The 72,089-nt window shown below is 35.6% G+C and overlaps 2 protein-coding genes and 2 long non-coding RNA genes across 4 annotated transcripts; all 4 read right to left on the bottom strand.

Moving 5' to 3' along the window:
* Window positions 1–11,763: 11,763 nt before the first annotated feature.
* On the bottom strand, window positions 11,764–18,682 carry LOC149812708 (uncharacterized). Its single transcript, XM_089991851.1, has 7 exons — window positions 17,781–18,682; window positions 17,523–17,701; window positions 17,214–17,398; window positions 16,258–16,385; window positions 14,357–14,634; window positions 13,085–13,328; window positions 11,764–12,781 (listed from the first exon to the last, which is right to left on the bottom strand). The coding sequence occupies exons 1-7, from the start codon at window positions 17,908–17,910 to the stop codon at window positions 11,973–11,975; spliced, it is 1,953 nt and encodes a 650-aa protein (XP_089847977.1). The 5' UTR covers window positions 17,911–18,682; the 3' UTR covers window positions 11,764–11,972.
* A 6,786-nt stretch (window positions 18,683–25,468) lies between these two features.
* On the bottom strand, window positions 25,469–27,160 carry LOC149812709 (uncharacterized). Its single transcript, XR_016428312.1, has 3 exons — window positions 27,140–27,160; window positions 26,702–26,818; window positions 25,469–25,522 (listed from the first exon to the last, which is right to left on the bottom strand). It is a non-coding gene; the product is annotated as an uncharacterized LOC149812709 (long non-coding RNA).
* Window positions 27,161–44,940: 17,780 nt separating this feature from the next.
* On the bottom strand, window positions 44,941–51,859 carry LOC149812710 (uncharacterized). Its single transcript, XM_089991855.1, has 7 exons — window positions 50,958–51,859; window positions 50,700–50,878; window positions 50,391–50,575; window positions 49,435–49,562; window positions 47,534–47,811; window positions 46,262–46,505; window positions 44,941–45,958 (listed from the first exon to the last, which is right to left on the bottom strand). Exons 1-7 carry the CDS (start codon window positions 51,085–51,087, stop codon window positions 45,150–45,152), a joined length of 1,953 nt encoding a protein of 650 aa, XP_089847981.1. The 5' UTR covers window positions 51,088–51,859; the 3' UTR covers window positions 44,941–45,149.
* A 6,786-nt stretch (window positions 51,860–58,645) lies between these two features.
* LOC149812711 (uncharacterized) lies at window positions 58,646–60,330 on the bottom strand. The gene is made up of 3 exons (XR_016428314.1): window positions 60,317–60,330; window positions 59,879–59,995; window positions 58,646–58,699 (listed from the first exon to the last, which is right to left on the bottom strand). It is a non-coding gene; the product is annotated as an uncharacterized LOC149812711 (long non-coding RNA).
* Between the last annotated feature and the right edge of the window lie 11,759 nt (window positions 60,331–72,089).

A 72,089-nucleotide genomic window follows, 5' to 3' on the forward strand; every position in this document is an offset into this window, starting at 1 on the left:
TCGTACTTTAATCAGTGATCATAACCATGAATTAGCAGCTTCACATATAAGTCCTATGTTAAGGTCACATCGTAAAGTAACGGAAGCGCATACTGCAATTATTGAAATAACTGATAGTGCCGACATTGCACCAAGGAAAACATACAATTTGTGCGTGCATATAGATTGTGGTCGCGAGAATGTTTCATTCACACCTATGGATCTAAGAAACCATTTAATAAGGAAGATGACAGATAACATGAAGAAATAAGAAATATGTTCCTTAGTTGATTACTTACAGAAGAAATCAAGCAATGACCCAGGTTTCTTTAGTGCAATGCAACTGGATAAAAATAGATATGTTGTGAATATGTATGGGCAGATTCAAAGTCAAGAGTAGATTATGAATGCTTAAATGATGTACTTGTTTTTTATACGACAGTGAAGATTAATATTAAATAGTGGTCATTTGCGTAGTTTGTCGGAGTGAACCATCACTCACAGAGTTGCATATTAGGTGGCACTTTTTGAAAGTGTTATAGGATCGAGGCAACGAGCACTAGAGGAGGGGTGAATAGTGCTTGTAAATAACGTCTTTGGAATTTTGCCTATTTTGAGATACACAAAGCAATCACACAAAGAACACAAGAATTTATCCTAGTTTGGTCTTTCCCGACCTACATCCAGTCCCCAAGCAAAACTAGTTTGAGATTTTCACTATCAACCTTGTTTAACTACAAGATCATACACAGACCAAATCTGGTTCCACTTTCAGTAACAAACCTACTGAAAGCAAACAACTCCTTTAAACCAAGGAGTCATTTCCTTTTACAGAAAAATGAAATAAGTAACAACTTACAAACAACCTACGGGCCTTTCTTATAAATGCAAATGAGATGCAATTGGCTTTTGAGGTTGTTGAAATACTCAACTCACGAATTCACTATCTCTCAAAGGAATTTGAGTGAAAAACTAAAGTGAAAAATATCATGTGAGTGAGAAAATGAATATGAATGAAAAGCAAAGAGTAATTCAATGTAATTCGATTGGGTTACATTGCTTTTTGAGTGTGAAATGCACTCATATTTATAGTTGAAAGATTCCATACGTTGAGGTTATGAAAGGGTGTCAAAACTGTCCATTTTGAACGATCAAAACGTTTGAAAAATGAAAAGACACGGCTTTTAAAAGTTTCAGAAAAAACAACAAAATTAGTCGACTGGAACAGTAGTTAGTCGACTGATAATTAACTATTAGTAGACTGACAGTTATCGTCGGTCGACTAATGTGTTTATCAAGCCGTTTAAAATTATGAAGTTTTGAAACTTAGTTGACTAGAGAAAAAATTAGTCGACTGATAATATCATCAGTAGACTGAAAAATCTTTAAGTCGACTGCTGCTAATTTTTTCCGAAAATACATGTTCTGTCCGGTCGACTGATAAAATCATTAGTCGACTGCTGCTTAAGTTTCCAAAAAACTGACATTCTGTCTGGTCGACTGATAAAACCTTTGGTCGACTAATTTGACAAAATGACATTTTGCTTAGAAAATTTGGCGTGAAAGGATTAGTCGGTTGGTGAGTCTATTGGTCGACTTATAAACATGAAAAATTAAATAAAGAGTTTTCTAAAAAGATTTTTATGAAGGGTTCTTTTAGAAAAGTATTTCTAAAGACTTTTTAGGTGAAATGCACTCGAAATATGCACTCTAAGTAAGGCTCTTACAAGAATCTAAGACTTTTAATGATTTTTACATTTGCACGCTAGTCTTCAAAGATTCTTCATCGAATTCTTCAATTCTTGTCATTTTTCTTCAATGCCTTAGCTGAAATGCAGTTGATTCACTTGTTCATCATAAAAAACTTGTACTTGAAGTATCCTGTACGGCTTCATTGTCGTAACAATCTCCCCCTTTGTGATGATGACAAACTAATCAAAGATGGAGCATTTAGATGCATAGATGGAGATTTTACTCTCCCTATCAATATGCTGCAAAACATAAGAAGTTAGCACAATCAAAGCATATATATCACATATTGATTATTTTGCATTTCCATCATTACTTCATGCATTTTTAAAACTTTTTCAAGAATGCAATTTTCAATGTCTTTCACATAATGCAATTTTCAATGTTTTCACATGATGCAATTTTCATGTCATGATGCAATATGCAATTTCCATGTGGCATGTTCTTTTTCTCCAATAATTTTCATCCATGTGTTTCCATCCATGTGTCTTTTTCTCATAATTTCTCATGCAAGTTCTATCTTTTTCTCCCCCTTTGTCATAATAAAAAAGAGTAAGTGCAGATATAGCATAAGAAAAAACTGCAAATTCAAGTTCAAAATATTACAACCCAGAAAGTATCAAAGTTCAGTAATGATAGTAAACAAAGTTCAAGAGAAGTGTTGCTTGATCATCTCCTTGAGTTCAACAATATCTTTCTGAATTGAAGAAAGTTGTTGAGTCACATCTTCACGAAAAGTGTGTTGATACAGCTCCAAAGCTTCCATTCTCTGCAAAATTTCATTATTGTCTTGACTAGTAGAGAATTTCTTTCGTTTTGCTTGAGATGAAGGTGTCACAGGAGATGGTGAGGGTTCAGAGGGAGATGGTTCAAATGGTTCAGTTTGATCAAAGTTTAAAGGAGGCAAATATTTGATTTTCATACGTTTAAAAATAGTTTGATTAAAAAACTCCTTTTGTTCAATATATTTTTCATTGGTTAGGGGTACTTTGAAATATCTGAAAATACGAGTAAGAAGACATTCATACAGAAGAAAAGGTTTTTGTTTTCACAAAGTAGTAAAATACACGTTGGCCCAATTTACCCAAATATTTCCAAATAAGATGTAAAGAGTCGTAGAGAGATCTGTGGAGTAGTAATCAAAAGATCCAGTTTTAGGTAGAACATTATGGGCAAGAATTCATCCAGCAATGCGAGCGCGAGTTTGAAGATTGGTATTTTCGAAAGGAGGACAATGAGGTGCACCGGGAAGAAGAATTTGTTCAAAAATTCTTCCATCATTAAGTTCAATAGTATTGAAAAGAGTTTCTGAAGGTGGAATATCTAAGATCTGTCCAAGAAGTTTAGAATCAAACTCAATTTCAACATCGCGAACAAGAGATGAAAGAAATTCAGTTCCATGATCAATTTGTAAATTTTTGTAAAACAAATAGATCAACAAAGGATAATGAAGAGGGTCTGCACCAGCGTCAAAAAGGTGTGAAATGCCTGTAAATAATTCTCTGATTTTATAACGAGAAAATAGGTGAAACAGAATATTTCAGCCTGGTAAAATAGGAAGTGCAGAAATCGATCCAAAAGTATCATATAAAAGAGGATTTCTGAGTAGTCTGAGAGAAAATCCATGATGTGCTTGTGGTGTAGATGGAGGGGTACCTTGTGCGGAGGCTGTTTTCTGACGACGCATGGTTGTTAAGAATGAAACAAATCCACCTATCAAAGAGAATCGATGTTGCAGGGAGTGGTTGATCAATAAAGTCGTTGAGAGGAACAAATAGAGACGCTATTGATGTCGGCTTCCAAATGCTTTAAAAATGACGTCCGATGGGAGGAAGATATCGTCTGGCGTCGTGGAGGATAACCAATGCAACTGAAACACTTTGTGCGATGCGGACAATGTGCCTTCTACGATCAAGGTTTCTGTTAGTGGCCAAAACAATCGGTAGTAACAACCCATCGAAAAGGGATGTCGAGATTCCACGGATTTTAGGCAAAAGGGAAGAGGCGATAAAGGGTTCGACGAACAAGAGGTGACGCGGTGGATGACGGCAGGTGAGAAGATGTTGTTGCAAGTGTCGCAAACGTCGTTGGCTGAAGAGGCACCCTGTCACGGCAAGAGGATTCCGGCGAGGAGGAGTTCATCTAGCACTCCTAGGGGTTTTCAGAAGAGATAGAGAGAGAGAGAGAGAGAGAGAGAGAGAGAGAGAGAGAGAGAGAGAGAGGTTCGTTTATGGAAAGGGGAAAACATATGGGCATAAAAATGAAACGATGCGTTAAAAAAGAACAAAAACGAAGGGGTATCAGGTTTCTTCAGTAAAGCTTTTTAAAACATTAGTCGACTAGAAGTTTATCGCTCGACTAAAAAGGTGCATTTTTGAGATTTTTTTCAAAAACACTATTTTTAAAAACAAATTTTATAAATCTAAAAATGAGCAAATGCCTACTTCTCTCCTAATTCTCATAAAATCTTCATTTTTAAGTGGTTTAGTGAGGATATCGGCATGTTGTTCATTAGTGGATATAAAATTTAACGAAATTTCTCCTTTTAACACATGATCTCGTAAGAAATGATGTCTAACTTCAATATGCTTAGTTCTTGAGTGCTGAACAGGATTTTTCGAAAGATTTATAGCACTAGTGTTATCACAATAAATAGTTGTTGTGGAGTAATTCAAACCAAAATCTTTTAAGGTCTGTTTCACCCATAGTACTTGAGAACACGCTAAACTAGCCGCTATATATTCTGCTTCAGTTGTTGAGAGTGACACTGAATTTTGCTTTTTACTAAACCAAGAGACTAAGGAATTTCCTAAGAAATAACAAGTTCCGCTAGTACTCTTGCGATCAGATTTACTTTCTGCAAAATCTGCATCACTATATGAAACTAAATCAAAGGAAGATGATTTTGGGTAAATCAAACCAAAATCTGAAGTATCTTTCAAGTAACGAAGAATTTGTTTTACTGCAGTTAAATGAGATTCCTTTGAATTAGCTTGAAATCTAGCACACATACAAACACTAAACATTATATCAGGTCGACTAGCAGTTAAGTATAATAGAGATCCAATCATACCTCTATAGAGCTTAGTATCTACATTTTTACCATTTTCATCTTTATCAAGAGAAGTAGTTGTGCTCATAGGATTTCTTTTTTATTTCAATGAGTCCAACCCAAATCTCTTGAGAAGTTCTTTTGTATACTTAGCCTGGTTGATGAAGATTCCTTCTTCAGTTTGCTTTATTTAAAGTCCAAGGAAGTAGTTTAATTCGCCCATCAAGATCATTTCAAACTCTTTCAGCATAGCTTTAGCAAATTCTTTACAAAGAGAATCATTAGTAGAACCAAATATTATGTCATCAAAATAAATTTGCACAATAAGAATATATGAATTAAGATTTTTAATAAATAAAGTAGAGTCTACCGACCAATGGAAAAACCAGATTGTTCTAGAAAATTTCGTAGTCTTTCATACCACGCTCTTGGTGCTTGTTTAAGTCCGTACAAAGCCCTTTTTAATTTATAGACTTTTTCTGGATATTTCTCACTTTCAAAGCTTGGAGGTTGCTCTACATAAACTTCTTCATTGATGTGTCTATTTAAGAATGCACTCTTAACATCAATTTGATATAACTTAAAATTCATGAAACTAGCAAAAGCAAACATCATTCGAATTGACTTCAATCGAGCCACGGGTGCATAGGCTTTATCAAAATCTACGTCTTCTTATTGATTATAGCCTTGTGCTACTAGTCTTGCTTTGTTTCGAATGACTTCGCCATTTTCGTCCAGCTTATTTCGGAAGACCCATCTTGTTTCGATTACTGGATGATCATTTGGTCTATCAATTAGATCCCATACATCATTCCTAGTAAATTGGTTAAGTTCTTCAGACATGGCCAAAAGCCAAAATTCATCATCACTGGCTTCATTGATATTCTTTGGTTCTATTTTAGATATGAAAGCAATATTTGTAATATATTGCAATTGCCTTCTAGTTTGGACACCATTCTTTATTTCACCAATAACTTGTTTATGTGGATGATTGGGAACTTCTTTCCAAACCGGTTGAAGAGGAACATTTTCTTGAGAAGTACTCTCTATCAAAGGTTCTTCTTGAAGTATGACTTCTTCTCCTTCGCTTAGAGGTATAACCTGCTCACAATTCTCATTAAATGCAACATGTAAAGATTCTTCAATGCAAGATGTTCTTTTATTAAAAACACGATAACCTTTACTTCTAGAAAAATATCCAAGAAATATTGATTCATCTTATTTTGAATCAAACTTATCAAGATTATCTTTGGTATTTAACAAGAAGCATTTACTACCAAAAATTTTGAAATATGAGATCTTTGGTATACAATCATAATACAATTCAAAACATGTTTTATGTAAGATTGGTCGAATAAGAACACAGTTTAAAATATAACATGTTGTATTTATTGCTTCAGCCCAAAAGTATTTAGGTAAATTTTTATCTTAAAGCATGGTTCTAACACATTCTTGCAAAGTTTTATTCTTTCTTTCAACAACTCCATTTTGTGGAGCCGCTCTAGGAAAAGCAAAGTTGTGAGATATACCATGTAAATCACAATACTTTAGAAAAGGTTCATTTTTAAATTCACCACCATGATCACTACGAATTTTAATTATGGATGTAGATTTTTCATTTGTAATTCTTCTACAAAGTTTGGAAAATTCAGAAAAAGCATCATTTTTGCTTTTTAGAAAAATTGCCCATGTAAATCGAGAATAATCATCTACTATAACAAAAGCATACTTGCTACCATTCAAACTTTGAATTCTAGATGGTCCAAATAGATCTAAATGTAAAAGTTCAAGAGGACGTTTTGTTGAAACTATATCTTTTGCTTTAAAAGAACTCTTGATTTGTTTACCCATTTGGCAAGCATCACATAAGTGATCCTTCTTATATGGTATTCTAGGTAGGCCTCTAACAAGATCATTCTTGGATAACTTGGAAATAATTTTAAAGTTAACATGTCCAAGTCTCTTGTGCCATAACCATTGAATTTCATTTGAAACAATAAGACATTTTTCATTAAAAGTGGGTAACTCATCTAGATAAAGTTCATACACATTGTTCCTTCTTTTACCTTTAAAAATGATCTTTTTAGATTGAAAATCAGAAATTAAGCATAAATCATGTTCAAAAGAAACAAGAAAACCTTTATCACATAATTGACTAATGGATAATAAATTATGTATTAAACCATCTACTAAAAGAATATTTTCTATCAAGCGAAATTTTGGATTACCAATGTTACCGGTACCGATTACTTTTCCCTTGTTATTGTCACCAAAGGTGACGGTTCCTCCATCCTTACTTTGAAGGGTGGAAAATAACTCCAGCCTTCCAGTCATATGTTTGGAACAACCGTTGTCCAATATCCATTTGATCCTTATTTTGTGTACATATAACAAAATTAAAAGACAAAACATTTGACCCCTTTCTATTTTTGGGTCTATGGGAGTTAGTCTTAGGAACCCATATCCATTTGGATTTTGGTTTCCTTTGATAATAAATATTCTTTCTATAAAAAGATTTAGCTTTTCTAGAGTAATCATGTCTAGTCTTATAAGCATTATAAGTTCCACGATTAGATGCATTTCTATTATAACTAGAAAATTTAGTCCTTTGAACAAATGGTTGAGAATATTGTCTTTGATTCTTCACCACGTAGTTTGGTCTATTTTGAGTATCAAAGAAGCTATAACCCAATCCAGTTTTATTAACCGAGCATCTTTGAGAACCAAGAAGTCTTTCTAGATTCTCTTGTTCATTTGTGAATTTGGTCACTATAGAAAGAAGATCATTTGATTTTTCTTTTAGACTAGTTATTTCTTTTTGTAAGAGATTGGTTCTAATTCCAATTTCTTTTATCTCAAATGTTTGACAAGAGTTTTCCTTCTTGAGATCTTCTATCTCTTGAAGTAACACTTTGTTGTGAGAGTCAAGAGTTGAATTTACAGTTTTTAACTCTTTGTTTTTAGAACTTAGACTCTTAAATTTAGCATATAAATCATTAAGTGCTTCTAATAAATCATCATACTCAAATTGACTTACCGAGTCTTTTTGTGCTACAAAGCACATGTTGGCGACTTCTTCATTTGATTCTTCATCGAAAGAGGAGTCACTATCATCCCAACATGCTTGAAATGCCTTTTTCTTCTTGAATTGGTCATTGGTCTTGATTTTGAGAAGAGGACAATCTTTCTTGATGTGTCATGCCTTTTTGCAGTTAAAGCACTTGACTTCATTTGGATTGGAAGAATTCGCTTTCTTTACCTTTATTTGAAATCTTTCCTTTTTGATGAATCTTTTGAATTGCCTTATAATGAGGGCAATATCTTCATCTTTATCTTCTTCTGAATTTTCAGAGTCAAAAGTAGCCTTAAAAGCAAGAGATTTCTTCTTGGGTTCTTCTTCTTGTCTGTCTTGAAGTTGGACTTCATATGCCATTAAGTTACCAACCAAATCTTCAAGAGTGAGAGTATTTAAATCATTTGCTTCCTCTATAGCTGTGGTTTTTCTCTCCCATTCAGGAGTTAAACACCTTAGGATTTTTCTGACTAAATCCACTTGTGAATATTCTTTTCCAAGGGATTTTAGAGTGTTAGTAATATCAGTCATTCTAGTTACCATGTTCGATATAGATTCATTTTGTTTCATTTTAAATAATTCAAATTGATGAACTAAAGAAGCAATTTTAGATTCATTTACCTTTGACGTACCTTCGTGAGTCACGAGAAGAGTATGCCAGATTTTACATGTTGTAGAGCATTGAGAGATGCGATTGAACTCTACCTTGTCAACGGCACAATACAATGCATTCATAGCTTTGGCATTAAGTGAAGCAGTCTTCTTTTCTTCATCGGTCCATTGACTGAAATCAGTTGATGGCATTTGGTACTTTTCTGAAACAACTCTCCAAATTTCGAGATCCATGGATTGTAAGAATATTATCATTCTCACTTTCTAGTATCTATAGTTTGTTTCGTTGAAGAGAAGAGGACGAACAAAGGAGCATCATTCTTTGTGCTGAGATGATATTGTTGGCATGCTAGATGATGGTAAGATCAAAATATAGCTAACCTGCTCTGATACCAAATGAAAGTATTATAGGATCGAGACAACGAGCACTAGAGGGGGGGGGGGGTGAATAGTGCTTGTAAATAGCGTCTTTGGAATTTTGACAGATTTTGAGATACACAAATCAATCACACAAAGAACATAAGAATTTGCCCCCCCCCCCTTCACATGAATCCTAGCTACGCCTCTGGGGTTATCATTTATGATGGAGCATCCATGGACTCTAAATATGCTTTTGAAGTATTGGATCGAACATACTGTGACATCTTGGAATGTAATCAACCTTTTGGAGGAATTGTAGTTGTTTCGGGAGGGGATTTTAGACAAGTGTTGAATGTTATTCCAAAAGCTTCTAGAGGTGGCATAATTGAACTCTTAAATCAAAGGTTTGGTCTTTTTTGCATGTTTTAAAGTTAACACAGAATATGAGAGCGTTTGCAGATACAAGGTATGCTAGACATGTCTTAGGCATAGAAAATGGACTAGCCTCCACAGTGGATGAAACTTTGGTTCAACATCTTAGGAAATTATTAATATTGATGAAGAAGATGATATAGTCAAAGATTATGTAAACTAATTAAGTTTGTTAACAAAGACATTAAAAGTAATAATAACAACCATCAATGGTTAATTGATTGAGACATTTTGGCTACTGCAAATGACAATGCTGATTTAATAAACAACTAATTACCATCACAATTTGACAATGAAGAGGTAGTTTACTATAGATTTGATAGTGCAGGTGAAGAGTCTCACAATTTCTACCCAGAAGAGTTTTTGTATACTTTATCACTTTCTGGTTTTCCACCACATAAATTGGTATTGAAGAGAAGTTGACTGATTATATTATTAAGGATTTTAATTAAAAGGATAGTTTATGTAATGAAACAAGATTAGTGTGACAAAACTTTAGACCAAATGTAATCCCAACTATCATTATGACTGGACCAAAGAGAGGTGAACATGTTTTTATTTATAGAATTCCTTTAAATACTGTAGAAACTGTTGTTGCTTTATTTGCTATGACAATAAATAAAGCACAAGGACAAACGATACCAAGAATTGGTATATGTTTGCTCATGATCAGCTATATGTTGCATTGTCTCGGGGTAAAGATTAAAAAAAATTTAAGCTTTATGTGGGTCGACATAAGGTTGTTCATGAAAGAGAAGTATACATCAAAAATATATTTTACAAAGAAATATTGCTAAACTGAATATGGTTTTTGAATTGCTTAATATACGTAAAAGGAAGATGTACATGAATATACTTTACAACAAAATTTACTAAACTATATTTTGTTTAATTGTTCGATTTGTAGTTCACAACAAGTGTTATGGTAGACTTGCAGCATCGATTGTTATATTTTGTGTACTTAGAATGAATCCAATAAAAAACTCCATAAAGCAAAATGGTATTATTGGCTCTATGGTGGTGGAAACATACGCTGCGAGTAGACCTAACTTTATATTTGTTATACGGTAATTTTGCATTTTTTTTTGTGTCAATCGCATTTTTTTATTTTGGGCTTAGTTGTAGCACTTTTGTTGAATTTGCTGACATTTGAATAGGGGTGTCAACGGGCCAGGTTTACCCGGACCGGACCCAAACCAAACCATACAACATCCCGATATGGTGATAAATAAGAAGACCTGGGACCAGACCCGAAGGTCCGATTCATACATGGCCCCTAGTATAGTTTGTGAAATTTTATACCAGACCCAGACCCTTAAGACCCACAAATTTTCAAGGTAAAATGACAAAAAATATGGTTTTATTGGGTTTGGTTCATGTAGTTCTTATCGGTCCCAGTATGTCTTTTCATAAAGTGAACCCGATTAGACCCGAGTCTGGACCCGATACCATGCCCCAAAAATCTGGTCAAAGTATGGTTTTCCACCTGGGTCCAAACCAAACCCGACCCACTGACACCCCTACATTTGAATCACTTATGGATGTTATCATGTTGGGTTGGATTATCAAGTAACCATAATGATACTCTCCGGGCAAAATGGGATTACGTCTGATTACGGGTGAATTTGAGTTGACATTTCAAGGAATCCTTTTCTAATAACTTTATAATCAAATCAAACTTATCCTAATGATATAGACCATATAATGATCCAATACCCAAATACAAATGTCCAAATTTAAATAAGAAAAGATGAATACAAAATGATCTAATGAACCCGAATCACTAGGCTCAACTCCTGCATCAGAAACCCACCCACTCAACCACCAAATGGAGAGTTGTTGGCAGGATAGACAACTAAACAGGCCTAGAGTTGTACCAGCTGTTTGAGGTGGGCAGCGGTTACTGGCAAAACGGATCCTCGCTGGATATTGCACCTTACCCATGGGCCAGGTGAGAGAAGGAAGACGAGGGAGGGTGAAGGAGTTGGGCTATTGCTATCAATCAAGAACAGTGAAGTGATGATTAGAGGCCTCAAAGACTATCACAAAGACACGGGGACACGTGATGGGGGGGAGGGTTAACACGTAAGTCTAATTTCTTTTTGAAAAATAGAACACGTGGAAAAGGTTTTTTTATTTTCTAATTAATAAAAAACTAAAATTCGATATTTTAATATTGAAAAATATTTTTATTGAAATGATACTTAAATTCATTACAATAACATTAAACTATGAACACTACGAGTCAATGTCCGCATCCACGTGTATTGTGTTACCATGGACACCCCCACCAAAATGGTGAGTACCCATGACAGCTCAAAGGGTTTGTGCAGCCAGAAATGTGAGGTCCATACTTGGAACTAAGGGCAAAAGGTCGACATTTAAATGGAATTTTCCCAAGAAATTAACGAACTAGTAAAAAGAAAAATAAAATATCCCGAAAAAGAATGGATGTAAACCTCAATTGCAGAGCACAACCTCATAAGTATGGACTAATTTGTTTCCATTTTCTTTTGTGGATCTATCTCAACTCTTTCACTAAACGAAATAATTTAATTTCCGACAAACTAAAATTAATTACATTTTGTTCCTTTTCTTCCGGCCGGCCTTAGCCTTCTTTCTTCAAGGTAGTATTGTATGAATCTAAAGAATTCAAAAAAGGGCCAGCTTGCACAAGCCACACATCAAGTATGGATGAGCACTGCATGCATGTTTTTAGTCTGTGTCTGGATCACCTTCAACGATGTCTGGAAGACTCTCTGAATCAGATGACAATGCCACGGTTTCTGTGCTGTGCAACGAAGAAAATCTGGTGAAAAATGGGCTGTCTTCAGCAGAAATATCTGCAATTCCAGCTGAGACTGAATCTTCTTTTGATGGTGATGCCACTGGTTTTACTAGCTCAGATTCCTTAAACAGCCCACCTGCATTTTCAGCTGAAGTGTCTTTTTCCATATGCACCACCACTTCTTCCGGTTCATGGCCCTCTAGCTCCTGAAATGTGCTCTTACCCATACCATCCGCACCACCACTCACCCGCATTTCTTGTATCAGAACTGAGCTACCATTTCTGGTGTCTTCCTTCAAAATTTCCTTCTCTGATCTGACAACCGAGCAGGGCTCCAACGTACCAACTCTATCAAGATTAACAGTTAGACGTTCAGTCAGACCATCCACTTGGACTGTCTGTCTGTCTTCAGCAGTGTCGGTTTCTTCCATATTTGCCAACCAACCAAGACATAACTTGTCATCTGGATAAATATCACCCACATCAACTGGGAGTTTCGGCTTACCGGTTTTTGAGATGTTTGGGTAGTCCACTCTGGGGCTGCCCATTTTGTCTCCTACCCCATTTTCATTAACTGCTAAATGAAACCTCTGGTTTAAGCCACCAATGCCTGTGTTATTACTAATTAGAGATGAGGATGGCATTAACTGAAGGGAACGTGGATGAATAAGAGGCTCTAAAGCCAGAAGAGCATGTGCACAGAAATCTGCAAGTTTTGTCCCAGCCTCTTGCTTGCCTGCGACCATCAACATTTTAACAAATAAGATTTCTCTTCAATGTGCATGCCAACAATCACAATTCTTCTAGTTGACCAAGACCCAGTAAATACAGCAGAAACCCTGAATAAAATGTATTTTCCTTCATAAAACATTTATTGTAGATTCAACCAACTGCTGCACTTGTTTAGATGAATTTCTGTGAGTTCTTGTAAACTAATATATGGCTGAGGATGAAGCAGATAATATTTAGTATTGTCATCACAAGCAAAAAGATGAAATTCTCAATGTAATATACTGTAAATCAAATGCAAAAGGATAACCTTTACGGAAAAGTGCGAGGCTTTGTGATAAATATGGAGGCCTGTGAGAGCATGGAGAAAGCAAAGAAGCCAACAGTGCTTGAAGTGCAGCAAGCTGAAAATCTGCTCGACCAAAATTTGTTTCATCCTCCATAACAATGTTGTGGTCCTCATATGACCAGCCTTCCTCACAGGCACTGGTCGCTACGTGTATCAAAAGAAGATCAACCTTTGGTCTCCAGCTGTGTGAATGTAAAGAACCACCCTGGTATAATCAAGTAGCAATGGTAGTTTCAGCAAAAGCATTGTTTGCCCCGATAACAAACACAGCATAAAGAGAAGGATAATGAAATTGAGAGATAAAAATCTATTATCACGTTACTTTCTCTGTGCCATATTTTTGAATTCTCATCTCGTCAAACTGTCCCCTCAGCATTCACGGAATATCAGAAACTCTTTCTAGCATTTTAACTAACCAATTTGCCGAAATATCTTTGAAAACGGTTATCCACACTACAAGGAACTTAAATTCTGCCGAAAAAAATGAAAGACTATAACTACACAAAACAATCCTTCAAATGACACAAACATTTTTTCCTTTTTCACAAAATAAGCAGATAAAATTAGGTGCCGCCAAATGACCATGGAACTGTAACATAAACCTGCAAAGGTCAATAAAGAGGAGAGTATACCAAGAAGCATATAAAAAAGACTACAAACGGTTGATATATTACAAAATTCTGATGCATGGTGTAACAATGAAGGGAAAAAGCTTTTTCCTTTCATAATATTCATAATTAAGGCAGATTTGAGCCAATACTTTGAAAATTACCATGCTTTTATCATGGCAACTTAAAAAGTCAATAAAATGCAAAAAATGCTATTTTCAAAATATCATAATCTTATTGTTGTATCAACCCAATGTTAACACTGTGCTAAGATGTTTATCTTTTTCACTATGAATTTATATGTGCCTTTATTTTTTAAAATATAATAAATATATCTAGATGTTTTTGAGAGATTCTCTCAAGCCACATGATTCTCATGACAACAAAATCCCTTATAATGAGATTTGAGACATGGCAATGAAAAGAAGATTTCATGGCTGACATTGAGTCACATACTATTAGATTCATGGGACCTTTTGCAATACAAGGAAATTTTTACTATGGTCAACTTCAAGATGCCTCATTCAAGCAATGACAAACCTATGATTCCTCATAAATGAGGAAATCAACAGATCAGAAACAACCTAACACCTAGAACCAAAGAAAGACTGTTTAAGATGCATACCACAGTAAGAAGGGCTTCTACTGCTTGAAGAGCAAAAATCTGCACAGAGAAAGGAATCTTTGGACAATTACTCGAAACTTCAGCTTCAATTCCACTTGAGTTATCCTCAGGGGATCCAGAAACATGCTTCCTCTTTCCTCTCCTAGAGGCTTTTGATGCCCCAGTTCCATGTTTTGAAGAGTGTACTTGAGAAGGGATGGATCCCTGTGCTTGAAAACCAATATCCAGATCCCTAGATGCATTATCAATTACATCATTGGCAAGATACAGAGCCATTCCTGATCAAAATCAGAACTTCTAAGTTAGTACAAGTTCTTATTTTTCTTAAACATAAAGATACAAGGTACTGTGGTACAAGCTATACTCCACCAGCAAAAAAGCAATTAGAACATTTGAACTATGTGATGCTTTAAAGGAAGACCTAACATAACGAAGAAAATATGCAATAAACAAGTCATAACAACTCAGCAATTCCCATTTTTTTGTCAAACTTTCTGTTCCAAAAAGTGTAAAAGAATGTCTGAGCTCAAAATTTCCTGTTTGAATCGAAAACGAGATTACATGATTTCAAATTCTGAGGCTCGAACAGGCACCACAACTGATGACTTTGATTTAAAGTATGAGACTCCATAAACTAGCCAACTCAAAGAATAGTTCAAAAATGAATTGAAATAAACATCAAACAGAGATCAAATGAAAACTTATGATGTCATCAGAAAGAGCTGTAAAAACATTGACAGTGACAAGTTACCCAATACTGTAGCAGAAACTGAATCTACTATGTCTAAAATGCGGCCAGAGCTTCTTGCTAGATTCTCAATAAAACTTGATGGTTCTGAACACTACGAGAAGAAAATATTTTAAGTATGATATGGTTTTCAGTTTTCTCATACAACTGGACACTCAAAAAAAAGGAGAGCCAAAAAAGAGTTTCATTGATAACCTGATATTTCAAGAATAGTTGGGGCTCTGGATATTACTAAAATTCTAATGCATATTTTTCGGATGTTTCCATGCCCAATATGTTTTATTAATTCACTTAGCACGAATTTTATTTTCATTATGCAAATGATGCTAGAAATGTGTTATTCATGGAATAGCTGGACTAGTTCAAACAGTTAGGAAATATGTAATAATGATGCGTATTTGTCCTCAGCATACTCGAGCATACTTGTAGGATTGTTTGTTGTATTTATTCCTTTCTCATTTTATCTTGTATTCTAGGTATACTAGACGTATACCTATAGTGTATTGTGTATTTTAGATTTGGTATACTCAAGGTATACCCGTTAGGATTAGTTTACATATACCTAGTGTATACTTTTAGGCTAGTATTATTTTTTTTCTTTTATTTATTCTACTTCTATTATTTTATTTTGGTAATCATTAAGATGACCAATCTCATCCTTTATGGTCATTTTCTTTTGACCAGCTAGTTGTTGGGCTATAGCCTACCGGCTAGTTGGAGGTCCGACAAACCGTTAGGCAAAATAAGTGTGTGTGCCATGTAAATGGGAGAGTGATGGGTGTGTTAGCATAATGTGTGTCAAGTGTGTATGATCATGTATGTATGTATGAGTGTGAGTTTAATGAGAATGGGTTTTGTATATATCCATGTTTTGAACAATTAATAAAAGACATTATTATTATTTTTGTTTTGTTATTTTTTCTTTGCTAAAATGCATCATTATCTTTTCTCCTGTGCCTCAGATTCCGTGCCATTTCATGACACAAACATTCTAATGCAGCAGCTACCTAAGCGAGCAAAACTATAAAAAGAATATTTTAAATTTGGCGACCATCCTCTAGAAAAAAAGTTATTAAACACAATGTTTTGGCAGTCTTGCACACATCAAAGCAGTGTCAGTAAGAATAAGAGATACGAAAGATTAGGGCCGTACCCACGTTCATGGAGATGAGTAAAGTTTTTGCAATTGTGTAAAGCTTGACTCTAATGGAAGGCAACAAAAACCTCCTGAAATAATTTTGGAGAAGCCGTACAATCTTCCCAGCAGCAGGTAGCAATTGACTGCACAAGAACTAATTGTTAGGAAAGATAATGTGCGGTGTTAAATGATACCCAACATGTCAACTAGCATGTCTGAACATGCACATGCACAAATGAAGAAAGAAAATGTGGCATTAGACTAAACAACTCCAAATACACCTTTATGAACTACAGTTTTTAAGGATGAATTGGACTATGGACGGTATTAACACAAAGCAGACAGTCTTAGATGATTAACAGATACATTTCCAATACCTACAAGCAAAAAACATAGAAAGAAGAAGATGACTAACTATAAATCCTGGTGGCATAAGGTAGTGCATGAGGCATAGCACGTTGACATGCTCTAACTTCCCCCCCTTGAACAAATGATGAGTGAAGAAATGTTCCTGGTAATTTATAAAGAACAAAATTTTCACATTTGGGATTCAATAGACTCCTCAGGATCTGAAAAGATATGAAGTAAAGAACATGTGTAACGGAGTGTTGGCACCTTCCTCTTTGTGTTTGTTCGCAAAAGACACTTGATCTGAAATGGATCATGTCAGATGTTGTCATGTGAATGGTTTAGATGCTTTTGTCCATAGTCACAATCTTATTCTCAGGATATTCTTGGCAAGTGAATATCCCTGGATAATTTGGAAAATTATGTTTTTTTTAAATCTCGGAAAAAATCTCATCAAATAAAGAAATGCTAAAAATAACAGTTCTTAATTGCAAGAAATCTAGAGAATGCAAACTCCAAAGGATGTATCTGTCAAATACCAAAAAATGGGCGCTAGTGAATTCTCCAAATGATAATGACCACCATGTGTTCACAGAGAAAACAGTAACAAAGTTGTGACTCACCTGCGGACCCCCTTGATGATTGCATGTAGCAAATCCAAGCAATTCAGGTGCAACACAGGGAGATCAGAAAAGATAAACTCTAGCTGAGTAATGGCCATAACGGGCATCGAAGCATAGCAGTTATTACCATCCAGTGAGAGCACTCTTTCGACGAGTGAAAGCAGAGAGTGCATAGGGACAGTGACCTGACAACATTGAAACAAAATCACTGTAGATCTTAATCCACAATAAACATAAGGGCAAAGGAGGAAATGGCCTTGCATGAAATTCACAGGACCACAATATTAAACAAACAATATGTTGGCCTACCTGGACATGATAAGGACTGGTAAGCATTGAAATACAACACTTCATCAATGAGCAAACATGAGGAATATGAAGTTTGCCAAACTTGTCTTTTGGTTGTTCATCTGAGTAACCACCCAAGGGAGGAGGGGGATCTTTTCCTGGTTCAACCAAGAGATTGATAGCATTCAAGCCTTTGTTTGCTGCATTAGAAACAAGAATTAGCTCTATTTAACACAAGGCTTCACAAACATATAAATATAAAGCATTTGTATCAATTACCATCTTCAAAGCCTTGAAAAATATAATTCAAATTTGTATTGATTGATATCAAAAGCTTCGTCATCATCTGGGACCAGCTAGCAACATCACCCCTTGCCCTCGGAAGGAAAGCCAGTAATTGGGCAAACATCTAAAAGTATACATGAAAAACCAAGTATTTAATGTAAAAGCTTAACTATCCAAAAGGAAAAGAACAATACACATAAAAATCCTGTCTGCAAAAAAAGGGACTGCGAAAATTTTTTATAACAGTGAATATTTCAAAACAAAGTTTGACAAAGTCAAACCATCTATGGAGTTGACCATTTAGTCCCTGAGAAGACAGTGCTATTAAAATAACAAAACCGATAGATGCAGGTTAGTTTCCCATGGTTCACACCTTAGATAAAGCCAAGCTTGAATTTCTGAACAAGAGGGTTGCGACAACAGCCTCAGCCTGTGACAGTACATCATCCAAACTAATATGACAATTCTTTCACAAATTTAAACATTTTAATTTTGAATGGCGCATAATAAACCAATACTATCCAATTGAAACAATCAATAGGTGAAATGAAAAAAACTAAAATTGATTTCTTAATTAGTTTAGAAATAAGCTACTATGCAAAGAAAAAAAATCCTAATGGAGAAAAACTTTTTGCAAGCTACTAGAAAACAAATTTTGTGTTTATAAATCCAGATTATTGGCAGTTATACAAAATATATCCCCAAACACTATAAATCTTCCTTCAAGCAAATTGTCAAATAGATTGACACAGGCAAGAAGCCATTAAGTTGACATAATGCTTTAATATTTCATATTTGGAAGTCCATAGAGAACAAGTTGAGGTTCAAGCGTTGTCTCTAAGGAACAACTCAGAAAAAGTCATAATGAACATTCCAAGGGAGTGAAAGAAATTTGCACTCACACTATCATAGTGACGATGAAAAGATGACGGAAACAAAGTTAACAGGTTACAAAGAAGACCAGCAGCCGCTTCCTGCAAAAGGTTAATACTATAAGAACACGAGTAGTCCATGTAACTCCTAAAAAGAAGAGTCAAACAACATACATATTAAAAGAGGCAAAAGCAAATCATTTGGACAGTCAAACCACTCAATGCACTTCCACTAAAAATACTCGGTTTGGGACTAATTAACACTATATAACTACACAAGTCTGCAGCAAAGCACTCATGAAAATAAAAAGCTCGTGAGCTGGATTTTATTACATGCTGATCTTTCTTATAAGACTATTAAGATAGCAACCACTACATGTTGTTCAAAACATAAAGGAAGAGAGAGACATACAAAGAATGGGTCCTTAATGACATAGACATTGGCAACTTAGTTTGTGATTTGCTATGTCACATGGGCATGCCTAGGGTTACCGGAAGCACCATACGACTTGAGAAAGCGCGCTTCTCCGAAGCACGAAACGTGGCGCTTCTGATTAAACGGGAATGAAGTGTGCTTCCCAATTACTGGGAAGCTCACTTCCCCTTCTTTTTTCATTTTTTTCTGTTTTTTCTTCTTGTTTTTTTATACTTTTTCTTTTTTTCGCTTCCCCCTAGGTCGCTTCCTAGTTCGCTCTTAAGTCCTCCCGCACTTCCCGCTTCCTAAAATTTTGGAAGTGCGAACTCACCAGGGTCGTCCATTGCTGATGATGGACGACCCACTATGCACAGCGTCTGTGCGTACAAGAAGGTCTTTAGTGCCAGTCGCAACCCCTGCCTAAAGGTCATTTTAATGGCAAAAACAAATGTGTGTGTTCCGCATGTGTGTAGGCTCACGTAGACACCTAAGGGTGTAGGAAACTACTATATATATATGTTACCACACTTCCCATATATCTAAAAAGTATATCAGTTAAAGACCAATCACATAGCTTCCAATTGTAAAGGGAATTATTCAATAAATACTATAACACTTTAGACTTCTACATATTCAACAAAAACAAGCAGTCGCTTTTTCTCTGTTTTGCTAAAAGGTCTTGATTTTATATTTTAGGTTAAGGAGCTTGGAATCCATAAATCAATATCAGAGTGGCAGATATGACTTTAGCAAAAGCAACATGCTACTAAAAAATGTGTCAAACAATGGGCACAGAAATCAAAAAAAGAAAAATAGAGGGGAGCGAGAGTTAATTGGAAAGAATCTTGCTAACCAATACGTCATCTGAACCATCTTGTGTTAACAGTTGCAGAACCAAAGGAATAAGTTTGCTTGACATGGAAGCTCCCTCTTTCTTAGAGTTTGGAAAACTGTAAAGCCTATTATCATAAACACCACAAAGTAATGTCAGAACCAAGTCCTGAACCAATTGATTAGCGAAGGAAATCAACAACAATAAGGAACTATATTCCTACATACACACAAAGGATAGTGTAGATGCACATACCACAAATATAGTACCAAGGAGCGTAAACTTGTAAGTACTAAAACAATCAAATTGCAACTGTAAAAATAATCAGTTCATCTAAATTTCTGGATGTGAAGCAAGATTGATACTAAATGTACCATGACTCATTTTGTACATATGTACGACATATGTTCTTATATGTTGGCATGTGCACTTTTTTATGTATTAAGAAACGCCCATTGAAAATCAGTAAATTCCAAAAAACAATATTTTGTTGGATTCCAAGCAGTAATAATTATATAATTTAAAAACAATCCATAAATGTCGAGCGCAACAATTTTTCTTTCCATTCACATCAAGTTAGTATCATTTTTTGGATTGAACAAAACCAAATGTTCCCTCTTCTGTTTTTCCATTAACACAAAAGCAAATGTTAGATCCAAGAAAAAGTTGGATATTCCGTAGCTCTGGTGCTTTATCTCTGATTCTCTGGTATGATTTTGGATTTAAGTATCTAAGAGTTGGTCATTTACTATGCCGTCCAGATTTTGGCCTCAAGATTTGTTCCAGTGCATCATGAAGGTTTTACTCAGAAAAGAACATGTAATGATAAAGGCCTTCGTGCATTTCCCTTCATCAATAAGTTCATAACAAGCATAACAATATGTATTAAAGAGGAAGCAAATGTACCAAATGTACTTTCACATTCTCTCGCTATAAAAGAAGGAAAAACGGTGCATAACTTTCAGCTTAATGACTCCTCTCTAGTCATAACTGACAAGTACACTCTTCTATACTTCAGAGCAGATTTCTGTGAGGTTTCTTGCCAGTTGTATAAAAAGAGTAAGCATGATAAACAGACCATGGAGACTCAGTATCATGATTATGTGGCCTTGGAATCAAGTCCAACCAGGGCTAAAAGCCTGCTTGCATAGTGGGAGAAGAAAAGCAAAATTAGTAAAAGAAATAAATAGTAGAACACATAAAAAATGTGCAAACATTACAAAAAGATTATGAATGAAAGCACACCTCCAAAACAATACAAAATAAATATTGACTGACGGATATATCACATCATTGATACCACAAAATGAGGACAAGTGCAGTGGCATATAACAAGCAAGATAAATAAGAACCTCGTAAGTAGGTCTGATAATGCTGCACAAGAAGCCACTTTGATAAAATGAGAGTCTGACTGAGGCTGCATAGCAAGACAAAAAATATCATTACCAAACAACTTTCTCAAATAACATGTAAAAGGGACAGATATTAAGCCAAAAAGAATCAATGCAACGCATTCATAATAACATCATTCAAGATAGTATGGACATATAAAACAAGGTTTTTGTCCCCCCCCCCCCCACCCCCACCTTTTTTTCTTGAGGACACCCAGAAGCTTAATATTCCAAGCAGGCAGAACAAAGTTCACATTTATTTTATTATATTATTTAGATAAATGTTTGCGATATTACATCATAACAATTGTTATCAGTGGAACCATCAAATTGGTGATTGTGAACCTCGTGCAAAAATAGTAGATCATTAGTTGGATGTGCTACATTGTTGAAAATACTAGCTTTGTTCATGTACAAAGATGTAAATATGCATGCAGGTGTTACTCATAGTCCTATCAATATATATGATTATCGACCGTAGTTTAGGCATGGAAATTATTGTAGATTGAACCCTAATGAAGAGGAGGACAGCCTTATGTAATATAGCTTTTGTTTGAAGAGTAACAAGAAACATGCTGAACTCCTGCATATCAGTGTTCTTCCTTCCATTGCAGCAGTTCATGAATGGAGGAGATCATCTAGAAGCAACAATTTTTTAGTGTGATACAGTGCATAGCTGACATCAGCCATTAATGGAATGCCTAAGGTAGAGATAGGTTATTGGGAATCTTTTTCATTTGTAACTAAAAGAGCTACAGAGGACAAGATTTCACAAACAATTTCGTGCAATTTGGAGTTCTCTACAAGAAGTCGTGATTTTTCATGGTTTTTTGGAACTTTTCTGACAAATAGGGTCTGATTCACAAAATCTTAAATCCTGGATTATTTCCAAGTTATTTTCTGCCCTAGATTGGATCTATTTAGGCTGCTTTCACCTAGAATCATGATAAAGGCATTGATTTGATGTTTGGAGCTGGTTAGATGTGATGATTCTCGGGCAGGTTCTATAGGGGTCGTAGTTAGAAATTTCAGGGATTTCTGTGTTTTAAATTCCTTTCAGCTTAACATCTATCTGTGATTGCTTTCAGCCTCTCGGGTAGCGTTTGAAATCCTATAGAGGTGTTGATGACCAATTTGATGTGTCGGGCTGAGTTGGGCAGCAATGTCACCATTAATTGGGGTGTGACAAAAAAGGTGGACAGCGTGGTTTGATATGATGAAAAGGCAGGGGAATAGATGTAAAATATGCAAAGATTATGGCATGGTTGTTAGGGTCAAGGATGCTCAGCAGTTAACCAGGCCAAGTTTGAGAAAGCCACATATGCTTAGAACTTTCTAGCTCCAGTATACCAACAAAACAACTAGGCAAGAGAGTACCAGCAGGTTCAAGATCTTAGAGGGCTCAAATAGGAAAGTAAGACTGTGCAAAGCTTTTATTCACAAATGCAGCAAATTTGGGATGTGATAGCACTTATGGATTCAGATCCCCCTTGCACTAGATGTGATGAATGCAAGAATTGCCCAGTGCATAGAAAGAAAAAGTCGAGAGTTATCGAGTTTCTGATGACCTTGAAAACTAAGTTTGATAGGACTAAGTGTGTGATGTTACATAGAGCTGAGTTCCCTACATTCACTCAGATGTTGAGCAAGCTAATTGCAAAAGAGACTAAAATCAAGTCTTTTGAAGCTAAATCTGTAGATGATATTGTACTTGTGGCAGCAAAGCAAACACATATTCAAGGTGAGTAACATACGCACTAGAGTGGCTCGTCTCGTTGGGACATGGGTACAATGCGATGCCACTATTATAAAAAAATGAGGCATATGGAGATTGCATTTCCTAACTTGAAGAAAAAGTTTAGGACTTCAACGGTAAATACACTTGTAGTTTGCAACTTAACCACCGACAGTATCAATAATAAGTGCAGCCCAGGCTTCTGACTCCTTTATATAGACTCAAATACTAAAGCAAATTTAGCAGCTCCTCGCTCATTCATTTGCATCCACTTCCTCTGCACCTGCAAGCATACCTAGTCCTTGTCCAAGTTAGTTAATAGATTCAGGGGTGTCATGTCACATGACTGCCAATGAGTCTGCCTTAGACAACTATAAGCATCGTCATGGATCCTTTCACATAACTAATGGAGACATCAGGTCAGTATCAAAAGTTGGACCATAAATTTGTCTTCTAACATTAAGAACCAACTAAAGGTTACAAAAGTATACCATGTTCCATCTATTGCGTTGAATTTAATATCAAAAAGTTAGATGATACGTTATAATGTGATGTATTTTCACTTGATGGTTGTGTTGACGGTAGTTAGGGAGGAGGAGTGGGACTAAGCATAGAAGGGGTTGATTGTATTGCTTGACTCGACTGAAGAGTCTGTTTCCACATATTTTTTGTTGTGGTGTTGTTGTGCTAGATCCTTCAGTCCTTTGGCATAGATGCCACGGCCATGTTTCTCAACTCCTGACTTTAGTGCATTTGGTACGTTGATGAGTCAAGAGTTATAGTGTTTAAATCTATGAAGGAGTGTGAGAGTTGCTAATTAGCCAAATGTCATGCATTACCTTTTGATGGTAGTAGTGTGGAGTCATTGCATGTTTTTGATCTTGTATACTCTGATATTTAGCAGCTCTAACCAGTTTTGTCAAAAGGTGGATTCTCGTATTTTGTACCCTTCATAGATGACTGCACAAAATATGCATGGATTTACTTTATAAAAAATAAAAGTGAGTTTTTTGGCATTCTAAAACAATTTTATGCTATGATTAAAACTCAATTTTTTACCTCAATTTAAGATTTTCACTCAAATTCAGGGAGAGAATACATAAGTAATGAACTATAATAAATTCTTGTTAAAAATAGTATCATACACCAAAAGTCTTGTCTCCATACACCAGAACAAATAGTGTTGTTGAGCATAAGAATTGAAGTCAGTTTTTTTGGCATTCTCAAACAGTTTGATGTCTTGGTGGTACTCAGATTCTAAAGGCAGAGTATGCGGATGGAAGAGAGCCTTGTATGGGCTCAAACAAGCACCATGCATGTGGTTTGAGAAGTTCAACATTGTGGTTAGATCTTTCGGCCTTGACCAAAGCTATTATGATCCCGCTTTGTTTGTATCCTCTTTATCTCATGGCAAGTGTATATTACTCCTATGGTGATTACAGGAGATGATGTGCAAAAAGTAGACGCCGAGGATAGCTAATATCATTAAAATGAAAGACCTTAGAAATTTGAAATATTTCCTTGCCTTGGCAGTTGCATACTCAAGGGGGACTTTACTTATCCCCGCATAAGTATACAACTGATCTTGTTGAGAAAGCAAGGCTAGTAGCAGATAATTCTAAGAAAGTTACCTCTCCTATGGAAGCAACTATGAGGTTAAGGGCTACAAATAGAGAGGAGCTAGAACACCCAATGATATACAAGTAATTAGTTGAGAGTTCGATATACTTGACTATATCCAAGTCTGATATCATTTATGTACATGTTGTCAGTCAATGTATGAGCTCAACCACATTGGTTCACCTTGTTGTTTTCAGGATTATTAGATATGTGAGAGATACTATGCATTTTGGAATGTTCTTGTCATCATCCTCCACAAACCTTAGAAACATTTGAGATGCAGACTATAGGGGATTCACTCGAGACCACCTCTCTACTTTAAGGTTTTGTGTTATTCTTGGAAGCACTTTGATTTCTTGGAAGAGCAAAAAGCATCAATGAGTTGCTTTACCCACAATTGAGGTAGACTATAGAGTTATGGCTTAGTTACAACTGATATTATTTGGATAAGGTGGCTTTGGGGAGAGTTAGGTGTTTCATTGTGGAAGAACCTCCTTGTATTGTAACAATATGAGTGTCATTCACATTATAAAGGATCGAGAGTTCCACGAGAGGGCCAAGCATATTGAGATAGATTGTCATTTTACTATGAGGGTATATGAGGATGGGATCATATCTTTGGAGCATCTTTTCTTCTCCTCTTTCCTTTCCTTCCTTCATTTCTTCCCTTTCTTCTTTTTCTTTCCTTCTTTCCTTTCCATCCCTTCCCTTCTTCTCTTCCTTCTTTTCCTTTACTTCCTTCCTTTTTTTCTTTTCCTTTCTTTTCCTTCTTCCCCTCCATTCATTTTTTATATTCATTCTTTCCTATCCTTCCTTTTCTTCCCTTTCTTCTTTTCTTTTCCTTCTTTCTTGTCCTTCCTTCCTTCCCTTTCTGTAATGATATTATCACGAGATTAAAAATATTGTGATATACTCCGGATATTATCGACTACCTTGAAATAGCCGATAATATCACAATATTTTCAATATATCAGTGACACTGGTCACAACAATGGTGAAGCAATTTCTGAAGATATTATAGGATTTTCTATAAAATCTTAGAAAAACTAGCATAACCTTTTGCATTTAAAAATGAAAAATTAAAAAAACGATAGCATAAAATAAGTTCATAAGTGTTATTTCTACAAAGAAATGTAAAAAGAAGGTAAAAAAATATAAAAGACAGTAAATTAAAAAAGAAACAAGTTATGAAACTGTAGTGATGATATCATTATAGTATAGCTATAGCAGTGCCTTCTCACTATATCAAAATAATATCAAGATAGTTTCTCAAAATATAAGTGATATCTATGCCATATACACATACATGGATATAGCAATGAAAGAGAAACAAATTTTTCCTGCTTCTACATATCTCTTTTGAAGGTACGAAGAACATATTCAAACGAAAAGCAAAGCTGAATGGTGCCATTGCAGCAAAGTAAAATATTACATCAAACATGATGTCACAATATATCAAAATTTCCCTCTTTTGACTCAAATCTATGAGCCTAGATGCATGACTGTCTGAGCATTACAAACCTTATTAAATTCACAAACAAGGCAAGGGAAAATAGATCAAAGAGAGTAAGACAAACATTTTTATGTGTCTAGTCGTAATTGACTTTTTTTATAAGGAGAAACCACTGTTATATAAACGTCCCCTAATTGGCCAAGAGGTGCCACATTTGTTGTGGCCCTATTTCACCAGCTCCGGTGTAAACCTCCAGAGTACTCTGCTGCCCACCAAGGATAGTGTGTGTTGGCTTAAGCCATGCAGCAAAGGATAGACACACAGGGTATCTATCAAACATGCAATGTCCTTCAGGCTTTAACTTAGAACACTTTAAGCCCATCATCTAGTTGTAAATGGTATGGAGCAGAACCACCCAAAAATCATGTTCAACCCGCCATTGTGGCATGATTGTGCTTAGCCATGTGAATCAAATTCACTCAATTATTTGTCATATTGTCGAAATATATACTACATAAGCTGATAGAGATTAATATTTACACAGCAAAAAATTGGACAGGTAAGAGAAATATAAACAGTCAAGTTCATGAATGAAACCTTGAGCAGTAAGAGAAGCTTTTCGAACCAGGATGAATAAGATGTGAGAAACAGGCTTGCACTACACTCTTGGCAAGTTACACCCAGCAAGCTGACGCCAACCCAGCACTTGTCCGGCTACATGATCAAAGGCAAAAAAAAAAGGAGGATCTTCACACTGAACAACTCAAAATCAAAACCATCAAGAGCAAAATATGATCACATTTCTTTGAGTCACCATAACACCAAAAAACTTTATAAAAGCATGAGCAAACACCATTAAACAATCATAGTGATAATCTCAAACCAAAGCACCCAGAGCAACAGAATTAACACATTCTTTGAGTCACCACAAGGGAAAAGAATAAACTTTCTATCAAAACCAACTCCTGTCTTGATTCACTCCTTTGGAAATCAAAAGGGAAATATTTAAAACAAGAATTAACAAGGTGGTAGTACCTTTTTGCTTAAACACAGCGAGATCAAACCATCAATCCATGAATTGATGGCAGATCGCCACTCACTCTCAAGTTTCTGATCGGGTGAACCATCAAAATGCTCCAATAGAAGGCCATGCAATTTGATGGAGGAAATGATAGTTGAGAGCCTCGAAGGATCAGAGAGTGGTGTGTTCTCTTCGAGAAGATGATCAGCGATTAGCGACTGCAGCAGGCACGGTTTCAACTTGGGATACTGCATGCTGCCCAAACACCTAATCAAAGTAAATAAATAAATAAATGATCACAGAAACAATAAACCTGAGTGTTTTCGGAAATTTGTCTGAAACATAAAATGGAGAATTGGAGAAATAGAAGTGAGGAGAAAACAAGGTGAATTTTGTTAGGAAAAGGGGAAAAAAGGTAGGAACCTCGAGTTCTTGCTTTCCCCACACTTTTCCTTCTTCACCATTTTTTTTTATGAAGCGAATGAGAAGTGTCATTTGAGTAATAAAATATTCAAGGGGAGAAGTAAAAACCGTTAAGAAAAACTTTAAAGCAATCATAGAAGTTGGTTGAGGTTTTCCCTCAAACAATTTAAGTGCATCCTAAAAAAAACGATTTCTTTGAAATCAAGAGTAATGATAACTCCAAAAAGTGAAGAAAGCAAAGAATAGAGGACATTAAGAGGAAAAGAACTCAAAACCGGGAGGAATGATGTAAGATTAAGGCATTTGAAGAAAAGGAAAAAAATCAAGAGATAACTACAAGGAGACCACAGATACAAACATGCATACAATTTAAATCAAGGTTTATCATATTATGATCTTCCATCTACTGTGCAGAGTATAACTGCGGAAGATATTTTTTAATGTAGTATATTTAATGATATTAATATTGATGTTTTGGATGAGCAAAAGGTTTGTTGTCAAGCACTAAACGATTAACAAAGATATACTTTTGAGGAGATTATAGGTGCCATCGAACAAAATAAGTTTGTCCTATATTTTGTTTATGGTCTTGCAGGGAATGGTAAGTCCTATTTGTATTCTAAGATTATTACAGTGATGCGCTTTAAAAATTTTATGGTTACTGTCAGGATATCTTTAGGAGTTGCAGCGACCGTCTTACCTGGAGGACGCACAACCTATAATTTTTCCTAGCTATCTGAATTGAATATATCAAGCATACATGCATATAATCTGAAAAAATGAAACACCCCATCTTAACAGCAATCACTGACAAACAAAAGCACTCATAATGCTCGTTTTTTAGATCTCGAAAGAGCAGAAATTTTTTTTATGCGATAGCTTGAATCGGCTGGATGGCAATAAGCAAATCAAATGAAATGAGCTAAAAGAAAACAAAGATACGTTTTCTACATAAGAATTCCAGCTTAGCTACGTACCTTTAAATCAGCCATAAGCAATGCAAGTAATGTACTAATTAAAATGTCACTGCATCTAGATTACCCACTATGAAAAAAAAAATAGAGATGTATAAAAAAAAAAGGTTTCTCGGGAGCAGTTTATGGGGAGAGTAGGACGGAAACAACATCAGGAGAAAAATAAAAGATATAGAAAACGGAGAGGGGCAAGGAGGAGCTGTGTGTTTTAATCATGTCAAATAAAAAACCAAAATAATGAAAAAAAAGAGAAGAGAGAGAGAGATCAGGATGAATCAAACATCAGGTCGCGAGACTCGCGACTCGCGGGAAAGATTCGAGAGAGTGGGCCTGCCTGGCCGTGGAGTCGCGCGGACAGGGCCGGAGCGGTGGAGAGAGTGTGATCACCACAGTGGGCTCGCGGGGAGTTGGGGAGGGCGGAAGGCTTGAGAGAGAGGAGATTAGGGCTTCGTTAGAGAATATATATAGAGAGAGATTAGGGTTACTGTCTCCAGAACAACTTTTTGAATCGAACAACTGTGGGGTTCAATCGCTCCACGCATGAGAACTGGTGGACATTAGTATATTGAATTCCTATATGTAAAAAGTGGTAGGTGCCTGACTGAATAGCCCCCATCACACCCGTTCTCTTAAAAAAGAGCCTTTAGAGATGCTTTTGAAGCGCCACTAAAGGTCTACTTTCTGCCCAGACCTTTAGCGATGCTTCAAAACACCACTAAAGGTAAATTACCTTTAGCAGCACTTTTGAAGCGCCATGTCTAATTTTTCGCTCTGACCTTTAGCAGCGCTTCAAACTAAAAGGTCTTTTTAACATGAGCGCACATTGGGCGTCCGTTATATATATATATATATATATATATAGTAATGATAAGTTGTTCATGGAGCACCTACTTTCTTTTGATTGGCATTGATCTTTTGAGATCCAATGACTGTGATGCATATTAAATAAACCTGCAGGGGACAAGAGTAACGTCAAACCTTAATTTGGTCTGAGTTATCAGTCATGAAACACATGCTTCACGCCCTTCCTTTTTTTTAACGCTAAACAATGTTTTAGCGATGGTCATAGACTGCCACTAAAAGGGTTGTGTGCAAAAGAATAAAAGGCACGTCAATTCTTTAGTGGCAGTCTTGGACCGTCGCTAAATCACTGTAGCATGGAAAAATAAAGGTGCACATCTGATAACGGCAAACCAAATTAAGGTATATCGTTTACGCCTCTCTCGGACATGTAGCTTACTTAAATTCTAATTGCATGTTTCCCAAATTTTCATTAAAAGGGAAGATTTACTTTCTTAAATGTTACATGGCTCTCTTTCTCTCTCTCTCATGACATCGACGATTGCATGCACACACATGCATCCATTTCCATCCACGTTGGACATAGATGCATGTGAGCATGCCATCATGCTCACACATGTATCCATGGATGATGTCATGCTTGCACATGTATTCATTACTTTTATATATATATATATATATATATATATATATATATATATATAGAGAGAGAGAGAGAGAGAGAGAGAGAGACCATCCAACCAAAGGAAGGTTAAAAATCTACAACCAATGACGATAGAAAGGCTCACCTTCTCCAATGCTTGAGCATCTCATCAATCAGACCTCATATATTTATTCTTCATAATTTATTTAATAAGAAATATGTTTTACATGAAGACTTTAAGACAGATAGCCCTGTTTTTCGAAATGTGAAAATTAATGGTCGGCTCACAATGCATTTAAAATTTTACAATGCAAAGTATTGTGGGCCAATGATTTTTAGTGCTTTAAAACACGCATCTAAACATCAAAAAATCATAATCCAAAACAAAATCCAATATGTAAAGTTTGATCAATGAAAAACTCGATCTTTGGAGAAGGAACGACGTAGATTATCATCAATTATAGACTTTGGACCATCCTTTGGTTGGACGATCCTTCTTATATATATATATATATAATGCAACAGTGCTATGGGAGCACTTACTCTCCCCTACTAGAGATCATAGTTGTAGGTTGCATCTTTTCAATTAGACCTTGTAGATGTACTTAACACAATTTATTTGATAGGAATCATGTTTTTTATCATGTTTTTCAGACATCAAAATAGGTTTTTTCAAGTCATGAAGGTGAATCAAAATCAATTATTATTCTCCTTTTCTAAATTTTAAATATAAGTAATGGTAATCAAATGCATAACTTTCTACAAGCCAACTATTATTATGTACCTAATCTTAGTATCATGAATCTGATATTAATGTGTATCTTTCTGTGTGCTGCCTATATAATCTTATTATATTCTTTTTATGTTAATGTGTAAATGCAAATGGATGCACCAATCTCAAGTCCACTAAACCCATCCCAAGTAGACAATATGGTGCCACCTCCTCCTCAATGAAGCTTGAGAAGAAGGTGGAGGATTCTCTGATTTTGAAGGTTAACATGAATGGGTTCCCCATAAGCCAGAAGATCGATCTGAAGGCTTATGATGGTAATGTATCGCCGTCTCAAAGGCTTCAACAAGTTTTTGGATGGTATGCACCTCTGCTTCGCTCCAAAACTTAGTTAATCTAATAGCATGACAGCCTTCATTTATCTCTTATCTGAACCCCTCAATGCAGGGAGGGTGTTGTGCGTTCTCCCTGAAAGACAGTTTGTTTGCGTGTTCGGGGGGTCCAAATTAGCGCCACATATATAAGCATGTGGGGCTTGTATCCTTGTGTGTGTCGGCATCACTTAGCATCAGAGTTTGGTGCAGTTGCAAAGACTTAAGTACCCCTTTCCCACCATTCTCGACATGAAACAGTGGTTCAAGAAAATGACAAAAATGTCCTCTATCAAGAAAAGGGAGTTCTGATCTTAAGTCTTCAAAAAGTCTAAACGTTTCATTTTTGCCCTAAGCAGTAAACTCTTATGTTGCCAACGGATCACCCTTTGACGATGCACCATCTGCTGTAACATGAGCTCCTTTTGTTGACGCACCATTTACTGTCGACGTCTGATGTCGTCGGAGCACCCTTTGCCATCGTCTGTTGTCGTTGGAGCACCCTTTGTCGTCGTTCAGAGTTTAGGTTCTCGCCTTGGTTTTTAGCTTGTGTTACAATACATAGTCGCCTTCTTGTTCGTGCCTTGTGTTACAAAACATTCTTGAGTTTGTTCCTACCTCGTGGAGATAACTATAAATCGATTGACTGGTTCGATCATTGGTGGTCGTCATAGGGGCATTTGTCGGCCATCTCTTTTTACAGTCTTCTCTTCTTCTTCATTTTTATTAGGTAGTATGGAAAAAAGGAATGACGCACAAACATTCCAACAAGTGCCATTAAGGCATCGTGAGTACCTTTCCATGTCATCATACTATTATAAAGAACGTATGTCGTCATGAGTACCATTAAGGCATTGTTTTGTTATTGCAGGTGGATGTATTTTTTACGGTTGGAAAATTAAAGATATTTGTAGGGTTGTGGGACCTGCTGACAAGAATGCTTGTTTACAGAAGCGAGGAAAGGCCTCTACCCCATCCAGTATCGTCCATTCACTCAGTATATACAATGTAACGCAAATCACAGTTGTAGTAACATATACCGATTTGTGAGATATTGTATTGTTTGTTAATATTGATTTGTAAGAGATTATGTTGAATTTTAGTATTGATTTGTAATATATTATGTAATATGTATATCAATTTGTAAGATATCATGTGTTTTATAGTGTCAATTTGTAAGCGATTATGTTGAATTATCATATTGATTTGTAATATATTATGTGATATGTATATCGATTTGTAAGATATTATGTGTTTTCTAGTATCAATTTATAAGATATTTGTAGTATGATTTAAAAACGTGTGCGTGCAGAAATACATTGTTGCACACTTGTGATGGTGATTTGTGTGTTCAAATCGCTGTTCATTTTAGCGATTTCTATTGAAATCGCTTCACAACATCATATATATAATTAAATCGTTGTCACATGAATCACTACCATCAATACATATCTGTTAAATTGTTTCTTTCATTGGCATGGTAAATGACAACTCGATGCATACTATAAGCAAATAACAAATCATTGTTGCTTTTATACTGTGATTCATTCAATCGTTTCTTTGACTTGCTTAATTAATTTGTATTTGTTGTTATATGCATCTTGAGTAAATCGTAGTAAACGTATGCATTGGCTAACGCAAATTGATATCTTGCTTATGACAGTGGTGAGCTTATCATCTGGTTGCAGTGAAGATGAGGTATCTCAATCAGTGAAAAATTATGGAGAAGTGAACATTTGTACTAATGACGCACCCGAAGAAGTGAACATGTACACTAATGATGCACATGATAAGAAGGGTGCATACATTGAATTCACTTTTGACTTGAATCTTTCAGCAGAAGAAATGCAATTTGATAATAAGGTAGACGATCATGATAGTATACTTGATAAAGGTGCAGGCATTGAGAATGTACATGATAGTACAATGATTATGCCTTAAAACTTGGCTTCAGTGTTAGAAGGTGTTCTTGGTCAAAAAAATGCACAGGATGTTGTGGTGAGAAAGACATATGTTTGTTCTAAGAAAGGTTGGAAGAAGTCAAGTGAAAATCCAACAAGAAACAAACCGGATTAAAGATGTGGTTGTCCAGTGAGAATGGTGATAAGAAGACTTCTGAATGGAAAATATGTACCTCGTACTTTAATCAGTGATCATAACCATGAATTAGCAGCTTCACATATAAGTCCTATGTTAAGGTCACATCGTAAAGTAACGGAAGCGCATACTGCAATTATTGAAATAACTGATAGTGCCGACATTGCACCAAGGAAAACATACAATTTGTGCGTGCATATAGATTGTGGTCGCGAGAATGTTTCATTCACACCTATGGATCTAAGAAACCATTTAATAAGGAAGATGACAGATAACATGAAGAAATAAGAAATATGTTCCTTAGTTGATTACTTACAGAAGAAATCAAGCAATGACCCAGGTTTCTTTAGTGCAATGCAACTGGATGAAAATAGATATGTTGTGAATATGTATGGGCAGATTCAAAGTCAAGAGTAGATTATGAATGCTTAAATGATGTACTTGTTTTTTATACGACAGTGAAGATTAATATTAAATAGTGGTCATTTGCGTAGTTTGTCGGAGTGAACCATCACTCACAGAGTTGCATATTAGGTGGCACTTTTTGAAAGTGTTATAGGATCGAGGCAACGAGCACTAGAGGAGGGGTGAATAGTGCTTGTAAATAACGTCTTTGGAATTTTGCCTATTTTGAGATACACAAAGCAATCACACAAAGAACACAAGAATTTATCCTAGTTTGGTCTTTCCCGACCTACATCCAGTCCCCAAGCAAAACTAGTTTGAGATTTTCACTATCAACCTTGTTTAACTACAAGATCATACACAGACCAAATCTGGTTCCACTTTCAGTAACAAACCTACTGAAAGCAAACAACTCCTTTAAACCAAGGAGTCCTTTCCTTTTACAGAAAAATGAAATAAGTAACAACTTACAAACAACCTACGAGCCTTTCTTATAAATGCAAATGAGATGCAATTGGCTTTTGAGGTTGTTGAAATACTCAACTCACGAATTCACTATCTCTCAAAGGAATTTGAGTGAAAAACTAAAGTGAAAAATATCATGTGAGTGAGAAAATGAATATGAATGAAAAGCAAAGAGTAATTCAATGTAATTCGATTGGGCTACATTGCTTTTTGAGTGTGAAATGCACTCATATTTATAGTTGAAAGATTTCATACGTTGAGGTTATGAAAGGGTGTCAAAACTGTCCATTTTGAACGATCAAAACGTTTGAAAAATGAAAAGACACGGCTTTTAAAAGTTTCAGAAAAAACAACAAAATTAGTCGACTGGAACAGTAGTTAGTCGACTGATAATTAACTATTAGTAGACTGACAGTTATCGTCGGTCGACTAATGTGTTTATCAAGCCGTTTAAAATTCTGAAGTTTTGAAACTTAGTTGACTAGAGAAAAAATTAGTCGACTGATAATATCATCAGTAGACTGGAAAATCTTTAAGTCGACTGCTGCTAATTTTTTCCGAAAATACATGTTCTGTCCGGTCGACTGATAAAATCATTAGTCGACTGCTGCTTAAGTTTCCAAAAAACTGACATTCTGTCTGGTCGACTGATAAAACCTTTGGTCGACTAATTTGACAAAATGACATTTTGCTTAGAAAATTTGGCGTGAAAGGATTAGTCGGTTGGTGAGTCTATTGGTCGACTTATAAACATGAAAAATTAAATAAAGAGTTTTCTAAAAAGATTTTTATGAAGGGTTCTTTTAGAAAAGTATTTCTAAAGACTTTTTAGGTGAAATGCACTCGAAATATGCACTCTAAGTAAGGCTCTTACAAGAATCTAAGACTTTTAATGATTTTTACATTTGCACGCTAGTCTTCAAAGATTCTTCATCGAATTCTTCAATTCTTGTCATTTTTCTTCAATGCCTTAGCTGAAATGCAGTTGATTCACTTGTTCATCATAAAAAACTTGTACTTGAAGTATCATGTACGGCTTCATTGTCGTAACAATCTCCCCCTTTGTGATGATGACAAACTAATCAAAGATGGAGCATTTAGATGCATAGATGGAGATTTTACTCTCCCTATCAATATGCTGCAAAACATAAGAAGTTAGCACAATCAAAGCATATATATCACATATTGATTATTTTGCATTTCCATCATTACTTCATGCATTTTTAAAACTTTTTCAAAAATGCAATTTTCAATGTCTTTCACATAATGCAATTTTCAATGTTTTCACATGATGCAATTTTCATGTCATGATGCAATATGCAATTTCCATGTGGCATGTTCTTTTTCTCCAATAATTTTCATCCATGTGTTTCCATCCATGTGTCTTTTTCTCATAATTTCTCATGCAAGTTCTATCTTTTTCTCCCCCTTTGTCATAATAAAAAAGAGTAAGTGCAGATATAGCATAAGAAAAAACTGCAAATTCAAGTTCAAAATATTACAACCCAGAAAGTATCAAAGTTCAGTAATGATAGTAAACAAAGTTCAAGAGAAGTGTTGCTTGATCATCTCCTTGAGTTCAACAATATCTTTCTGAATTGAAGAAAGTTGTTGAGTCACATCTTCACGAAAAGTGTGTTGATACAGCTCCAAAGCTTCCATTCTCTGCAAAATTTCATTATTGTCTTGACTAGTAGAGAATTTCTTTCGTTTTGCTTGAGATGAAGGTGTCACAGGAGATGGTGAGGGTTCAGAGGGAGATGGTTCAAATGGTTCAGTTTGATCAAAGTTTAAAGGAGGCAAATATTTGATTTTCATACGTTTAAAAATAGTTTGATTAAAAAACTCCTTTTGTTCAATATATTTTTCATTGGTTAGGGGTACTTTGAAATATCTGAAAATACGAGTAAGAAGACATTCATACAGAAGAAAAGGTTTTTGTTTTCACAAAGTAGTAAAATACACGTTGGCCCAATTTACCCAAATATTTCCAAATAAGATGTAAAGAGTCGTAGAGAGATCTGTGGAGTAGTAATCAAAAGATCCAGTTTTAGGTAGAACATTATGGGCAAGAATTCATCCAGCAATGCGAGCGCGAGTTTGAAGATTGGTATTTTCGAAAGGCGGACAATGAGGTGCACCGGGAAGAAGAATTTGTTCAAAAATTCTTCCATCATTAAGTTCAATAGTATTGAAAAGAGTTTCTGAAGGTGGAATATCTAAGATCTGTCCAAGGAGTTTAGAATCAAACTCAATTTCAACATCGCGAACAAGAGATGAAAGAAATTCAGTTCCATGATCAATTTGTAAATTTGTGTAAAACAAATAGATCAACAAAGGATAATGAAGAGGGTCTGCACCAGCGTCAAAAAGGTGTGAAATGCCTGTAAATAATTCTCTGATTTTATAACGAGAAAATAGGTGAAACAGAATATTTCAGCCTGGTAAAATAGGAAGTGCAGAAATCGATCCAAAAGTATCATATAAAAGAGGATTTCTGAGTAGTCTGAGAGAAAATCCATGATGTGCTTGTGGTGTAGATGGAGGGGTACCTTGTGCGGAGGCTGTTTTCTGACGACGCATGGTTGTTAAGAATGAAACAAATCCACCTATCAAAGAGAATCAATGTTGCAGGGAGTGGTTGATCAATAAAGTCGTTGAGAGGAACAAATAGAGACGCTATTGATGTCGGCTTCCAAATGCTTTAAAAATGACGTCCGATGGCAGGAAGATATCGTCTGGCGTCGTGGAGGATAACCAATGCAACTGAAACACTTTGTGCGATGCGGACAATGTGCCTTCTACGATCAAGGTTTCTGTTAGTGGCCAAAACAATCGGTAGTAACAACCCATCGAAAAGGGATGTCGAGTTTCCACGGATTTTAGGCAAAAGGGAAGAGGCGATAAAGGGTTCGACGAACAAGAGGTGACGCGGTGGATGACGGCAGGTGAGAAGATGTTGTTGCAAGTGTCGCAAACGTCGTTGGCTGAAGAGGCACCCTGTCACGGCAAGAGGATTCCGGCGAGGAGGAGTTCATCTAGCACTCCTAGGGGTTTTCAGAAGAGATAGATAGAGAGAGAGAGAGAGAGAGAGAGAGAGAGAGAGAGAGAGAGAGAGAGAGAGAGGTTCGTTTATGGAAAGGGGAAAACATATGGGCATAAAAATGAAACGATGCGTTAAAAAAGAACAAAAACGAAGGGGTATCAGGTTTCTTCAGTAAAGCTTTTTAAAACATTAGTCGACTAGAAGTTTATCGGTCGACTAAAAAGGTGCATTTTTGAGATTTTTTTCAAAAACACTATTTTTAAAAACAAATTTTATAAATCTAAAAATGAGCAAATGCCTACTTCTCTCCTAATTCTCATAAAATCTTCATTTTTAAGTGGTTTAGTGAGGATATCGGCATGTTGTTCATTAGTGGATATAAAATTTAACGAAATTTCTCCTTTTAACACATGATCTCGTAAGAAATGATGTCTAACTTCAATATGCTTAGTTCTTGAGTGCTGAACAGGATTTTTCGAAAGATTTATAGCACTAGTGTTATCACAATAAATAGTTGTTGTGGAGTAATTCAAACCAAAATCTTTTAAGGTCTGTTTCACCCATAGTACTTGAGAACACGCTAAACTAGCCGCTATATATTCTGCTTCAGTTGTTGAGAGTGACACTGAATTTTGCTTTTTACTAAACCAAGAGACTAAGGAATTTCCTAAGAAATAACAAGTTCTGCTAGTACTCTTGCGATCAGATTTACTTTCTGCAAAATCTGCATCACTATATGAAACTAAATCAAAGGAAGATGATTTTGGGTAAATCAAACCAAAATCTGAAGTATCTTTCAAGTAACGAAGAATTTGTTTTACTGCAGTTAAATGAGATTCCTTTGAATTAGCTTGAAATCTAGCACACATACAAACACTAAACATTATATCAGGTCGACTAGCAGTTAAGTATAATAGAGATCAAATCATACCTCTATAGAGCTTAGTATCTACATTTTTACCATTTTCATCTTTATCAAGAGAAGTAGTTGTGCTCATAGGATTTCTTTTTTATTTCAATGAGTCCAACCCAAATCTCTTGAGAAGTTCTTTTGTATACTTAGCCTGGTTGATGAAGATTCCTTCTTCAGTTTGCTTTATTTAAAGTCCAAGGAAGTAGTTTAATTCGCCCATCAAGATCATTTCAAACTCTTTCAGCATAGCTTTAGCAAATTCTTTACAAAGAGAATCATTAGTAGAACCAAATATTATGTCATCAAAATAAATTTGCACAATAAGAATATATGAATTAAGATTTTTAATAAATAAAGTAGAGTCTACCGACCAATGGAAAAACCAGATTGTTCTAGAAAATTTCGTAGTCTTTCATACCACGCTCTTGGTGCTTGTTTAAGTCCGTACAAAGCCCTTTTTAATTTATAGACTTTTTCTGGATATTTCTCACTTTCAAAGCTTGGAGGTTGCTCTACATAAACTTCTTCATTGATGTGTCTATTTAAGAATGCACTCTTAACATCAATTTGATATAACTTAAAATTCATGAAACTAGCAAAAGCAAACATCATTCGAATTGACTCCAATCGAGCCACGGGTGCATAGGCTTCATCAAAATCTACGTCTTCTTATTGATTATAGCCTTGTGCTATTAGTCTTGCTTTGTTTCGAATGACTTCGCCATTTTCTTCAAGCTTATGTCGGAAGACCCATCTTTTTTCGATTACTGGATGATCATTTGGTCTATCAACTAGATCCCATACATCATTCCTAGTAAATTGGTTAAGTTCTTCAGACATGGCCAAAAGCCAAAATTCATCATCACTGGCTTCATTGATATTCTTTGGTTCTATTTTAGATATGAAAGCAATATTTGTAATATATTGCAATTGCCTTCTAGTTTGGACACCATTCTTTATTTCACCAATAACTTGTTTATGTAGATGATTGGGAACTTCTTTCCAAACCGGTTGAAGAGGAACATTTTCTTGAGAAGTACTCTCTATCAAATGTTCTTCTTGAAGTATGACTTCTTCTCCTTCGCTTAGAGGTATAACCTGCTCACAATTCTCATTAAATGCAACATGTAAAGATTCTTCAATGCAAGATGTTCTTTTATTAAAAACACGATAAGCTTTACTTCTAGAAGAATATCCAAGAAATATTGATTCATCTTATTTTGAATCAAACTTATCAAGATTATCTTTGGTATTTAACAAGAAGCATTTACTACCAAAAATTTTGAAATATGAGATCTTTGGTATACGATCATAATACAATTCAAAACATGTTTTATGTAAGATTGGTCGAATAAGAACACAGTTTAAAATATAACATGCTGTATTTATTGCTTCAGCCCAAAAGTATTTAGGTAAATTTTTATCTTAAAGCATGGTTCTAGCACATTCTTGCAAAGTTTTATTTTTTCTTTCAACAACTCCATTTTGTGGAGCCGCTCTAGGAAAAGCAAAGTTGTGAGATATACCATGTAAATCACAATACTTTAGAAAAGGTTCATTTTTAAATTCACCACCATGATCACTATGAATTTTAATTATGGATGTAGATTTTTCATTTGTAATTCTTCTACAAAGTTTGGAAAATTCAGAAAAAGCATCATTTTTGCTTTTTAGAAAAATTGCCCATGTAAATCGAGAATAATCATCTACTATAACAAAAGCATACTTGCTACCATTCAAACTTTGAATTCTAGATGGTCCAAATAGATCTAAATGTAAAAGTTCAAGAGGACGTTTTGTTGAAACTATATCTTTTGCTTTAAAAGAACTCTTGATTTGTTTACCCATTTGGCAAGCATCACATAAGTGATCCTTCTTATATGGTATTCTAGGTAGGCCTCTAACAAGATCATTCTTGGATAACTTGGAAATAATTTTAAAGTTAACATGTCCAAGTCTCTTGTGCCATAACCATTGTATTTCATTTGAAACAATAAGACATTTTTCATTAAAAGTGGGTAACTCATCTAGATAAAGTTCATACACATTGTTCCTTCTTTTACCTTTAAAAATGATCTTTTTAGATTGAAAATCAGAAATTAAGCATAAATCATGTTCAAAAGAAACAAGAAAACCTTTATCACATAATTGACTAATGGATAATAAATTATGTATTAAACCATCTACTAAAAGAACATTTTCTATCAAGGGAAATTTTGGATTACCAATGTTACCGGTACCGATTACTTTTCCCTTGTTATTGTCACCAAAGGTGACGGTTCCTCCATCCTTACTTTGAAGGGTGGAAAATAACTCCAGCCTTCCAGTCATATGTTTGGAACAACCGTTGTCCAATATCCATTTGATCCTTATTTTGTGTACATATAACAAAATTAAAAGACAAAACATTTGACCCCTTTCTATTTTTGGGTCTATGGGAGTTAGTCTTAGGAACCCATATCCATTTGGATTTTGGTTTCCTTTGATAATAAATATTCTTTCTATAAAAAGATTTAGCTTTTCTAGAGTAATCATGTCTAGTCTTATAAGCATTATAAGTTCCACGATTAGATGCATTTCTATTATAACTAGAAAATTTAGTCCTTTGAACAAATGGTTGAGAATATTGTCTTTGATTCTTCACCACATAGTTTGGTCTATTTTGAGTATCAAAGAAGCTATAACCCAATCCAGTTTTATTAACCGAGCATCTTTGAGAACCAAGAAGTCTTTCTAGATTCTCTTGTTCATTTGTGAATTTGGTCACTATAGAAAGAAGATCATTTGATTTTTCTTTTAGACTAGTTATTTCTTTTTGTAAGAGATTGGTTCTAATTCCAATTTCTTTTATCTCAAATGTTTGACAAGAGTTTTCCTTCTTGAGATCTTCTATCTCTTGAAGTAACACTTTGTTGTGAGAGTCAAGAGTTGAATTTACAGTTTTTAACTCTTTGTTTTTAGAACTTAGACTCTTAAATTTAGCATATAAATCATTAAGTGCTTCTAATAAATCATCATACTCAAATTGACTTACCGAGTCTTTTTGTGCTACAAAGCACATGTTGGCGACTTCTTCATTTGATTCTTCATCGAAAGAGGAGTCACTATCATCCCAACATGCTTGAAATGCCTTTTTCTTCTTGAATTGGTCATTGGTCTTGATTTTGAGAAGAGGACAATCTTTCTTGATGTGTCATGCCTTTTTGCAGTTAAAGCACTTGACTTCATTTGGATTGGAAGAATTCGCTTTCTTTACCTTTATTTGAAATCTTTCCTTTTTGATGAATCTTTTGAATTGCCTTATAATGAGGGCAATATCTTCATCTTTATCTTCTTCTGAATTTTCAGAGTCAAAAGTAGCCTTAAAAGCAAGAGATTTCTTCTTGGGTTCTTCTTCTTGTCTGTCTTGAAGTTGGACTTCATATGCCATTAAGTTACCAACCAAATCTTCAAGAGTGAGAGTGTTTAAATCATTTGCTTCCTCTATAGCTGTGGTTTTTCTCTCCCATTCAGGAGTTAAACACCTTAGGATTTTTCTGACTAAATCCACTTGTGAATATTCTTTTCCAAGGGATTTTAGAGTGTTAGTAATATCAGTCATTCTAGTTACCATGTTCGATATAGATTCATTTTGTTTCATTTTAAATAATTCAAATTGATGAACTAAAGAAGCAATTTTAGATTCATTTACCTTTGACGTACCTTCGTGAGTCACGAGAAGAGTATGCCAGATTTTACATGTTGTAGAGCATTGAGAGATGCGATTGAACTCTACCTTGTCAACGGCACAATACAATGCATTCATAGCTTTGGCATTAAGTGAAGCAGTCTTCTTTTCTTCATCGGTCCATTGACTGAAATCAGTTGATGGCATTTGGTACTTTTCTGAAACAACTCTCCAAATTTCGAGATCCATGGATTGTAAGAATATTATCATTCTCACTTTCTAGTATCTATAGTTTGTTTCGTTGAAGAGAAGAGGACGAACAAAGGAGCATCATTCTTTGTGCTGAGATGATGTTGTTGGCATGCTAGATGATGGTAAGATCAAAATATAGCTAACCTGCTCTGATACCAAATGAAAGTATTATAGGATCGAGACAACGAGCACTAGAGGGGGGGGGGGGGTGAATAGTGCTTGTAAATAGCGTCTTTGGAATTTTGACAGATTTTGAGATACACAAATCAATCACACAAAGAACATAAGAATTTGCCCCCCCCCCTTCACATGAATCCTAGCTACGCCTCTGGGGTTATCATTTATGATGGAGCATCCATGGACTCTAAATATGCTTTTGAAGTATTGGATCGAACATACTGTGACATCTTGGAATGTAATCAACCTTTTGGAGGAATTGTAGTTGTTCCGGGAGGGGATTTTAGACAAGTGTTGCATGTTATTCCAAAAGCTTCTAGAGGTGGCATAATTGAACTCTTAAATCAAAGGTTTGGTCTTTTTTGCATGTTTTAAAGTTAACACAGAATATGAGAGCGTTTGCAGAAAATGGACTAGCCTCCACAGTGGATGAAACTTTGGTTCAACATCTTAGGAAATTATTAATATTGATGAAGAAGATGATATAGTCAAAGATTATGTAAACTAATTAAGTTTGTTAACAAAGACATTAAAAGTAATAATAACAACCATCAATGGTTAATTGATTGAGACATTTTGGCTACTGCAAATGACAATGCTGATTTAATAAACAACTAATTACCATCACAATTTGACAATGAAGAGGTAGTTTACTATAGATTTGATAGTGCAGGTGAAGAGTCTCACAATTTCTACCCAGAAGAGTTTTTGTATACTTTATCACTTTCTGGTTTTCCACCACATAAATTGGTATTGAAGAGAAGTTGACTGATTATATTATTAAGGATTTTAATTAAAAGGATAGTTTATGTAATGAAACAAGATTAGTGTGACAAAACTTTAGACCAAATGTAATCCCAACTATCATTATGACTGGACCAAAGAGAGGTGAACATGTTTTTATTTATAGAATTCCTTTAAATACTGTAGAAACTGTTGTTGCTTTATTTGCTATGACAATAAATAAAGCACAAGGACAAACGATACCAAGAATTGGTATATGTTTGCTCATGATCAGCTATATGTTGCATTGTCTCGGGGTAAAGATTAAAAAAAATTTAAGCTTTATGTGGGTCGACATAAGGTTGTTCATGAAAGAGAAGTATACATCAAAAATATATTTTACAAAGAAATATTGCTAAACTGAATATGGTTTTTGAATTGCTTAATATACGTAAAAGGAAGATGTACATGAATATACTTTACAACAAAATTTACTAAACTATATTTTGTTTAATTGTTCGATTTGTAGTTCACAACAAGTGTTATGGTAGACTTGCAGCATCGATTGTTATATTTTGTGTACTTAGAATGAATCCAATAAAAAACTCCATAAAGCAAAATGGTATTATTGGCTCTATGGTGGTGGAAACATACGCTGCGAGTAGACCTAACTTTATATTTGTTATACGGTAATTTTGCATTTTTTTTTGTGTCAATCGCATTTTTTTATTTTGGGCTTAGTTGTAGCACTTTTGTTGAATTTGCTGACATTTGAATAGGGGTGTCAACGGGCCAGGTTTACCCGGACCGGACCCAAACCAAACCATACAACATCCCGATATGGTGATAAATAAGAAGACCTGGGACCAGACCCGAAGGTCCGATTCATACATGGCCCCTAGTATAGTTTGTGAAATTTTATACCAGACCCAGACCCTTAAGACCCACAAATTTTCAAGGTAAAATGACAAAAAATATGGTTTTATTGGGTTTGGTTCATGTAGTTCTTATCGGTCCCAGTATGTCTTTTCATAAAGTGAACCCAATTAGACCCGAGTCTGGACCCGATACCATGCCCCAAAAATCTGGTCAAAGTATGGTTTTCCACCTGGGTCCAAACCAAACCCGACCCACTGACACCCCTACATTTGAATCACTTATGGATGTTATCATGTTGGGTTGGATTATCAAGTAACCATAATGATACTCTCCGGGCAAAATGGGATTACGTCTGATTACGGGTGAATTTGAGTTGACATTTCAAGGAATCCTTTTCTAATAACTTTATAATCAAATCAAACTTATCCTAATGATATAGACCATATAATGATCCAATACCCAAATACAAATGTCCAAATTTAAATAAGAAAAGATGAATACAAAATGATCTAATGAACCCGAATCACTAGGCTCAACTCCTGCATCAGAAACCCACCCACTCAACCACCAAATGGAGAGTTGTTGGCAGGATAGACAACTAAACAGGCCTAGAGTTGTACCAGCTGTTTGAGGTGGGCAGCGGTTACTGGCAAAACGGATCCTCGCTGGATATTGCACCTTACCCATGGGCCAGGTGAGAGAAGGAAGACGAGGGAGGGTGAAGGAGTTGGGCTATTGCTATCAATCAAGAACAGTGAAGTGATGATTAGAGGCCTCAAAGACTATCACAAAGACACGGGGACACGTGATGGGGGGGAGGGTTAACACGTAAGTCTAATTTCTTTTTGAAAAATAGAACACGTGGAAAAGGTTTTTTTATTTTCTAATTAATAAAAAACTAAAATTCGATATTTTAATATTGAAAAATATTTTTATTGAAATGATACTTAAATTCATTACAATAACATTAAACTATGAACACTACGAGTCAATGTCCGCATCCACGTGTATTGTGTTACCATGGACACCCCCACCAAAATGGTGAGTACCCATGACAGCTCAAAGGGTTTGTGCAGCCAGAAATGTGAGGTCCATACTTGGAACTAAGGGCAAAAGGTCGACATTTAAATGGAATTTTCCCAAGAAATTAACGAACTAGTAAAAAGAAAAAGAAAATATCCCGAAAAAGAATGGATGTAAACCTCAATTGCAGAGCACAACCTCATAAGTATGGACTAATTTGTTTCCATTTTCTTTTGTGGATCTATCTCAACTCTTTCACTAAACGAAATAATTTAATTTCCGACAAACTAAAATTAATTACATTTTGTTCCTTTTCTTCCGGCCGGCCTTAGCCTTCTTTCTTCAAGGTAGTATTGTATGAATCTAAAGAATTCAAAAAAGGGCCAGCTTGCACAAGCCACACATCAAGTATGGATGAGCACTGCATGCATGTTTTTAGTCTGTGTCTGGATCACCTTCAACGATGTCTGGAAGACTCTCTGAATCAGATGACAATGCCACGGTTTCTGTGCTGTGCAACGAAGAAAATCTGGTGAAAAATGGGCTGTCTTCAGCAGAAATATCTGCAATTCCAGCTGAGACTGAATCTTCTTTTGATGGTGATGCCACTGGTTTTACTAGCTCAGATTCCTTAAACAGCCCACCTGCATTTTCAGCTGAAGTGTCTTTTTCCATATGCACCACCACTTCTTCCGGTTCATGGCCCTCTAGCTCCTGAAATGTGCTCTTACCCATACCATCCGCACCACCACTCACCCGCATTTCTTGTATCAGAACTGAGCTACCATTTCTGGTGTCTTCCTTCAAAATTTCCTTCTCTGATCTGACAACCGAGCAGGGCTCCAACGTACCAACTCTATCAAGATTAACAGTTAGACGTTCAGTCAGACCATCCACTTGGACTGTCTGTCTGTCTTCAGCAGTGTCGGTTTCTTCCATATTTGCCAACCAACCAAGACATAACTTGTCATCTGGATAAATATCACCCACATCAACTGGGAGTTTCGGCTTACCGGTTTTTGAGATGTTTGGGTAGTCCACTCTGGGGCTGCCCATTTTGTCTCCTACCCCATTTTCATTAACTGCTAAATGAAACCTCTGGTTTAAGCCACCAATGCCTGTGTTATTACTAATTAGAGATGAGGATGGCATTAACTGAAGGGAACGTGGATGAATAAGAGGCTCTAAAGCCAGAAGAGCATGTGCACAGAAATCTGCAAGTTTTGTCCCAGCCTCTTGCTTGCCTGCGACCATCAACATTTTAACAAATAAGATTTCTCTTCAATGTGCATGCCAACAATCACAATTCTTCTAGTTGACCAAGACCCAGTAAATACAGCAGAAACCCTGAATAAAATGTATTTTCCTTCATAAAACATTTATTGTAGATTCAACCAACTGCTGCACTTGTTTAGATGAATTTCTGTGAGTTCTTGTAAACTAATATATGGCTGAGGATGAAGCAGATAATATTTAGTATTGTCATCACAAGCAAAAAGATGAAATTCTCAATGTAATATACTGTAAATCAAATGCAAAAGGATAACCTTTACGGAAAAGTGCGAGGCTTTGTGATAAATATGGAGGCCTGTGAGAGCATGGAGAAAGCAAAGAAGCCAACAGTGCTTGAAGTGCAGCAAGCTGAAAATCTGCTCGACCAAAATTTGTTTCATCCTCCATAACAATGTTGTGGTCCTCATATGACCAGCCTTCCTCACAGGCACTGGTCGCTACGTGTATCAAAAGAAGATCAACCTTTGGTCTCCAGCTGTGTGAATGTAAAGAACCACCCTGGTATAATCAAGTAGCAATGGTAGTTTCAGCAAAAGCATTGTTTGCCCCGATAACAAACACAGCATAAAGAGAAGGATAATGAAATTGAGAGATAAAAATCTATTATCACGTTACTTTCTCTGTGCCATATTTTTGAATTCTCATCTCGTCAAACTGTCCCCTCAGCATTCACGGAATATCAGAAACTCTTTCTAGCATTTTAACTAACCAATTTGCCGAAATATCTTTGAAAACGGTTATCCACACTACAAGGAACTTAAATTCTGCCGAAAAAAATGAAAGACTATAACTACACAAAACAATCCTTCAAATGACACAAACATTTTTTCCTTTTTCACAAAATAAGCAGATAAAATTAGGTGCCGCCAAATGACCATGGAACTGTAACATAAACCTGCAAAGGTCAATAAAGAGGAGAGTATACCAAGAAGCATATAAAAAAGACTACAAACGGTTGATATATTACAAAATTCTGATGCATGGTGTAACAATGAAGGGAAAAAGCTTTTTCCTTTCATAATATTCATAATTAAGGCAGATTTGAGCCAATACTTTGAAAATTACCATGCTTTTATCATGGCAACTTAAAAAGTCAATAAAATGCAAAAAATGCTATTTTCAAAATATCATAATCTTATTGTTGTATCAACCCAATGTTAACACTGTGCTAAGATGTTTATCTTTTTCACTATGAATTTATATGTGCCTTTATTTTTTAAAATATAATAAATATATCTAGATGTTTTTGAGAGATTCTCTCAAGCCACATGATTCTCATGACAACAAAATCCCTTATAATGAGATTTGAGACATGGCAATGAAAAGAAGATTTCATGGCTGACATTGAGTCACATACTATTAGATTCATGGGACCTTTTGCAATACAAGGAAATTTTTACTATGGTCAACTTCAAGATGCCTCATTCAAGCAATGACAAACCTATGATTCCTCATAAATGAGGAAATCAACAGATCAGAAACAACCTAACACCTAGAACCAAAGAAAGACTGTTTAAGATGCATACCACAGTAAGAAGGGCTTCTACTGCTTGAAGAGCAAAAATCTGCACAGAGAAAGGAATCTTTGGACAATTACTCGAAACTTCAGCTTCAATTCCACTTGAGTTATCCTCAGGGGATCCAGAAACATGCTTCCTCTTTCCTCTCCTAGAGGCTTTTGATGCCCCAGTTCCATGTTTTGAAGAGTGTACTTGAGAAGGGATGGATCCCTGTGCTTGAAAACCAATATCCAGATCCCTAGATGCATTATCAATTACATCATTGGCAAGATACAGAGCCATTCCTGATCAAAATCAGAACTTCTAAGTTAGTACAAGTTCTTATTTTTCTTAAACATAAAGATACAAGGTACTGTGGTACAAGCTATACTCCACCAGCAAAAAAGCAATTAGAACATTTGAACTATGTGATGCTTTAAAGGAAGACCTAACATAACGAAGAAAATATGCAATAAACAAGTCATAACAACTCAGCAATTCCCATTTTTTTGTCAAACTTTCTGTTCCAAAAAGTGTAAAAGAATGTCTGAGCTCAAAATTTCCTGTTTGAATCGAAAACGAGATTACATGATTTCAAATTCTGAGGCTCGAACAGGCACCACAACTGATGACTTTGATTTAAAGTATGAGACTCCATAAACTAGCCAACTCAAAGAATAGTTCAAAAATGAATTGAAATAAACATCAAACAGAGATCAAATGAAAACTTATGATGTCATCAGAAAGAGCTGTAAAAACATTGACAGTGACAAGTTACCCAATACTGTAGCAGAAACTGAATCTACTATGTCTAAAATGCGGCCAGAGCTTCTTGCTAGATTCTCAATAAAACTTGATGGTTCTGAACACTACGAGAAGAAAATATTTTAAGTATGATATGGTTTTCAGTTTTCTCATACAACTGGACACTCAAAAAAAAGGAGAGCCAAAAAAGAGTTTCATTGATAACCTGATATTTCAAGAATAGTTGGGGCTCTGGATATTACTAAAATTCTAATGCATATTTTTCGGATGTTTCCATGCCCAATATGTTTTATTAATTCACTTAGCACGAATTTTATTTTCATTATGCAAATGATGCTAGAAATGTGTTATTCATGGAATAGCTGGACTAGTTCAAACAGTTAGGAAATATGTAATAATGATGCGTATTTGTCCTCAGCATACTCGAGCATACTTGTAGGATTGTTTGTTGTATTTATTCCTTTCTCATTTTATCTTGTATTCTAGGTATACTAGACGTATACCTATAGTGTATTGTGTATTTTAGATTTGGTATACTCAAGGTATACCCGTTAGGATTAGTTTACATATACCTAGTGTATACTTTTAGGCTAGTATTATTTTTTTTCTTTTATTTATTCTACTTCTATTATTTTATTTTGGTAATCATTAAGATGACCAATCTCATCCTTTATGGTCATTTTCTTTTGACCAGCTAGTTGTTGGGCTATAGCCTACCGGCTAGTTGGAGGTCCGACAAACCGTTAGGCAAAATAAGTGTGTGTGCCATGTAAATGGGAGAGTGATGGGTGTGTTAGCATAATGTGTGTCAAGTGTGTATGATCATGTATGTATGTATGAGTGTGAGTTTAATGAGAATGGGTTTTGTATATATCCATGTTTTGAACAATTAATAAAAGACATTATTATTATTTTTGTTTTGTTATTTTTTCTTTGCTAAAATGCATCATTATCTTTTCTCCTGTGCCTCAGATTCCGTGCCATTTCATGACACAAACATTCTAATGCAGCAGCTACCTAAGCGAGCAAAACTATAAAAAGAATATTTTAAATTTGGCGACCATCCTCTAGAAAAAAAGTTATTAAACACAATGTTTTGGCAGTCTTGCACACATCAAAGCAGTGTCAGTAAGAATAAGAGATACGAAAGATTAGGGCCGTACCCACGTTCATGGAGATGAGTAAAGTTTTTGCAATTGTGTAAAGCTTGACTCTAATGGAAGGCAACAAAAACCTCCTGAAATAATTTTGGAGAAGCCGTACAATCTTCCCAGCAGCAGGTAGCAATTGACTGCACAAGAACTAATTGTTAGGAAAGATAATGTGCGGTGTTAAATGATACCCAACATGTCAACTAGCATGTCTGAACATGCACATGCACAAATGAAGAAAGAAAATGTGGCATTAGACTAAACAACTCCAAATACACCTTTATGAACTACAGTTTTTAAGGATGAATTGGACTATGGACGGTATTAACACAAAGCAGACAGTCTTAGATGATTAACAGATACATTTCCAATACCTACAAGCAAAAAACATAGAAAGAAGAAGATGACTAACTATAAATCCTGGTGGCATAAGGTAGTGCATGAGGCATAGCACGTTGACATGCTCTAACTTCCCCCCCTTGAACAAATGATGAGTGAAGAAATGTTCCTGGTAATTTATAAAGAACAAAATTTTCACATTTGGGATTCAATAGACTCCTCAGGATCTGAAAAGATATGAAGTAAAGAACATGTGTAACGGAGTGTTGGCACCTTCCTCTTTGTGTTTGTTCGCAAAAGACACTTGATCTGAAATGGATCATGTCAGATGTTGTCATGTGAATGGTTTAGATGCTTTTGTCCATAGTCACAATCTTATTCTCAGGATATTCTTGGCAAGTGAATATCCCTGGATAATTTGGAAAATTATGTTTTTTTTAAATCTCGGAAAAAATCTCATCAAATAAAGAAATGCTAAAAATAACAGTTCTTAATTGCAAGAAATCTAGAGAATGCAAACTCCAAAGGATGTATCTGTCAAATACCAAAAAATGGGCGCTAGTGAATTCTCCAAATGATAATGACCACCATGTGTTCACAGAGAAAACAGTAACAAAGTTGTGACTCACCTGCGGACCCCCTTGATGATTGCATGTAGCAAATCCAAGCAATTCAGGTGCAACACAGGGAGATCAGAAAAGATAAACTCTAGCTGAGTAATGGCCATAACGGGCATCGAAGCATAGCAGTTATTACCATCCAGTGAGAGCACTCTTTCGACGAGTGAAAGCAGAGAGTGCATAGGGACAGTGACCTGACAACATTGAAACAAAATCACTGTAGATCTTAATCCACAATAAACATAAGGGCAAAGGAGGAAATGGCCTTGCATGAAATTCACAGGACCACAATATTAAACAAACAATATGTTGGCCTACCTGGACATGATAAGGACTGGTAAGCATTGAAATACAACACTTCATCAATGAGCAAACATGAGGAATATGAAGTTTGCCAAACTTGTCTTTTGGTTGTTCATCTGAGTAACCACCCAAGGGAGGAGGGGGATCTTTTCCTGGTTCAACCAAGAGATTGATAGCATTCAAGCCTTTGTTTGCTGCATTAGAAACAAGAATTAGCTCTATTTAACACAAGGCTTCACAAACATATAAATATAAAGCATTTGTATCAATTACCATCTTCAAAGCCTTGAAAAATATAATTCAAATTTGTATTGATTGATATCAAAAGCTTCGTCATCATCTGGGACCAGCTAGCAACATCACCCCTTGCCCTCGGAAGGAAAGCCAGTAATTGGGCAAACATCTAAAAGTATACATGAAAAACCAAGTATTTAATGTAAAAGCTTAACTATCCAAAAGGAAAAGAACAATACACATAAAAATCCTGTCTGCAAAAAAAGGGACTGCGAAAATTTTTTATAACAGTGAATATTTCAAAACAAAGTTTGACAAAGTCAAACCATCTATGGAGTTGACCATTTAGTCCCTGAGAAGACAGTGCTATTAAAATAACAAAACCGATAGATGCAGGTTAGTTTCCCATGGTTCACACCTTAGATAAAGCCAAGCTTGAATTTCTGAACAAGAGGGTTGCGACAACAGCCTCAGCCTGTGACAGTACATCATCCAAACTAATATGACAATTCTTTCACAAATTTAAACATTTTAATTTTGAATGGCGCATAATAAACCAATACTATCCAATTGAAACAATCAATAGGTGAAATGAAAAAAACTAAAATTGATTTCTTAATTAGTTTAGAAATAAGCTACTATGCAAAGAAAAAAAATCCTAATGGAGAAAAACTTTTTGCAAGCTACTAGAAAACAAATTTTGTGTTTATAAATCCAGATTATTGGCAGTTATACAAAATATATCCCCAAACACTATAAATCTTCCTTCAAGCAAATTGTCAAATAGATTGACACAGGCAAGAAGCCATTAAGTTGACATAATGCTTTAATATTTCATATTTGGAAGTCCATAGAGAACAAGTTGAGGTTCAAGCGTTGTCTCTAAGGAACAACTCAGAAAAAGTCATAATGAACATTCCAAGGGAGTGAAAGAAATTTGCACTCACACTATCATAGTGACGATGAAAAGATGACGGAAACAAAGTTAACAGGTTACAAAGAAGACCAGCAGCCGCTTCCTGCAAAAGGTTAATACTATAAGAACACGAGTAGTCCATGTAACTCCTAAAAAGAAGAGTCAAACAACATACATATTAAAAGAGGCAAAAGCAAATCATTTGGACAGTCAAACCACTCAATGCACTTCCACTAAAAATACTCGGTTTGGGACTAATTAACACTATATAACTACACAAGTCTGCAGCAAAGCACTCATGAAAATAAAAAGCTCGTGAGCTGGATTTTATTACATGCTGATCTTTCTTATAAGACTATTAAGATAGCAACCACTACATGTTGTTCAAAACATAAAGGAAGAGAGAGACATACAAAGAATGGGTCCTTAATGACATAGACATTGGCAACTTAGTTTGTGATTTGCTATGTCACATGGGCATGCCTAGGGTTACCGGAAGCACCATACGACTTGAGAAAGCGCGCTTCTCCGAAGCACGAAACGTGGCGCTTCTGATTAAACGGGAATGAAGTGTGCTTCCCAATTACTGGGAAGCTCACTTCCCCTTCTTTTTTCATTTTTTTCTGTTTTTTCTTCTTGTTTTTTTATACTTTTTCTTTTTTTCGCTTCCCCCTAGGTCGCTTCCTAGTTCGCTCTTAAGTCCTCCCGCACTTCCCGCTTCCTAAAATTTTGGAAGTGCGAACTCACCAGGGTCGTCCATTGCTGATGATGGACGACCCACTATGCACAGCGTCTGTGCGTACAAGAAGGTCTTTAGTGCCAGTCGCAACCCCTGCCTAAAGGTCATTTTAATGGCAAAAACAAATGTGTGTGTTCCGCATGTGTGTAGGCTCACGTAGACACCTAAGGGTGTAGGAAACTACTATATATATATGTTACCACACTTCCCATATATCTAAAAAGTATATCAGTTAAAGACCAATCACATAGCTTCCAATTGTAAAGGGAATTATTCAATAAATACTATAACACTTTAGACTTCTACATATTCAACAAAAACAAGCAGTCGCTTTTTCTCTGTTTTGCTAAAAGGTCTTGATTTTATATTTTAGGTTAAGGAGCTTGGAATCCATAAATCAATATCAGAGTGGCAGATATGACTTTAGCAAAAGCAACATGCTACTAAAAAATGTGTCAAACAATGGGCACAGAAATCAAAAAAAGAAAAATAGAGGGGAGCGAGAGTTAATTGGAAAGAATCTTGCTAACCAATACGTCATCTGAACCATCTTGTGTTAACAGTTGCAGAACCAAAGGAATAAGTTTGCTTGACATGGAAGCTCCCTCTTTCTTAGAGTTTGGAAAACTGTAAAGCCTATTATCATAAACACCACAAAGTAATGTCAGAACCAAGTCCTGAACCAATTGATTAGCGAAGGAAATCAACAACAATAAGGAACTATATTCCTACATACACACAAAGGATAGTGTAGATGCACATACCACAAATATAGTACCAAGGAGCGTAAACTTGTAAGTACTAAAACAATCAAATTGCAACTGTAAAAATAATCAGTTCATCTAAATTTCTGGATGTGAAGCAAGATTGATACTAAATGTACCATGACTCATTTTGTACATATGTACGACATATGTTCTTATATGTTGGCATGTGCACTTTTTTATGTATTAAGAAACGCCCATTGAAAATCAGTAAATTCCAAAAAACAATATTTTGTTGGATTCCAAGCAGTAATAATTATATAATTTAAAAACAATCCATAAATGTCGAGCGCAACAATTTTTCTTTCCATTCACATCAAGTTAGTATCATTTTTTGGATTGAACAAAACCAAATGTTCCCTCTTCTGTTTTTCCATTAACACAAAAGCAAATGTTAGATCCAAGAAAAAGTTGGATATTCCGTAGCTCTGGTGCTTTATCTCTGATTCTCTGGTATGATTTTGGATTTAAGTATCTAAGAGTTGGTCATTTACTATGCCGTCCAGATTTTGGCCTCAAGATTTGTTCCAGTGCATCATGAAGGTTTTACTCAGAAAAGAACATGTAATGATAAAGGCCTTCGTGCATTTCCCTTCATCAATAAGTTCATAACAAGCATAACAATATGTATTAAAGAGGAAGCAAATGTACCAAATGTACTTTCACATTCTCTCGCTATAAAAGAAGGAAAAACGGTGCATAACTTTCAGCTTAATGACTCCTCTCTAGTCATAACTGACAAGTACACTCTTCTATACTTCAGAGCAGATTTCTGTGAGGTTTCTTGCCAGTTGTATAAAAAGAGTAAGCATGATAAACAGACCATGGAGACTCAGTATCATGATTATGTGGCCTTGGAATCAAGTCCAACCAGGGCTAAAAGCCTGCTTGCATAGTGGGAGAAGAAAAGCAAAATTAGTAAAAGAAATAAATAGTAGAACACATAAAAAATGTGCAAACATTACAAAAAGATTATGAATGAAAGCACACCTCCAAAACAATACAAAATAAATATTGACTGACGGATATATCACATCATTGATACCACAAAATGAGGACAAGTGCAGTGGCATATAACAAGCAAGATAAATAAGAACCTCGTAAGTAGGTCTGATAATGCTGCACAAGAAGCCACTTTGATAAAATGAGAGTCTGACTGAGGCTGCATAGCAAGACAAAAAATATCATTACCAAACAACTTTCTCAAATAACATGTAAAAGGGACAGATATTAAGCCAAAAAGAATCAATGCAACGCATTCATAATAACATCATTCAAGATAGTATGGACATATAAAACAAGGTTTTTGTCCCCCCCCCCCCCACCCCCACCTTTTTTTCTTGAGGACACCCAGAAGCTTAATATTCCAAGCAGGCAGAACAAAGTTCACATTTATTTTATTATATTATTTAGATAAATGTTTGCGATATTACATCATAACAATTGTTATCAGTGGAACCATCAAATTGGTGATTGTGAACCTCGTGCAAAAATAGTAGATCATTAGTTGGATGTGCTACATTGTTGAAAATACTAGCTTTGTTCATGTACAAAGATGTAAATATGCATGCAGGTGTTACTCATAGTCCTATCAATATATATGATTATCGACCGTAGTTTAGGCATGGAAATTATTGTAGATTGAACCCTAATGAAGAGGAGGACAGCCTTATGTAATATAGCTTTTGTTTGAAGAGTAACAAGAAACATGCTGAACTCCTGCATATCAGTGTTCTTCCTTCCATTGCAGCAGTTCATGAATGGAGGAGATCATCTAGAAGCAACAATTTTTTAGTGTGATACAGTGCATAGCTGACATCAGCCATTAATGGAATGCCTAAGGTAGAGATAGGTTATTGGGAATCTTTTTCATTTGTAACTAAAAGAGCTACAGAGGACAAGATTTCACAAACAATTTCGTGCAATTTGGAGTTCTCTACAAGAAGTCGTGATTTTTCATGGTTTTTTGGAACTTTTCTGACAAATAGGGTCTGATTCACAAAATCTTAAATCCTGGATTATTTCCAAGTTATTTTCTGCCCTAGATTGGATCTATTTAGGCTGCTTTCACCTAGAATCATGATAAAGGCATTGATTTGATGTTTGGAGCTGGTTAGATGTGATGATTCTCGGGCAGGTTCTATAGGGGTCGTAGTTAGAAATTTCAGGGATTTCTGTGTTTTAAATTCCTTTCAGCTTAACATCTATCTGTGATTGCTTTCAGCCTCTCGGGTAGCGTTTGAAATCCTATAGAGGTGTTGATGACCAATTTGATGTGTCGGGCTGAGTTGGGCAGCAATGTCACCATTAATTGGGGTGTGACAAAAAAGGTGGACAGCGTGGTTTGATATGATGAAAAGGCAGGGGAATAGATGTAAAATATGCAAAGATTATGGCATGGTTGTTAGGGTCAAGGATGCTCAGCAGTTAACCAGGCCAAGTTTGAGAAAGCCACATATGCTTAGAACTTTCTAGCTCCAGTATACCAACAAAACAACTAGGCAAGAGAGTACCAGCAGGTTCAAGATCTTAGAGGGCTCAAATAGGAAAGTAAGACTGTGCAAAGCTTTTATTCACAAATGCAGCAAATTTGGGATGTGATAGCACTTATGGATTCAGATCCCCCTTGCACTAGATGTGATGAATGCAAGAATTGCCCAGTGCATAGAAAGAAAAAGTCGAGAGTTATCGAGTTTCTGATGACCTTGAAAACTAAGTTTGATAGGACTAAGTGTGTGATGTTACATAGAGCTGAGTTCCCTACATTCACTCAGATGTTGAGCAAGCTAATTGCAAAAGAGACTAAAATCAAGTCTTTTGAAGCTAAATCTGTAGATGATATTGTACTTGTGGCAGCAAAGCAAACACATATTCAAGGTGAGTAACATACGCACTAGAGTGGCTCGTCTCGTTGGGACATGGGTACAATGCGATGCCACTATTATAAAAAAATGAGGCATATGGAGATTGCATTTCCTAACTTGAAGAAAAAGTTTAGGACTTCAACGGTAAATACACTTGTAGTTTGCAACTTAACCACCGACAGTATCAATAATAAGTGCAGCCCAGGCTTCTGACTCCTTTATATAGACTCAAATACTAAAGCAAATTTAGCAGCTCCTCGCTCATTCATTTGCATCCACTTCCTCTGCACCTGCAAGCATACCTAGTCCTTGTCCAAGTTAGTTAATAGATTCAGGGGTGTCATGTCACATGACTGCCAATGAGTCTGCCTTAGACAACTATAAGCATCGTCATGGATCCTTTCACATAACTAATGGAGACATCAGGTCAGTATCAAAAGTTGGACCATAAATTTGTCTTCTAACATTAAGAACCAACTAAAGGTTACAAAAGTATACCATGTTCCATCTATTGCGTTGAATTTAATATCAAAAAGTTAGATGATACGTTATAATGTGATGTATTTTCACTTGATGGTTGTGTTGACGGTAGTTAGGGAGGAGGAGTGGGACTAAGCATAGAAGGGGTTGATTGTATTGCTTGACTCGACTGAAGAGTCTGTTTCCACATATTTTTTGTTGTGGTGTTGTTGTGCTAGATCCTTCAGTCCTTTGGCATAGATGCCACGGCCATGTTTCTCAACTCCTGACTTTAGTGCATTTGGTACGTTGATGAGTCAAGAGTTATAGTGTTTAAATCTATGAAGGAGTGTGAGAGTTGCTAATTAGCCAAATGTCATGCATTACCTTTTGATGGTAGTAGTGTGGAGTCATTGCATGTTTTTGATCTTGTATACTCTGATATTTAGCAGCTCTAACCAGTTTTGTCAAAAGGTGGATTCTCGTATTTTGTACCCTTCATAGATGACTGCACAAAATATGCATGGATTTACTTTATAAAAAATAAAAGTGAGTTTTTTGGCATTCTAAAACAATTTTATGCTATGATTAAAACTCAATTTTTTACCTCAATTTAAGATTTTCACTCAAATTCAGGGAGAGAATACATAAGTAATGAACTATAATAAATTCTTGTTAAAAATAGTATCATACACCAAAAGTCTTGTCTCCATACACCAGAACAAATAGTGTTGTTGAGCATAAGAATTGAAGTCAGTTTTTTTGGCATTCTCAAACAGTTTGATGTCTTGGTGGTACTCAGATTCTAAAGGCAGAGTATGCGGATGGAAGAGAGCCTTGTATGGGCTCAAAAAAGCACCATGCATGTGGTTTGAGAAGTTCAACATTGTGGTTAGATCTTTCGGCCTTGACCAAAGCTATTATGATCCCGCTTTGTTTGTATCCTCTTTATCTCATGGCAAGTGTATATTACTCCTATGGTGATTACAGGAGATGATGTGCAAAAAGTAGACGCCGAGGATAGCTAATATCATTAAAATGAAAGACCTTAGAAATTTGAAATATTTCCTTGCCTTGGCAGTTGCATACTCAAGGGGGACTTTACTTATCCCCGCATAAGTATACAACTGATCTTGTTGAGAAAGCAAGGCTAGTAGCAGATAATTCTAAGAAAGTTACCTCTCCTATGGAAGCAACTATGAGGTTAAGGGCTACAAATAGAGAGGAGCTAGAACACCCAATGATATACAAGTAATTAGTTGAGAGTTCGATATACTTGACTATATCCAAGTCTGATATCATTTATGTACATGTTGTCAGTCAATGTATGAGCTCAACCACATTGGTTCACCTTGTTGTTTTCAGGATTATTAGATATGTGAGAGATACTATGCATTTTGGAATGTTCTTGTCATCATCCTCCACAAACCTTAGAAACATTTGAGATGCAGACTATAGGGGATTCACTCGAGACCACCTCTCTACTTTAAGGTTTTGTGTTGTTCTTGGAAGCACTTTGATTTCTTGGAAGAGCAAAAAGCATCAATGAGTTGCTTTACCCACAATTGAGGTAGACTATAGAGTTATGGCTTAGTTACAACTGATATTATTTGGATAAGGTGGCTTTGGGGAGAGTTAGGTGTTTCATTGTGGAAGAACCTCCTTGTATTGTAACAATATGAGTGTCATTCACATTATAAAGGATCGAGAGTTCCACGAGAGGGCCAAGCATATTGAGATAGATTGTCATTTTACTATGAGGGTATATGAGGATGGGATCATATCTTTGGAGCATCTTTTCTTCTCCTCTTTCCTTTCCTTCCTTCATTTCTTCCCTTTCTTCTTTTTCTTTCCTTCTTTCCTTTCCATCCCTTCCCTTCTTCTCTTCCTTCTTTTCCTTTACTTCCTTCCTTTTTTTCTTTTCCTTTCTTTTCCTTCTTCCCCTCCATTCATTTTTTATATTCATTCTTTCCTATCCTTCCTTTTCTTCCCTTTCTTCTTTTCTTTTCCTTCTTTCTTGTCCTTCCTTCCTTCCCTTTCTGTAATGATATTATCACGAGATTAAAAATATTGTGATATACTCCGGATATTATCGACTACCTTGAAATAGCCGATAATATCACAATATTTTCAATATATCAGTGACACTGGTCACAACAATGGTGAAGCAATTTCTGAAGATATTATAGGATTTTCTATAAAATCTTAGAAAAACTAGCATAACCTTTTGCATTTAAAAATGAAAAATTAAAAAAACGATAGCATAAAATAAGTTCATAAGTGTTATTTCTACAAAGAAATGTAAAAAGAAGGTAAAAAAATATAAAAGACAGTAAATTAAAAAAGAAACAAGTTATGAAACTGTAGTGATGATATCATTATAGTATAGCTATAGCAGTGCCTTCTCACTATATCAAAATAATATCAAGATAGTTTCTCAAAATATAAGTGATATCTATGCCATATACACATACATGGATATAGCAATGAAAGAGAAACAAATTTTTCCTGCTTCTACATATCTCTTTTGAAGGTACGAAGAACATATTCAAACGAAAAGCAAAGCTGAATGGTGCCATTGCAGCAAAGTAAAATATTACATCAAACATGATGTCACAATATATCAAAATTTCCCTCTTTTGACTCAAATCTATGAGCCTAGATGCATGACTGTCTGAGCATTACAAACCTTATTAAATTCACAAACAAGGCAAGGGAAAATAGATCAAAGAGAGTAAGACAAACATTTTTATGTGTCTAGTCGTAATTGACTTTTTTTATAAGGAGAAACCACTGTTATATAAACGTCCCCTAATTGGCCAAGAGGTGCCACATTTGTTGTGGCCCTATTTCACCAGCTCCGGTGTAAACCTCCAGAGTACTCTGCTGCCCACCAAGGATAGTGTGTGTTGGCTTAAGCCATGCAGCAAAGGATAGACACACAGGGTATCTATCAAACATGCAATGTCCTTCAGGCTTTAACTTAGAACACTTTAAGCCCATCATCTAGTTGTAAATGGTATGGAGCAGAACCACCCAAAAATCATGTTCAACCCGCCATTGTGGCATGATTGTGCTTAGCCATGTGAATCAAATTCACTCAATTATTTGTCATATTGTCGAAATATATACTACATAAGCTGATAGAGATTAATATTTACACAGCAAAAAATTGGACAGGTAAGAGAAATATAAACAGTCAAGTTCATGAATGAAACCTTGAGCAGTAAGAGAAGCTTTTCGAACCAGGATGAATAAGATGTGAGAAACAGGCTTGCACTACACTCTTGGCAAGTTACACCCAGCAAGCTGACGCCAACCCAGCACTTGTCCGGCTACATGATCAAAGGCAAAAAAAAAAGGAGGATCTTCACACTGAACAACTCAAAATCAAAACCATCAAGAGCAAAATATGATCACATTTCTTTGAGTCACCATAACACCAAAAAACTTTATAAAAGCATGAGCAAACACCATTAAACAATCATAGTGATAATCTCAAACCAAAGCACCCAGAGCAACAGAATTAACACATTCTTTGAGTCACCACAAGGGAAAAGAATAAACTTTCTATCAAAACCAACTCCTGTCTTGATTCACTCCTTTGGAAATCAAAAGGGAAATATTTAAAACAAGAATTAACAAGGTGGTAGTACCTTTTTGCTTAAACACAGCGAGATCAAACCATCAATCCATGAATTGATGGCAGATCGCCACTCACTCTCAAGTTTCTGATCGGGTGAACCATCAAAATGCTCCAATAGAAGGCCATGCAATTTGATGGAGGAAATGATAGTTGAGAGCCTCGAAGGATCAGAGAGTGGTGTGTTCTCTTCGAGAAGATGATCAGCGATTAGCGACTGCAGCAGGCACGGTTTCAACTTGGGATACTGCATGCTGCCCAAACACCTAATCAAAGTAAATAAATAAATAAATGATCACAGAAACAATAAACCTGAGTGTTTTCGGAAATTTGTCTGAAACATAAAATGGAGAATTGGAGAAATAGAAGTGAGGAGAAAACAAGGTGAATTTTGTTAGGAAAAGGGGAAAAAAGGTAGGAACCTCGAGTTCTTGCTTTCCCCACACTTTTCCTTCTTCACCATTTTTTTTTATGAAGCGAATGAGAAGTGTCATTTGAGTAATAAAATATTCAAGGGGAGAAGTAAAAACCGTTAAGAAAAACTTTAAAGCAATCATAGAAGTTGGTTGAGGTTTTCCCTCAAACAATTTAAGTGCATCCTAAAAAAAACGATTTCTTTGAAATCAAGAGTAATGATAACTCCAAAAAGTGAAGAAAGCAAAGAATAGAGGACATTAAGAGGAAAAGAACTCAAAACCGGGAGGAATGATGTAAGATTAAGGCATTTGAAGAAAAGGAAAAAAATCAAGAGATAACTACAAGGAGACCACAGATACAAACATGCATACAATTTAAATCAAGGTTTATCATATTATGATCTTCCATCTACTGTGCAGAGTATAACTGCGGAAGATATTTTTTAATGTAGTATATTTAATGATATTAATATTGATGTTTTGGATGAGCAAAAGGTTTGTTGTCAAGCACTAAACGATTAACAAAGATATACTTTTGAGGAGATTATAGGTGCCATCGAACAAAATAAGTTTGTCCTATATTTTGTTTATGGTCTTGCAGGGAATGGTAAGTCCTATTTGTATTCTAAGATTATTACAGTGATGCGCTTTAAAAATTTTATGGTTACTGTCAGGATATCTTTAGGAGTTGCAGCGACCGTCTTACCTGGAGGACGCACAACCTATAATTTTTCCTAGCTATCTGAATTGAATATATCAAGCATACATGCATATAATCTGAAAAAATGAAACACCCCATCTTAACAGCAATCACTGACAAACAAAAGCACTCATAATGCTCGTTTTTTAGATCTCGAAAGAGCAGAAATTTTTTTTATGCGATAGCTTGAATCGGCTGGATGGCAATAAGCAAATCAAATGAAATGAGCTAAAAGAAAACAAAGATACGTTTTCTACATAAGAATTCCAGCTTAGCTACGTACCTTTAAATCAGCCATAAGCAATGCAAGTAATGTACTAATTAAAATGTCACTGCATCTAGATTACCCACTATGAAAAAAAAAATAGAGATGTATAAAAAAAAAAGGTTTCTCGGGAGCAGTTTATGGGGAGAGTAGGACGGAAACAACATCAGGAGAAAAATAAAAGATATAGAAAACGGAGAGGGGCAAGGAGGAGCTGTGTGTTTTAATCATGTCAAATAAAAAACCAAAATAATGAAAAAAAAGAGAAGAGAGAGAGAGATCAGGATGAATCAAACATCAGGTCGCGAGACTCGCGACTCGCGGGAAAGATTCGAGAGAGTGGGCCTGCCTGGCCGTGGAGTCGCGCGGACAGGGCCGGAGCGGTGGAGAGAGTGTGATCACCACAGTGGGCTCGCGGGGAGTTGGGGAGGGCGGAAGGCTTGAGAGAGAGGAGATTAGGGCTTCGTTAGAGAATATATATAGAGAGAGATTAGGGTTACTGTCTCCAGAACAACTTTTTGAATCGAACAACTGTGGGGTTCAATCGCTCCACGCATGAGAACTGGTGGACATTATTATATTGAATTCCTATATGTAAAAAGTGGTAGGTGCCTGACTGAATAGCCCCCATCACACCCGTTCTCTTAAAAAAGAGCCTTTAGAGATGCTTTTGAAGCGCCACTAAAGGTCTACTTTCTGCCCAGACCTTTAGCGATGCTTCAAAACACCACTAAAGGTAAATTACCTTTAGCAGCACTTTTGAAGCGCCATGTCTAATTTTTCGCTCTGACCTTTAGCAGCGCTTCAAACTAAAAGGTCTTTTTAACATGAGCGCACATTGGGCGTCCGTTATATATATATATATATATATATATATATATATATATATATATATATATATATATATATATATATATATATATATATATATATATATAGTAATGATAAGTTGTTCATGGAGCACCTACTTTCTTTTGATTGGCATTGATCTTTTGAGATCCAATGACTGTGATGCATATTAAATAAACCTGCAGGGGACAAGAGTAACGTCAAACCTTAATTTGGTCTGAGTTATCAGTCATGAAACACATGCTTCACGCCCTTCCTTTTTTTTAACGCTAAACAATGTTTTAGCGATGGTCATAGACTGCCACTAAAAGGGTTGTGTGCAAAAGAATAAAAGGCACGTCAATTCTTTAGTGGCAGTCTTGGACCGTCGCTAAATCACTGTAGCATGGAAAAATAAAGGTGCACATCTGATAACGGCAAACCAAATTAAGGTATATCGTTTACGCCTCTCTCGGACATGTAGCTTACTTAAATTCTAATTGCATGTTTCCCAAATTTTCATTAAAAGGGAAGATTTACTTTCTTAAATGTTACATGGCTCTCTTTCTCTCTCTCTCATGACATCGACGATTGCATGCACACACATGCATCCATTTCCATCCACGTTGGACATAGATGCATGTGAGCATGCCATCATGCTCACACATGTATCCATGGATGATGTCATGCTTGCACATGTATTCATTACTTTTATATATATATATATATATATATATATATAGAGAGAGAGAGAGAGAGAGAGAAAAGGGAGACCATCCAACCAAAGGAAGGTTAAAAATCTACAACCAATGACGATAGAAAGGCTCACCTTCTCCAATGCTTGAGCATCTCATCAATCAGACCTCATATATTTATTCTTCATAATTTATTTAATAAGAAATATGTTTTACATGAAGACTTTAAGACAGATAGCCCTGTTTTTCGAAATGTGAAAATTAATGGTCGGCTCACAATGCATTTAAAATTTTACAATGCAAAGTATTGTGGGCCAATGATTTTTAGTGCTTTAAAACACGCATCTAAACATCAAAAAATCATAATCCAAAACAAAATCCAATATGTAAAGTTTGATCAATGAAAAACTCGATCTTTGGAGAAGGAACGACGTAGATTATCATCAATTATAGACTTTGGACCATCCTTTGGTTGGACGATCCTTCTTATATATATATATATATAATGCAACAGTGCTATGGGAGCACTTACTCTCCCCTACTAGAGATCATAGTTGTAGGTTGCATCTTTTCAATTAGACCTTGTAGATGTACTTAACACAATTTATTTGATAGGAATCATGTTTTTTATCATGTTTTTCAGACATCAAAATAGGTTTTTTCAAGTCATGAAGGTGAATCAAAATCAATTATTATTCTCCTTTTCTAAATTTTAAATATAAGTAATGGTAATCAAATGCATAACTTTCTACAAGCCAACTATTATTATGTACCTAATCTTAGTATCATGAATCTGATATTAATGTGTATCTTTCTGTGTGCTGCCTATATAATCTTATTATATTCTTTTTATGTTAATGTGTAAATGCAAATGGATGCACCAATCTCAAGTCCACTAAACCCATCCCAAGTAGACAATATGGTGCCACCTCCTCCTCAATGAAGCTTGAGAAGAAGGTGGAGGATTCTCTGATTTTGAAGGTTAACATGAATGGGTTCCCCATAAGCCAGAAGATCGATCTGAAGGCTTATGATGGTAATGTATCGCCGTCTCAAAGGCTTCAACAAGTTTTTGGATGGTATGCACCTCTGCTTCGCTCCAAAACTTAGTTAATCTAATAGCATGACAGCCTTCATTTATCTCTTATCTGAACCCCTCAATGCAGGGAGGGTGTTGTGCGTTCTCCCTGAAAGACAGTTTGTTTGCGTGTTCGGGGGGTCCAAATTAGCGCCACATATATAAGCATGTGGGGCTTGTATCCTTGTGTGTGTCGGCATCACTTAGCATCAGAGTTTGGTGCAGTTGCAAAGACTTAAGTACCCCTTTCCCACCATTCTCGACATGAAACAGTGGTTCAAGAAAATGACAAAAATGTCCTCTATCAAGAAAAGGGAGTTCTGATCTTAAGTCTTCAAAAAGTCTAAACGTTTCATTTTTGCCCTAAGCAGTAAACTCTTATGTTGCCAACGGATCACCCTTTGACGATGCACCATCTGCTGTAACATGAGCTCCTTTTGTTGACGCACCATTTACTGTCGACGTCTGATGTCGTCGGAGCACCCTTTGCCATCGTCTGTTGTCGTTGGAGCACCCTTTGTCGTCGTTCAGAGTTTAGGTTCTCGCCTTGGTTTTTAGCTTGTGTTACAATACATAGTCGCCTTCTTGTTCGTGCCTTGTGTTACAAAACATTCTTGAGTTTGTTCCTACCTCGTGGAGATAACTATAAATCGATTGACTGGTTCGATCATTGGTGGTCGTCATAGGGGCATTTGTCGGCCATCTCTTTTTACAGTCTTCTCTTCTTCTTCATTTTTATTAGGTAGTATGGAAAAAAGGAATGACGCACAAACATTCCAACAAGTGCCATTAAGGCATCGTGAGTACCTTTCCATGTCATCATACTATTATAAAGAACGTATGTCGTCATGAGTACCATTAAGGCATTGTTTTGTTATTGCAGGTGGATGTATTTTTTACGGTTGGAAAATTAAAGATATTTGTAGGGTTGTGGGACCTGCTGACAAGAATGCTTGTTTACAGAAGCGAGGAAAGGCCTCTACCCCATCCAGTATCGTCCATTCACTCAGTATATACAATGTAACGCAAATCACAGTTGTAGTAACATATACCGATTTGTGAGATATTGTATTGTTTGTTAATATTGATTTGTAAGAGATTATGTTGAATTTTAGTATTGATTTGTAATATATTATGTAATATGTATATCAATTTGTAAGATATCATGTGTTTTATAGTGTCAATTTGTAAGCGATTATGTTGAATTATCATATTGATTTGTAATATATTATGTGATATGTATATCGATTTGTAAGATATTATGTGTTTTCTAGTATCAATTTATAAGATATTTGTAGTATGATTTAAAAACGTGTGCGTGCAGAAATACATTGTTGCACACTTGTGATGGTGATTTGTGTGTTCAAATCGCTGTTCATTTTAGCGATTTCTATTGAAATCGCTTCACAACATCATATATATAATTAAATCGTTGTCACATGAATCACTACCATCAATACATATCTGTTAAATTGTTTCTTTCATTGGCATGGTAAATGACAACTCGATGCATACTATAAGCAAATAACAAATCATTGTTGCTTTTATACTGTGATTCATTCAATCGTTTCTTTGACTTGCTTAATTAATTTGTATTTGTTGTTATATGCATCTTGAGTAAATCGTAGTAAACGTATGCATTGGCTAACGCAAATTGATATCTTGCTTATGACAGTGGTGAGCTTATCATCTGGTTGCAGTGAAGATGAGGTATCTCAATCAGTGAAAAATTATGGAGAAGTGAACATTTGTACTAATGACGCACCCGAAGAAGTGAACATGTACACTAATGATGCACATGATAAGAAGGGTGCATACATTGAATTCACTTTTGACTTGAATCTTTCAGCAGAAGAAATGCAATTTGATAATAAGGTAGACGATCATGATAGTATACTTGATAAAGGTGCAGGCATTGAGAATGTACATGATAGTACAATGATTATGCCTTAAAACTTGGCTTCAGTGTTAGAAGGTGTTCTTGGTCAAAAAAATGCACAGGATGTTGTGGTGAGAAAGACATATGTTTGTTCTAAGAAAGGTTGGAAGAAGTCAAGTGAAAATCCAACAAGAAACAAACCGGATTAAAGATGTGGTTGTCCAGTGAGAATGGTGATAAGAAGACTTCTGAATGGAAAATATGTACCTCGTACTTTAATCAGTGATCATAACCATGAATTAGCAGCTTCACATATAAGTCCTATGTTAAGGTCACATCGTAAAGTAACGGAAGCGCATACTGCAATTATTGAAATAACTGATAGTGCCGACATTGCACCAAGGAAAACATACAATTTGTGCGTGCATATAGATTGTGGTCGCGAGAATGTTTCATTCACACCTATGGATCTAAGAAACCATTTAATAAGGAAGATGACAGATAACATGAAGAAATAAGAAATATGTTCCTTAGTTGATTACTTACAGAAGAAATCAAGCAATGACCCAGGTTTCTTTAGTGCAATGCAACTGGATGAAAATAGATATGTTGTGAATATGTATGGGCAGATTCAAAGTCAAGAGTAGATTATGAATGCTTAAATGATGTACTTGTTTTTTATACGACAGTGAAGATTAATATTAAATAGTGGTCATTTGCGTAGTTTGTCGGAGTGAACCATCACTCACAGAGTTGCATATTAGGTGGCACTTTTTGAAAGTGTTATAGGATCGAGGCAACGAGCACTAGAGGAGGGGTTAATAGTGCTTGTAAATAACGTCTTTGGAATTTTGCCTATTTTGAGATACACAAAGCAATCACACAAAGAACACAAGAATTTATCCTAGTTTGGTCTTTCCCGACCTACATCCAGTCCCCAAGCAAAACTAGTTTGAGATTTTCACTATCAACCTTGTTTAACTACAAGATCATACACAGACCAAATCTGGTTCCACTTTCAGTAACAAACCTACTGAAAGCAAACAACTCCTTTAAACCAAGGAGTCATTTCCTTTTACAGAAAAATGAAATAAGTAACAACTTACAAACAACCTACGAGCCTTTCTTATAAATGCAAATGAGATGCAATTGGCTTTTGAGGTTGTTGAAATACTCAACTCACGAATTCACTATCTCTCAAAGGAATTTGAGTGAAAAACTAAAGTGAAAAATATCATGTGAGTGAGAAAATGAATATGAATGAAAAGCAAAGAGTAATTCAATGTAATTCGATTGGGTTACATTGCTTTTTGAGTGTGAAATGCACTCATATTTATAGTTGAAAGATTCCATACGTTGAGGTTATGAAAGGGTGTCAAAACTGTCCATTTTGAACGATCAAAACGTTTGAAAAATGAAAAGACACGGCTTTTAAAAGTTTCAGAAAAAACAACAAAATTAGTCGACTGGAACAGTAGTTAGTCGACTGATAATTAACTATTAGTAGACTGACAGTTATCGTCGGTCGACTAATGTGTTTATCAAGCCGTTTAAAATTCTGAAGTTTTGAAACTTAGTTGACTAGAGAAAAAATTAGTCGACTGATAATATCATCAGTAGACTGAAAAATCTTTAAGTCGACTGCTGCTAATTTTTTCCGAAAATACATGTTCTGTCCGGTCGACTGATAAAATCATTAGTCGACTGCTGCTTAAGTTTCCAAAAAACTGACATTCTGTCTGGTCGACTGATAAAACCTTTGGTCGACTAATTTGACAAAATGACATTTTGCTTAGAAAATTTGGCGTGAAAGGATTAGTCGGTTGGTGAGTCTATTGGTCGACTTATAAACATGAAAAATTAAATAAAGAGTTTTCTAAAAAGATTTTTATGAAGGGTTCTTTTAGAAAAGTATTTCTAAAGACTTTTTAGGTGAAATGCACTCGAAATATGCACTCTAAGTAAGGCTCTTACAAGAATCTAAGACTTTTAATGATTTTTACATTTGCACGCTAGTCTTCAAAGATTCTTCATCGAATTCTTCAATTCTTGTCATTTTTCTTCAATGCCTTAGCTGAAATGCAGTTGATTCACTTGTTCATCATAAAAAACTTGTACTTGAAGTATCATGTACGGCTTCATTGTCGTAACAATCTCCCCCTTTGTGATGATGACAAACTAATCAAAGATGGAGCATTTAGATGCATAGATGGAGATTTTACTCTCCCTATCAATATGCTGCAAAACATAAGAAGTTAGCACAATCAAAGCATATATATCACATATTGATTATTTTGCATTTCCATCATTACTTCATGCATTTTTAAAACTTTTTCAAGAATGCAATTTTCAATGTCTTTCACATAATGCAATTTTCAATGTTTTCACATGATGCAATTTTCATGTCATGATGCAATATGCAATTTCCATGTGGCATGTTCTTTTTCTCCAATAATTTTCATCCATGTGTTTCCATCCATGTGTCTTTTTCTCATAATTTCTCATGCAAGTTCTATCTTTTTCTCCCCCTTTGTCATAATAAAAAAGAGTAAGTGCAGATATAGCATAAGAAAAAACTGCAAATTCAAGTTCAAAATATTACAACCCAGAAAGTATCAAAGTTCAGTAATGATAGTAAACAAAGTTCAAGAGAAGTGTTGCTTGATCATCTCCTTGAGTTCAACAATATCTTTCTGAATTGAAGAAAGTTGTTGAGTCACATCTTCACGAAAAGTGTGTTGATACAGCTCCAAAGCTTCCATTCTCTGCAAAATTTCATTATTGTCTTGACTAGTAGAGAATTTCTTTCGTTTTGCTTGAGATGAAGGTGTCACAGGAGATGGTGAGGGTTCAGAGGGAGATGGTTCAAATGGTTCAGTTTGATCAAAGTTTAAAGGAGGCAAATATTTGATTTTCATACGTTTAAAAATAGTTTGATTAAAAAACTCCTTTTGTTCAATATATTTTTCATTGGTTAGGGGTACTTTGAAATATCTGAAAATACGAGTAAGAAGACATTCATACAGAAGAAAAGGTTTTTGTTTTCACAAAGTAGTAAAATACACGTTGGCCCAATTTACCCAAATATTTCCAAATAAGATGTAAAGAGTCGTAGAGAGATCTGTGGAGTAGTAATCAAAAGATCCAGTTTTAGGTAGAACATTATGGGCAAGAATTCATCCAGCAATGCGAGCGCGAGTTTGAAGATTGGTATTTTCGAAAGGAGGACAATGAGGTGCAACGGAAAGAAGAATTTGTTCAAAAATTCTTCCATCATTAAGTTCAATAGTATTGAAAAGAGTTTCTGAAGGTGGAATATCTAAGATCTGTCCAAGAAGTTTAGAATCAAACTCAATTTCAACATCGCGAACAAGAGATGAAAGAAATTCAGTTTCATGATCAATTTGTAAATTTGTGTAAAACAAATAGATCAACAAAGGATAATGAAGAGGGTCTGCACCAGCGTCAAAAAGGTGTGAAATGCCTGTAAATAATTCTCTGATTTTATAACGAGAAAATAGGTGAAACAGAATATTTCAGCCTGGTAAAATAGGAAGTGCAGAAATCGATCCAAAAGTATCATATAAAAGAGGATTTCTGAGTAGTCTGAGAGAAAATCCATGATGTGCTTGTGGTGTAGATGGAGGGGTACCTTGTGCGGAGGCTGTTTTCTGACGACGCATGGTTGTTAAGAATGAAACAAATCCACCTATCAAAGAGAATCGATGTTGCAGGGAGTGGTTGATCAATAAAGTCGTTGAGAGGAACAAATAGAGACGCTATTGATGTCGGCTTCCAAATGCTTTAAAAATGACGTCCGATGGGAGGAAGATATCGTCTGGCGTCGTGGAGGATAACCAATGCAACTAAAACACTTTGTGCGATACGGACAATGTGCCTTCTACGATCAAGGTTTCTGTTAGTGGCCAAAACAATCGGTAGTAACAACCCATCGAAAAGGGATGTCGAGTTTCCACGGATTTTAGGCAAAAGGGAAGAGGCGATAAAGGGTTCGACGAACAAGAGGTGACGCGGTGGATGACGGCAGGTGAGAAGATGTTGTTGCAAGTGTCGCAAACGTCGTTGGCTGAAGAGGCACCCTGTCACGGCAAGAGGATTCCGGCGAGGAGGAGTTCATCTAGCACTCCTAGGGGTTTTCAGAAGAGATAGATAGATAGAGAGAGAGAGAGAGAGAGAGAGAGAGAGAGAGAGAGAGAGAGAGAGAGAGAGAGGTTCGTTTATGGAAAGGGGAAAACATATGGGCATAAAAATGAAACGATGCGTTAAAAAAGAACAAAAACGAAGGGGTATCAGGTTTCTTCAGTAAAGCTTTTTAAAACATTAGTCGACTAGAAGTTTATCGGTCGACTAAAAAGGTGCATTTTTGAGATTTTTTTCAAAAACACTATTTTTAAAAACAAATTTTATAAATCTAAAAATGAGCAAATGCCTACTTCTCTCCTAATTCTCATAAAATCTTCACTTTTAAGTGGTTTAGTGAGGATATCGGCATGTTGTTCATTAGTGGATATAAAATTTAACGAAATTTCTCCTTTTAACACATGATCTCGTAAGAAATGATGTCTAACTTCAATATGCTTAGTTCTTGAGTGCTGAACAGGATTTTTCGAAAGATTTATAGCACTAGTGTTATCACAATAAATAGTTGTTGTGGAGTAATTCAAACCAAAATCTTTTAAGGTCTGTTTCACCCATAGTACTTGAGAACACGCTAAACTAGCCGCTATATATTCTGCTTCAGTTGTTGAGAGTGACACTGAATTTTGCTTTTTACTAAACCAAGAGACAAAGGAATTTCCTAAGAAATAACAAGTTCCGCTAGTACTCTTGCGATCAGATTTACTTTCTGCAAAATCTGCATCACTATATGAAACTAAATCAAAGGAAGATGATTTTGGGTAAATCAAACCAAAATCTGAAGTATCTTTCAAGTAACGAAGAATTTGTTTTACTGCAGTTAAATGAGATTCCTTTGAATTAGCTTGAAATCTAGCACACATACAAACACTAAACATTATATCAGGTCGACTAGCAGTTAAGTATAATAGAGATCCAATCATACCTCTATAGAGCTTAGTATCTACATTTTTACCATTTTCATCTTTATCAAGAGAAGTAGTTGTGCTCATAGGATTTCTTTTTTATTTCAATGAGTCCAACCCAAATCTCTTGAGAAGTTCTTTTGTATACTTAGCCTGGTTGATGAAGATTCCTTCTTCAGTTTGCTTTATTTAAAGTCCAAGGAAGTAGTTTAATTCGCCTATCAAGATCATTTCAAACTCCTTCAGCATAGCTTTAGCAAATTCTTTACAAAGAGAATCATTAGTAGAACCAAATATTATGTCATCAAAATAAATTTGCACAATAAGAATATATGAATTAAGATTTTTAATAAATAAAGTAGAGTCTACCGACCAATGGAAAAACCAGATTGTTCTAGAAAATTTCGTAGTCTTTCATACCACGCTCTTGGTGCTTGTTTAAGTCCGTACAAAGCCCTTTTTAATTTATAGACTTTTTCTGGATATTTCTCACTTTCAAAGCTTGGAGGTTGCTCTACATAAACTTCTTCATTGATGTGTCTATTTAAGAATGCACTCTTAACATCAATTTAATATAACTTAAAATTCATGAAACTAGCAAAAGCAAACATCATTCGAATTGACTTCAATCGAGCCACGGGTGCATAGGCTTCATCAAAATCTACGTCTTCTTATTGATTATAGCCTTGTGCTATTAGTCTTGCTTTGTTTCGAATGACTTCGCCATTTTCTTCAAGCTTATGTCGGAAGACCCATCTTTTTTCGATTACTGGATGATCATTTGGTCTATCAACTAGATCCCATACATCATTCCTAGTAAATTGGTTAAGTTCTTCAGACATGGCCAAAAGCCAAAATTCAT

The sequence above is a fragment of the Nuphar pumila genome, chromosome 16, assembly GCF_984573655.1.
Source record: "Nuphar pumila chromosome 16, dmNupPumi1.hap1.1, whole genome shotgun sequence".
Lineage (NCBI taxonomy): Eukaryota > Viridiplantae > Streptophyta > Magnoliopsida > Nymphaeales > Nymphaeaceae > Nuphar > Nuphar pumila.

Excerpts from the sequence above, each read along its gene's own strand:
- LOC149812710 (XM_089991855.1), bottom strand. The coding sequence starts at position 51,087 with ATGTTTGCCCAATTACTGGCTTTCCTTCCGAGGGCAAGGGGTGATGTT. Across the intron at positions 49,563-50,390 it reads ATCATCAAGGGGGTCCGCAG|TCAATTGCTACCTGCTGCTG; the intron begins GTGAGTCACAAC and ends GTTCTTGTGCAG. Across the intron at positions 46,506-47,533 it reads TAGAAGCCCTTCTTACTGTG|GGTGGTTCTTTACATTCACA; the intron begins GTATGCATCTTA and ends TGATTATACCAG.
- LOC149812708 (XM_089991851.1), bottom strand. The coding sequence starts at position 17,910 with ATGTTTGCCCAATTACTGGCTTTCCTTCCGAGGGCAAGGGGTGATGTT. Across the intron at positions 17,702-17,780 it reads TTTTCAAGGCTTTGAAGATG|CAAACAAAGGCTTGAATGCT; the intron begins GTAATTGATACA and ends TTTCTAATGCAG. Across the intron at positions 14,635-16,257 it reads ACTCATCTCCATGAACGTGG|GAATGGCTCTGTATCTTGCC; the intron begins GTACGGCCCTAA and ends GATTTTGATCAG.